The sequence below is a fragment of the Humulus lupulus genome, chromosome 6 (assembly GCF_963169125.1).
Source record: "Humulus lupulus chromosome 6, drHumLupu1.1, whole genome shotgun sequence".
Classification (NCBI taxonomy): Eukaryota; Viridiplantae; Streptophyta; class Magnoliopsida; order Rosales; family Cannabaceae; genus Humulus; species Humulus lupulus.
In genome coordinates, this window is record NC_084798.1 from 197,454,286 (window position 1) to 197,515,233 (window position 60,948).

The following is a 60,948-nucleotide window of genomic DNA, read 5'->3' on the forward strand; positions in this document are numbered from 1 at the left end:
TACCATTAATTCACTAGCAAATAATTAATCTATAATCATACTATAGATTTGAGCTCAATAACTATTCAGATCCAGAATTAACCCTTAAGGAAACCAATATTCGATCTGTTAGGAAAGTATGAATTTCATTATTGTAAATCATGTTCCTAGCCATTCATGATATTGAATCTCCAAAACAAAAGTCATTAGCCTCATTATTACTAAGAAACCTAAACTAGTGAATCAAAAGATCCAATAAACATAAACAGGAGTTCATGAATATTCAAGATTTAGATAATAATCTACAAATGATCATCTATTATGATATGAATTAAATCTTTATGTCAAACGGCAAGTTTATAAAGATAATTAATTCTCATCGGTCCTGTCATATATAATCTCTATTATATACAACACATTTACTAAGATATCTATCCACATCAATAATCTGAATCTAGATCACTCGCATCCCGAATGCTTAGTAAATCGCACTAGTAACCATTAATTAAAGATTCTTTACTTTAATATGTTACTGACAATTTTATTCATTATATATGATCTTAATTCCCTCGTACTAATACAAGATCATATTCTCATGAATGAATAAGGAATTTTCTTGATATTATTATATAATTAATTCAAACATTAATTATAACATTCAAATATAATAAAATTGTACTTTTATTTAAATCAATAAAATGTCTTTACATGCTTTTAGGGCATTAATTCTAGCAGTACCACCCTCCTTGTTTCTCCCCTGGCAGTGCTCTCGAGCCAGATCTTGTTCTATGTTCCCTTAGTAGTAAAGGCATTCTCCACTACCTGAGCATAAGTTGTCACTCCAGGTACAAAGGTAATCCTGACATCTTGGGTTATCATAGCATTCAACCCTCGAATGAATCTTTCCTTCCTTGTTACGTTTGTTGGTACTAAATCCGAAGCGAATTTGGCTAATCTGTCGAATTTCAGAGCGTACTCTGTTACTAACATGTTACCTTGAACCATATTATTGAACTTATCTGCCTTTGTAGCTCTAACTGCATCATTATAGTATTTCTCATTAAACAAGTCTCAGAACTCCTCCCGGCTCAGTGTAGTCACACCCCAAGTCTTGGACACTACCTCCTACCAAATATAGGCATCCTCCCAAAACATGTCCGTGGCACAAGCCACTCTCTCATTACATACCACCTCATAAAGTCCAGGATGGAGATGGTCATACTCATCCACTACTCAGCTCGTAGTGGGTCTGGCCCTCCCTCAAAAGTAGGAGGGTGTTGCTTCCTGTACCGCTCATAAAGAGGCTCCCATTTGTTATAAACTTCTTGCTGTCCCATAATTGGTACCACCGCAGGTGGCAGAACTAGTGCAACATTCCCTGGTGGAACCCCCTGTCTCAGAACTTTGATCTCATCCTCATGTCTCTATAGTCTGGCTTGCATTTCAGCAAACATCTACTACCAGTTCTCAGGAGCTTGAGGAGGGTTCTTGTTGGGAATAGTGTCCTTAAAGCAATTGTAGTTGGCAAATGTTTTAAATGAAATAAATAATTGAATTGAACTATTATATATATAGACTATGTCCGATATTATGTTGATAATATTAAGTAAATATTAGAAAATTCCAAAGTTTATCTATGTTGTCTTAATCTCATATTGGTATGAGAGGATCGAGATTAAGGTAATAAACTTGAAACAGTTCACAGTAAAATAAAGTTATAGAATCTTTAGATTAATTACTGTTAGTATGGTTCGCTAGTATTATGAATACAAGTGACCTAGATCCGGGTCACTAGTGTAGTAGAACAATTTAGTGAAGGTATTTTATATATAGCGATATATAGAACTGGACCAGCTGTGATTTGTTAATACTTGTTTAAACATTATTTCATAGTATTAATCAAACACATTAAACGATGATCATACACACGATGATCTTAATTTTGAGGTTACTATGAACTCTTATATATGTCATCTGATCCTTTGATTCATGCGTTAAGGTTTGTTAGAATGATCAAGCTAAGAACAATTGTTTTAGGGACTCAATGATATATATGGTTGGGAACATAGTTTAACAGATATGGAACATAGTTTAACGGTAATTTTATTCCATTTTAATTATGAACCATTAATAGAGGAATAACGTTGTATGTAATGATTATATCAATGGACACTTTATTCTTTAGTAAAGTACTCTGTAAATATATGTCTATGATTATCAAGAGTTCAATCTCATATTTATAGTGGAGTAATCATGAGATTAATAAATATGATTATTGAATCAAAGAGCTTTGATTAATAATCTAATATTTATTGGAGCATGATATTATTAGGTCCATAGCTCCCCAGGGTGGCTCTATCAACACTATGTCAAGGTAAGAGTTGATACAAGGGTAAAACTGTAATTTGGAAATTTGAGAAGAATTTTGTTCTTCGGATCAAATATACAATTATATGATAATTAAGGTTGAATAATTAATTTGGAGTTAATTATTAATTTTTTTAAAATATGTTTATTAATTTAAATATATATATATATAAATAATTATTTTATTTGAGATTAATTATTTTATTTGAGTGGGAGAAAATAAAATTGGTAAGTCAAAATAGTTTTTGATTTATTGGATTTTAAAAGATGATGATAATGATGATCATCAATTTAAATTTTGAATTCAAATATTGAAATATAGTTGTGATCTTTTCCTTAAAAAGATAATACCATATTTTGTAGGAATGATTGATTTTAATTAAATAAATAAATAAAAGAAAAATGCAATATCTCTCAAAATGGAATACTGCTACACGCATGACATAGTGCAGATAAAGTATATGTGTTATTTTTATTTTATTTATTTAATTATTTAATAATTTAAAATAGGATTTTTTTTCAAATTTGGTAAGTTAGATATTTACCTAAATCAATTTTTATCATCATTATGATTTTATTAATAAATTACTATTATTATTAGTAATGATAAGGTAATATATAATCTCTAATAGATATTATGTAAGATGAAGAAAACAAGAGAGTGAGAATTCTAAAATGTTTCAGAATTTATCAGACAAGAAATTTTCATCTTCTTCTTTTATTCTAACATTCCTCAAGCCATAATCCAAGTTCTCATGTATTGAAATATACTTGTGATTTCCAAATTACAAACGCGTGTTCTCTATGTGCCCACACACATCTTGAGATGTAGAAAACACTCCGGAAGATCGTGGTTTGAGTACTCAAAGCGTTGGATAGGAAGATCGATATATATATATATACGAAAAGACTCAAGGGCACTTGATAGGCTTCAAGAGGTAAATATTTATGTTCTTGAATATTTGTATAAATGTGCATATGATATATATAATTTGTTGACTGGTTATTTAGCCAACTGGCACAGAGTCAAATAATTAATTAGAGAGTTTTCAATTATACAATCAATGAACCATAAATGAGCCAAGAACCTAATAATGATGAGCAATAAATAATAAAGAACACCATAATTTATAGAGGTTCGGCCCCATGAATTGGTAATGACCTACTTCCTCTTAAATTTGAATTGATCTTAGGGGTTTACACAAGATTACCAGTGAATACAGGTAGATTTCTAAGTGTAAAAACTAATACAGAATGGCAGATTCGTTGCTAAGTACCACGCTTGGCTGCTCGGTATGTCTCTGGTGTTGGTCAGCAGGCTTTTTTTTGTGTGTCTGTCCCCCTCTCCCAAGGGTTGCGCCTGAGCATAACTAATAGGGAAATATCCATTTCTTCTCGCAGGTAGTTACAGTCCTATTTGTTAGGAGGTTTGATCGAGTCTTCAGGGCTGTTAGGTGCTCTTTGCGGGTGGTTGGACGATTCTTGCGGAGTGCTAACGGAGAGTGTAACTGCTTTCATCCGAGCAGGTATGTATGTTCGTCATACCGACCAGCTGTTATCCTGACAAGCGTACCAAGCAGTGAATATTATTCATTTGTCAAGTGTATTCTGACTAGCCTATCTATCATACTGACTAGCAAGTTTTCTAGGGGTCCTGCCGAGCAGCTGAACCTCGGGAGATAGCATATCGAGTAGTAGCTTGTCGTATACTCTGTAGGTATACACCGACCAACTTGCTGGGGGATCTAACCAGTCAGCTCCACGTGTCCAAGTTTAGTGCCACGTCAGACATGCCAATTTTTGGGATAACATTTGCTCCCCAAGTTTGCAGGTGCTAAGCAGCATGGAAACTTTCTTCTGGGGACCATACCTTCTAGCCTGTTCACGGGTACATGCTCCTTGCTACGTGTCATAGCATATGGTATAGTTAATAGCCTTTGTATTTCTTCAAGTTTCAAAGAAATGACATTTCACTCTTTCCTGCCTCTTTTTGATACCATAAAGTGTCATGATGGCTTCTCTTAATAACTGTACCGACAGTTGTGCAGTCACCGAAGAGTGGGCTGACGTGTGCGGCAGTTGAGGAGACGTGACTGGAGGGACGTGCTTGTAGTAGTTGAGGGGACTACTGAATGGGTGGTTCTATTAATGCCTGGCAGGAGAGTGGGTATTCTTCCTTGTCTATAAATCAGAGCAGTTTTGGAGCTATGCGACTCTGTTTGGAGCTGTACGACTCTGTAAATCAAGTTGTTCAATTTTTTCGAATGAGTTGTAAACAAAAACTGTTCAACCCTTTCTACAGAAATTGTTTTATGGCTTTTTTTTGTTGCTTGGTACATACCGATAAACGTGCAAGCATTTTAATATTAATAAAAATTAACGTTTCTAAGTCCTTTTAATTACGCGATTTTTCCTCTGTTTGTCCATGTATGACTATGGTGCCCCCCAAATGACCGATCAGGATTCATAACTCTTGGGTTATCCTCTTGGTCACTTGCTAACTAACCAGAGTTGCTCATAATAACCTATTCGGGACCACTTGGGTTTGCCAAAACCAATAAAGGTTTCATACACTGTCGACAATCCGTGAAATAAATCACTAGTTAGCAAGATAATCATTGTAAAAGTAAGGCTTGTAAAAATGGACAAAAATTGTGTCTTATTGGTTAAAAATTAACCATACAAGCTGTGTTACTACAATTGTAGTTTACATTCATAAATATTAGTTATTATAATAAATGGGCAAATCATGCCTGTGCATAATTAATATAGCTAACTTGAGCTGGTCAGTGGTATGGACAGTTCGTGCCTGTACCGGCAAGTCAATGATCACTTAAAAATGATATTTATTGGTAGTACTTCCTCAATTGTTCCCTATTCCAGTAACGGTAGACAGGTTCTAACTGCAGATTTTTATCGTACTGTGCTAGCTTGTACGTGTCGGGTGGTACTATCTCTGTAACCTAGTAAGGACCTTCCTAGCTTGGACTTAGCACTCCCGCCGAGGAATCTTGAGTTTCTGGGAATATTCTTTGCAGGACTAAATCACTCACATCGAACTTTCGTTCCTTAACTCTGTAATTGAAGTATCGGGCAACCTTTTGCTAGTGGGCAGCCAGGCGTATGTTGGACCTTTCGCGTCTCTCTTCAATCTGGTCTAAGGACTCGGCCAGCAGTTGGTGGTTACGATCTTGGTCGTATACTGTACATCGGTGAGATGGTGGAGTCATCACAACTGGCAGCATTGCATTAATACCCATACGTGAGTGCAAATGGAGTATCACCAGTGGTTGTTCGTTCGGTAATTATGTATGACTAGAGTACTTCAGACAATCTCTCAGGCCAGTTTCGTTTAGCCTCTTCTAGACGCTTCTTAAGAGTGTCTTTGAGAGTTTTGTTAACTGCTTCTACCAACCTGTTTGCTTGAGGGTGTAAGGCTGCTGAGAAACTTTTTGTAATGCCATGCTTGGCACAAAAATCAATGAACAATTGGCTGTAAAACTGGGTGTCATTATCGAATATTATCTTCTGGGGTAGACCAAATGTGCAGATTATATTTTTCACCACAAATTCTAGTACTTCTTTTGGAAGTGATGGTTGTCAGTGGCTCGGCTTCCGTCCACTTGGTGAAGTAATCAATTGCCACTACTGCATACTGTACTCCCCCTTTCCTTTTTGGTAACTGACCAATAAGGTCAATTCCCCAAATGGCGAAGGTCCATGGACTTTGCATTTGAGTAAGCTCATTTGGGGCTGCTCGGGGTATCTTGGCAAATCTCTAACACTTGTCACATCTTTGAACATATGCAAAGGCATCTTTGTTCATAGTTGGCCAGAAGTAGCCTTTCCTTAAAATCTTCTTAGACAGAATTTTCCCCGGCAAGGTTCCCACAGAAACCCTCATGTACCTCCTCCAGCAGCCGTCCTGATTTTGTTTGGTTGACACACCTGAGTAATGGCATGGAGAAACCCCTCCTGTACATAACCCCGTCCAGAATTATGTACCGAGCAGCTTTCCTCATTAATTTTCTGGATTCATTGCGACTATTGGGCAAGATGCCGTGTTCCAGATAAGCTACAATCAAGGTCATCCAGGATGGAGGGTTGTCTATAAGAATGATTGGTTCTAACAGGTTGATACTTGGTTCGACCAGGTATTCTATAGGAACCAAGTTGGCTTTGTCTACCACAGCACTACTGGCTATTCTGGCCAGTGCATCTGTAACGCCCTACTCCCTTAGAGTCGTTACTAAGTGAATTAAAAATGTGTCATTAGCTCGCTAATCGAGGTTTTAGGTTAAATGTGTGTGTAAACTGTAATAAAACTCGTTTAAAGGCATTTAATATAAAAATGTGGTCATCCATTGAAAACGTAAAGAGTTATACATTTGGGATCCCAAAATATTGTTTAGAAAATACTTTACATCTCAAAATACATTTAAGGTCGACTTAGGCGACAAATCTACCAATACATTACATCTTCCGAAAATAACCCTAGCCGTGACAGCCAGGTAAGCCGAACATGTACCCGTCGCTTCACGCTCTCCGTACTCATGGCTAGTCGACCTTTCCTTTGCCCTTACCTACACCATAGAGCACTCGTGAGCCGAAGCCCAGCAAGAAAACTCAACACAAAACATATATCATATGCATAGCAATCCACATTATATAACAAAACAGCCAACATGCTAAACACATAGCGGCCAACGTCATCCTAGGCGCTTTACCAGGCTTTGTGTTCGCGGTCTTCACCGAGAGGGTGACTCCAGCATTCTAGGAGGGTCTCACCCTAACGGTCTGCACTCCATGTGCTCAACGCCGATCCTGGCCCCTTGCCTTACTCGGCTTCCTGCCGTTCTCGGCCTTCGCCATTCACTCACAAATAAGCATCACATAGCATAATATCAATAGATATTTAAACATATACTAAACATAAACAATAGGGATGCGCCCTGCAATTAAATCAATAGGGCCACGCCCTGCAATAAAAACATTAGGGCCACGCCCTACTCTATGGGTACAAAAGTTTTCTTACCTGTGTCCCGAGCCATCTGAGCACCGCGATCTCGAGCACAGTCCTTTAACCCGAGCCTCATTGAAAACCTAGTCACAACACATTCATAATAACCATCCATCAAATTCTAAACCAATAAATCACTTCGAGTTATAACTCTAGCCTCCGGGACCTTGGATTCTACCAAATTGGGTAGTAAAATCCTTTCTGAGTCTTAGCATTTGAGTTCCCGAGATAAAAACCTTCAAACATCCTACATTTCACATTTGAGCCACAACCCAGCCCCTTAAGGGCCGCAGTGCACTCAAGTCAGAGGCAAAAATGCCTCTCTGCTAAGGGACACGGGTTGCGACGCTCCAAACCCTGACTCGCGGCACATTTAGGCTAATAGGGGCTTCCAGCCTGAAGAACAAGGCCACGACCAGAGCCCCCAAACCCAGAAAACCAACATTCTTCCTACGTTTTCCTCAAGCCTAAACCCCAATTTCATATCCCAAACACCAATTAAACCCAGAATTAATCTTAGATTCCTTATTCACATACCCTACAAAACATAACAAGTCCATAAACAACCCCATATACTCAGCAAACATCAAAGATCATACTTAGAAGCCATTTTCATGGAAGCTTTAAGGTTCTAACAAAATTCAATAGAGTTTAACAAATTCAATGGGTGAAATTCCTTACCTTGCTGATATCTTTACCCTTGAGATAATTCCAACCATAGCCAGCTTCCGATTCCTCAAAGAACTAAGCCTAGAATCCTCCAATTGATCCAAGCCTTCAAACACCAAGGACGAGAAAGAGAGAACCGAAGGAGAGAGAGACTTGAGAGCTTCTGCCTTGTTCTTCACTTAGTTCTAGTATTTTCTCAAGCCACTAAGTGTATATCCAACCTTAGCCAAAAGTCTAAAATGCCTTTAAGCTTATCTAAACCCTCAAGTGCACCCAAGGGAAATTTCATCAATTGCCAAGTCCCGCTAATTCCTTGAGTGTTCCTATAAATCCCTGATTAATTCTGACATGTCCAAATCATTGCTAAATTACTACCCGTTACTCGGTAATTCCCGAACACATATAACACTCCCAAAATACCCCTAGGCTCCTCCCGTGCAGGGTACTTGACCCCATTGTGACTTCTTAGCTAAGCTGCTCTCTAGGACTGTCTTGGATCGTGCATCACAAATATATCATCGCTCACTCGTGGTATCAATCACAATATACACAAATATTACATTTATACCCTTAGTGGGCTAAAATTACAAATATGCCCCTAATAGCCAAATAGGGCCCACATGCATATTTAATTCACCTACACATGCAATTCTAATCACATAATCATAAAATTCACATATTAAAATAATTAAATCAATTATTGCCCTCTCGGCACACTAATCAAGGCCCTAAGCCTTATTAGCAAATTTAGGGCTCTACAACTATCCCCTCCTTACAGAAATTTCATCCTCGAAATTACCTGAATAACTCGGGATACTAATCCCGCATATCTATCTCAAGTTCCCAAGTCGCCTCTTCCACTTTGTTGTTCCTCCACAACACTTTCACTAAGGTAATGGTCTTGCTCCACAAGACTTTATCCTTTCGGTCGAGAATCTGAACTGGCTTCTCTTCATACGATAAATCCTGATCGAGCTCCAAGTTCTCATAACTCAGCACGTGCACAAAATCTGATACATACTTCTGGAGCATGGATACATGAAACATATTTTGAACCCCTGATAGAGCTGGAGGCATCGCCAATCTGTAAACTACCTCTCCAACCCATTCCAGAATCTCAAAGGTGCCAACAAACCTAGGGCTTAGCTTTCCCTGCATACCAAACCGTTTCACCCCTCTCAAAGGAGAAACTCTAGGAAACACATGGTCACCGACTTGAAATTCTACGCTCATGCGTCTCAAGTCTGAGTAACTCTTCTGCCGACCCTAGGAGGTGAGCATTCGAGCTCTAATCTTCTCAATCGCCTCATTGGTCCTCTAAACAACCTCAGGACCTAGATATCTCCTCTCACCCATCTCATCCCAATGGATAGGTGATCTGCACTTCCTCCCATATAACATCTCATACAGAGCCACTCTGGTAGTCTCCTGATAATTTTTATTGTAAGGAAACTCAATCAAAGGGAGATAATTGCTCCAAGATCCCCCAAAATCAAGCACATAGGCTCGTAACATATCCTCCAATATCTGAATTGTCCTCTCAGACTGTCCATCCATTTGAGGATGATGAGCAGTACTAAACCGCAACTGTGTACCCATAGCCTTCTGCAGGCTCTCCTAAAACTTGGAGGTAAAGGTTGGGTCCCTGTCGGACACTATCGACCTTGGAGCCCCATGTAGTCGTACAATTTCTTTCACATATAAGTTAGCATACTGGTCCACAGTATAAGTTGTCCTAACAGGAAAAAAGTGGGCGGACTTGGTATACATATCCACAATCACCCACACTGAATCATGTTATCCCACGGTCTTCAATAATCCAACCACGAAGTCCATGGTGATATCCTCCAATTTCCACTCTGGAATCCCTAGAGGCTGCAACAACCCTGCTGGCCTCTGATGTTCAGCCTTTACATGCTAACAAGTTAAACACTTGGTCACATAATCTACCACATCCTTCTTCATCTCGGAAAACCAATACAAAGTTCTCAAATCTTGGTACATCTTCATCGTAGCCGGATGTAAAGAATAGAGAGTGGTAAGAGACTCATCCAAGATCTCTCGCCTGATACCTGAATCCATCGGAACACAAATCCAGCCTTTGTACTTCAGTAATCCCATCTCCGAAATAGAAAAGTCTTTAGCTACTCCAGCTAAGACGCTCTCTTTGTGCTCTCTCAACTGGGGATCCTACCCCTGTGCCTCCTTGATCCTTTTAAGGAGCGTAGACTGAAGAGTGATGTTGGCTAACTGACAAACCACGAACTCTATACTTGCTCTAGTCATCTCTTCAGCTAACTTGTCTGATATCTGCCTCGAACTAAATAACTGTCATGGGCCATTCCGACTCAGCATGTCGGCCACCACATTGCCCTTCCCAAGATGATATAGAATATCACAATCATAATCCTTTACCAATTATAGCCAACGTCTCTGGCGCATGTTTAGATCCTTCTGAGTAAAGAAGTACTTCAAACTCTTATGGTCAATGTATATTTTGCACTTCTCGCCATATAAATAATGGCTCCAAACCTTAAGTGCAAATACCACTACCGCCAATTCCAAATCATGTGTGGGATACCTTTGCTCGTACTCCTTCAACTGTATCAATGCGTAGGCTATTAACTTTCCAACTTGCATCAGTACACACCTCAAACCCTGTCTAGAAGCATCACAATAGACTACAAACTTCTCATTGTCTGACGGTAGACTCAACACTGGAGCGGTGATCAGTCACCGCTTCAATTCCTTGAAACTGTTCTCGCACGTGTCTGTCCACATATACTCAGTCTTCTTATGCGTCGGTTCAGTCAACGATGTGGCTATTCTGGAGAATCCCTCAACGAATCGCTAATAGTACCCTGCCAATCCCAAAAAGGTCCTAACTTCTGGTACACTGCTCGGCCTGGGCCAATCCCTCACTGCCTCAATCTTGCTTGGGTTTACCAGAATCCCCTCCTTACTAACAATATGACCCAGAAATGTTACTTGCGGTAGCCAAAACTCACACTTGCTGAACTTAGCATATAACATATGCTCCCTCAACCGCTGTAATACCAGGCATAGATGTTGCTCATGCTCTGTCTCTGACTGAGAGTACACTAGTATGTCATCAATGAATATGATCACGAACTTGTCCAGATAATCCTTGAAGACCTTATTCATCAAGTCCATAAAGGCTGCAGGGGCGTTGGTTAATCCAAAGGACATAACCAGGAGTTCATAGTGTCCATACCTCATATGGAAAACGATCTTTGGTATGTCCTCCTCTTTAATCCTTAACTGATGGTAGCCTGACCAAAGATCGATCTTAGAGAATACTATCTTCCCTTGTAACTGGTCAAACAAGTCATCGATCCTAGGTAGTAGGTACTTGTTCTTAATGGTCAACTTGTTCAACTCCCTATAGTCAATACACATTCTTAAAGATCCATCCTTCTTCTTGATGAACAACACTGGAGCACCCCATGGTGAAAAACTCGGTCTGATGAATCACAAAACCAGTAACTCTTGCAACTAAATCTTCAATTCCTTCAACTCTTCCGGAGCCATTCTATAAGGTGTCCTAGAAACTGGCTCCACCCCTAGTGCCAACTCTATAACAAACTCGATCTCTCGGTGTGGCGGCAACCCTGACAAGTCTGCAGGGAACAAATTAGGAAATTCACATACCAGTCTAGTATCATCCAGTCCAACCGACACTATTCTGAAGGTATCTATAATGTTTGCTAGGAATCCTATGCAACCCTCATGCATTAGTTATTTAGCCTTCAGTACTGAAATCATAGGTACTCACGGTCCACTCACTGTCCCCATGAATACAAAGGGTACCTCCCTTTCTGTTTCATAGGTCACCATCATGCGCTTGCAGTCAATCTTCGCCCCGTACTTCGATGACCAATCCATCCCTAGGATCATATCAAAGTCATCCATTGCTAGCTCAATCAGATCCACAGACAACTCCCTATTATCTATCTCTACTGGCAATGCTCTAACCCATCTCTTAGAGACTACCAGTTCCCAAGTCGGCAACAAAGTCTGAAATCCCTTAGCATACAAATCACTAGGTCTACATAGCTGATCTATCACTCTAGTAGAAACAAATGAATGAGTAGCCCCTAAATCAATCAATGCAGTAAAAGAAGAACTAGCACTAGAAATCTAACCTGTCACGACCGAGGGGCTAGCCTCAGCCTCAGTTTGGGTCAAGGTAAATACTCTGGCAGGAGTGAGACCGTCGCTCTGCTTCGACTTTTCTTCCTGCCTTGTGGGTAGTCCTTCCTCATATGATTGATGCTCCCACATGTAAGTAGTAGGCCCTAATCCTGCACTCTCCCTGATGTCGTCTTCTACACCGAGGACACCCTGGGAAACTCCTCTAGTTGTCTCCCCCGCCCTGACGACCGCTGAAAGCACCCTGTGCCCTCCTATGCGAGCCAGGAGGAACAAAAGAGTCTGGGGCCTTTCTCTTCTGCTTACTGGTGCCACTACCCTGGCTAGATCCAGTAAAAGGAGGCACCGTCCTCCGAGCATCCCGCCTAGCAGCACCCTCTCTCCATATCTGATCCTCGACTCCCTCATCTGTAAAGGCCTTGTCCACTACCTGTGCATAAGTGGTAGTCCCCAGATCCAAAGTTATCTTGACATCACAGACGATCATGACATTCGATCCCCACATAAACTGATCTCTTCGTGCCATGTCAGTCGGCACCAAATCTGGCGCAAACTTCACTAACCAGTCAAACTTCAAGGCATACTCAGTAACCGTCATTCGATTCTGAGCCAGGTTGGTAAACTCATCAACCTTCATAGCTCGGACTGCGACATTGTAATACTTCTCATTGAAAATGTTTTTGAACTCTTCCCAGGTCATAACTGCAATATTCCTTCTCTGAGACACGACATCCCACTAGATGCAATCATCTTCTCTCAACATATAGCTGGCGCAAGCTGCTCTCTCATTTCCTTCCACCTCATGAAATCCAGGATGGAAGAAATCATATTCATCCACTACTCTACTCGCAGTGGGTCTGGACCACCCTCGAAGGTGGGAGGATGCTACTTCATGAACCTCTCATACAAAGGTTCCCATCTATTCTCAACAATAGGCTGGGCTGGCACTGGTGCCACAGCCTGTGGAGCCTGTAACCCAATGCCCTAAGGAAGGGCCTATTGCCTCAACTATCAAAGTTCTTCTTCTATTCGATGAAGTCTAGCTTCCATCTCGGCAAATAAAAGTTGCTAATTCGGTGGGGCAGGTGGAGGGTCCTGACCCTAGTTTTCATCCTCGGCCCTATTGCAGTGGAGTTTGATTGATCGCCGAGGCATTATCACAATATGCCTGCAATCAATGACGTCACTTATCAAGCATGATAACAACATCCAAAACCACCTCCCAAATTCATCAACCAATCACAATCAGCAAATCCACATATCACAAATAGCATACAACAATCAAGGGGGACATGCCCTAGCATCATGCATATGTCAACTCATTCATCATGCTTTATTAAAATATTCAGGAAAATAGGGCACTTTAACAAACAATCAAGTATATAATTAATTAAATACCAACCAACTCTGAGTCGAGCTTGTCACTGGCAGCGAGCGTACATGTTTGGTCGATCTCCAGGAACCATAAACCTTGGCTCGCTCTGATACCAATTTGTAACGCCCTACTCCCTTAGAGTCATTACTAAGTGAGTTAAAAATGTGCCATTAGCTCGCTAATCGAGGTTTTAGGTTAAAAGTGTGACTAAACTGTAATATAACTCATTTAAATGCATTTAATATAAAAATGAGGTCATCCATTGAAAACGTAAAGAATTATACATTTGGGGTCCCAAAATACTGTTTAGAAAATACTTTACATCTCAAAATACATTTAAGGTCGACTTAGGTGACAAATCTACCAATTCATTACATCTTCCCAAAATAACCCTGGCCGTGGCAGCCAGATAGGCCAACATGTACTCGTCACTCAACACTCTGTACTCATGGTTGGTCGACATTTCCTTTGCCCTTACCTGCACCATAGAGTACCCGTGAGCTAAAGCCCAGCAAGAAAACTCAACAAAACAGCCAACCTCATCCCAGGCGCTTTACCAGTTTCTAGCAATCCACAGTATATAACAAAACAGCCAACATGCTAAATACATAGCGGCCAACCTCATCCCAGGCGCTTTACCAGTTTCTAGGTTTGCAGTCTTCATCGAGAGGATGACTCCAGCATCCTAGGAGGGTCTCGCCCTAATAGTCTGCACTCCGCGTGCTCAACGCCAATCCCGACCCCTTGCCGTACTCAGCTTCCTGCCGTTCTCGGCCTTCGCCATTCAATAAAAAATATGCATCACATAGCATAATATCACAATATATTTAAACATATACTAAACATAAACAATAGGGCTACACCCTGCAACTCAATCAATAGGGTCACGCTCTGCAATACAAACATTAGGGCCATGCCTTGCTCTACGGGTACAACAGTTTTCTTACCTATGTCCCGAGCTATATGTGCATCGCGATCCCAAGCACAGTCCCTTAACCCGAGCCTTGTTGAAAACCTAGTCACAACGCATTCATAATAACCATCCATCAATTTCTAAACCAATAAACCACTTCGAGCTATAATTTTAGCCTCCAGGACCTTGGATTCTACCAAACTGGGTAGTAAAATCCTTTCCGAGTCTTAGCATTTGAGTTCCCGAGCTGAAAACCTTCAAACAGCCTACATTTCACATTTGAGCCATAACCCAGCCCCTTAAGGGCCACGCAGCACTCAAGTCAGAGGCAAAAATGCCTCTCTGCTAAGGGAGACGGGCCGCGACACTCCAAACCCTGATGCGCGGCACATCTAGGCTAATAGGGGCTTCTAGCCTCTTCGACACACACGGGCCGCATCGCCTGAAGAACAGGGTCACGGCCCAAGCCCCCAAACCCAGAAAACCAACATTCTTTCTGCGCTTTCCTCGAGCCTAAACCCCAATTTCATATCCCAAACACCAATTAAACCCAGAATTAAGCTTAGATTCTGTACGCCCTGATTTTCCACGGGCTATTAGCGAGCTGAGATGTGGCATAATTATATCAGCCACGTGGACGCCACGTGGCCAGAGCTGCTGTTGTAAGGTCCTACCTCTTTAGCTCAAGGTAACCTAAGGTTGACCAAGATTATTTAAGGGCCGAGACAGGGATATGAAGACCGCAAGCCAAGAAGGCATCCAGCTCGAGGTACGAGCTGGAGTGGGAAGCCGTGAATCCTTATAAAGTCAACCACGCAATGTAAATGTGCATATATCAGACATCACGTGTCTGATATATCCCTGAATTCTCGGACACGCAGCAGGAACGTGCGTATTCAGGTACCCACGACTGGGTTGGGCCGTGCGGCCCATTATCCCCCTTACCTATTGATTAGACCACACTTCATTTGTCAGGTTTTAGGAATTAATCATGAATGTCACAGAAGTGACATGATGGGTCAGAAGGTCACGGGATGACCCCCCTTACCAACTCCCAGGTGCCCTCTCCTATAAATATGGAGACCTTGGGAATTGCAAAGGGCTGGATTCTATTGTGTAACGAAATACCTTGTAAAGAATACCAAAAATATAGCAATAATATTGGCTGGTGGAGTAGAAGGATTTTAACCTTTGAACCACCTAAAAACGTGTTTGTGTCATCAGTCCATTTTAAGATCATTCATCTGTTTTGATTCATTATTAAGCACTAATCAATTTCTCTTATTTTCTTAATTACCTGTTGGCGAAGAACCGCGTCAACAGATTCCTTATTCACATACCCTATACACCACAACAAGTCCATAAACAACCCCATATACTCAGCAAACATCCAAGATCATACTTAGAACCCAATTTCATGGAAGCTTTAAGGTTCAAACAAAATTCAATAGAGTTTAACAAATTCAGTGGCTGAAATTCCTTACCTTGATGATATAATTACCCTTGAGCTAATCCCAACCACAGCCAGCTTCCAATTGCTCAAAGAACTAAGCCTAGAATCCTCCAATTGATCCAAGCCTTCAAACACCAAGGAAGAGAAAGAGAGATCCGAAGGAGAGAGAGACTTGAGAGCTTCTGCCTTATTCTTCACTTAGTTCTAGTATTTTCTCAAGTCGCTCAGTGTATATCCAACCTTAGCCAAAAGTCTAAAATTCCCTTAAGCTTATCTAAACCCTCAAATGCCACCAATGGCAATTTCGTCAGTTGCCAAGTCCCGCTAATTCCTCGAGTGTTCCTATAAATCCTTGTGTAATTCTGACATGTCCAAATCATTACTAAATTACTACCGGTTACTCGATAATTCCTGAACACATATAACACTCCCAAAATACCCCTAGGCTCCTCCCAAGGAGGGTATTTGACCCCGTTGTGACTTCCTAGCTAAACCGCCCTCTAGGACTGTCTCAGATCGTGCATCACAAATATATCACCACTTACTCGTGGTATCAATCACAATATACACACATATTACATTTATACCCTCAACGGGCTAAAATTACAAATATGCCCCTAATAACCAGATAAGGTCCACATGCATATTTAATTCACCTAAACATGCATTTCTAATCACATAATCATCAAATTCACATATTAACATAATTAAATCAATTATTGCTCTCTTGGCACGCTAATCAAGGCTCTAAGCCTTATTAACAAATTTGGGATGCTACAACATCTGCTGTGGAATTTTGTTCTCTTGGTATCTATTGGATGTTGTACCTCTTGAGCTGAGCAAGCAAGTCTTTGATCTTATCAAGATAGGCCATCATTTTTTCTCCCTGAGCAGTGTACTCACCGAGGATTTGATTGACAACCAATTATGAATCACTGTATATCTCCAAGACTTCTGCCTTCACTTCCCTTTCTAACCTCAGCCTCGTGATTAATGCTTCGTACTCCGCTTCTTTATTAGATGCTCTAAATCCAAAACGAAGTGCACGATGGATGCATTGCCCTTCAGGAGTGATTAATGTTAGACCGACCCCAGACAATTGATTGGTATAAGAGCCATCGACATGCAGCTTCTAGACTTGGGGTTCTTCCTCAGAATGAGCAGTGCTAAACGCTAGGTGCTCGGTGTTTTGCTCAACACTTGTACTGGGCAGTGGTCCAAAATCAGATGACTGCTCGACCATTTCTTCATTTGCTCCTGGTATTCCAGTACAGTCAGCTGCAAAATTTGCAAGAGCTTGGCCTTTTATTGTTGTTCGAGGCTAATAGGTGATATCGTCCTGCTTGAGCTCTATAGACCATTTGAGTAGTCGTTCAGAGGTGTCCGACTTTTATAGGACTTGGCGCAATGGTTGGTCGGTAAGAACCTTTATGGGGTGAGCTTGGAAGTATGGGCAAAGTTTCATGGATTACAGGAGCAAGCAGTACGTTAATTTTTCAATTAGAGAATACCTGCTCTCGGCTTCAACTAGCCTTTTACTGACATAGTAGACTAGATGTTGGATCTTTTTTTCTTTTCTGACCAGGACGGAACTATCAGCGTGTTGAGTTATTGCTAGGTATATGCACAGTTCTTCACCCTCCAGAGGTTTTGAAAGGTTCAGAGGTTGTGCCAGTTGTTTCTTTAGAGCTTGGAAGGCTTGGTCGCACTCCTAAGTCCATTCAAATTTCTTTGTGCCTCTGAGGATATTAAAAAATGGAATACACCTATCAGTGGATTTGGACACGAATCTGTTGAGTGCTGCTATGCGTCCTGTTAGACTCTGCACGTCCTTAATCCTGGCTTGTGAGGGCATGTCCAGCAATGCCTTTATCTTCTCGGGGTTTGCTTCAATTCCCCGAGAGTTCACTATAAACCCCAAAAAATTTCCTGACCCTACACCAAAAGAACACTTCAGAGGGTTCAACTTCATTCTATAGTGTCTCAGGATGTTTAAGCATTCCTCCAAGTCTTCAATGTGCCCCCAGCCTTTTTGGATTTCACTAACATATCATTCATGTAAACCTCCATGTTATTTCCTATATGTTCTTTGAACATACGGTTTACCAGCCGCTGATACATGGCTCCAGCGTTTTTCAGGCCGAACAGCATAACTTTATAGTAGTACAACCCGACATCCATGCGGAAGCTGGTGTGCTCCTAGTCGGGTGGATGCATACTTATCTGGTTATACCCTGAGTAAGCATCCATAAAGGTTAAGATCTTGTGGCCGGCTGTAGCATCCACTAGCTGGTCAATTCTCGAAAGGGGGAACCAGTCCTTTGGGCATGCCTTATTTAAATATGTGAAATCTATGAACACCCTCCACTTGTTATTAAGTTTCGGTACCAACATAGGATTGGACACCCATACAGGGTAGAAGGCTTCCCTAATGAAGTTGTTATTTCGAAGCTTCTCCACCTCCTCCTTCAATGCCCTTGCCCTCGTTGGATTCAGTAACCTCCTTTTCTGTTGTACGGGCTTGAATTGTTCGGTATCGATGTTGAGGGCGTGACTTATAATGGTTGGGCAGATCCCCACCATATCATCATGGGACCAGGCGAATACATCTTGGTTATTCCAAAGGAACTGGACCAAGGCCGATTTTATGTTCTTGGACAACCCTTTCCCTACCTTGACAACCATGGTTGGGTGTTTTGGGTCAAGCGGGACCTCATCTAATTATTCGACTAGACCCACCCCTGTATCAATATCCCCAAAACAAGGGTCTATATCTCCCCCCCCCCCCCCCCCCCATTTTGGGCTACATCCTATTTTTGGTGACTGGGCCCTGCAGGTTGTGCGGTGTTGGCTGCCTTCCCTACCTTTTTTACCGATGAATTATAACATTCTCTAGCCACCATTTGGTTTCCTTTAAAGACATCCTATACCTGCCCGGGTTGGGAATTTGATGAGCAGATGGAAGACTGAAGTGACTGCTCGAAGGTCATACAGGGCTGGTCTCCCTATCATGGCATTGTACGGAGATGGGATGTCGATTACCACGAACAAATCCATTACAGTGTTGTTGTTAGGTGTCATTCCCAATGTCAAAGGAAACCTTATGCTTCCTATCAAGGCCATGACATTCCCTGTAAACCCATACAGTAGCTGCTTGCATGTTTCCAAATCTCTGATGCTTAAATTCATCCTCTCCAAGGTACTCTTGAACAGGATGTTGGCAGATGACCCATGGTCAATCATCGTTCAGGCCACAATCATATTAGTAATCTGTACTTCTACCACCAATGGATCTTTATGTGGATGATGTACGTGACTTGTGTCTTCCTCACTGAACATGACCGGCTCACACTCATAGTGAGACTGTTTGGGAGTACGCTCCTGGACAACCATTATATCTTCCTCCTGCTCGTGCCTAAGGGAACGAGCATATCTTACTCAAGCTTTGCCAGAGTTGTCGGCCAAATGTGTCCCGCCACAGACCATATCTAGCCGACCAACAACTGGTGGTGGTAGGAGAAGTTGATTGCTTTGATACTGTTGAGACTGTTGGTGAGAAGGCTGCTGAGGATGCTGATCGGCAGTCGGTCGTGCATACCTCTTCAGATGGGCATTGTTTTGTCTAATGAGGAATTCTATCTCCTCCTTCAGGTGGTTGCATTCATTGGTGTCATGACCATAGTCATTATGAAACCGGTAGAACTTGGTCATGTCCCATCTATTAACATCCTTCCTCATTGGTGGAGGTCTTTTGTATGGTACGATAGCCTTTGTGGCATTAAAAACGTCAGCTCGGGTCTCTAACATGATGGAGTAAGTAGTAAATTTAGGAACATATTCCCATGGCTTAGGCTGCTCGACGATCTTAGGCTTCTTATTGCCATTCTAGTTACTGTTACTTCCAGCCCCATTACTGTGTTTGCCATTCTTAGCCCCATTCTTTCCTCCCTCTGCAGGGTTGGTGGTATTCCCAGCATCTGTTTTCCCCTGCTCAATATCCTTCTAAGTTGGATTATCCACTTTCTACTCGGCCTCCTCAAGCTAGATGAATTCCTTTGCTCGATCAAGGAACTCCTGGGTGGTACACGCAGACTTCCTCTTCAAACTGCTCCAGAACAAACTCTTTACCTTAACTCCTGAATTGATGGTTATTAATTTTTTAGTCATCACTAAGGGATTTTACTCTGATGGCTTCCCGCATAAAACGTTGAATGTAATCCTTCAAAGGTTCATTATCTCTTTGTTTTATGTCCACCAGGTCATTCGGCTCGGCGAGAAAAGGCATTGCTGAGAAGAATTGGGAATATAATGTGCGTACAAATCCATCCCATGATGTAATTGACCCTGGAGGTAGCTTGAAGAACCGCTGCTGGGTGATTTCTGACAGGGTGGCCAGGAAGATCCTACACCTGGCATCATCCCAAACTCCCTGTAAATCAGTATGTAGTTCAAAGTTGTGAACATGAGATACTGGCCCTCCAGAGCAATGTACATCTTCCATGTCGGCATTATGAATTTGACAGGTATGTGCAGCTTATTAATAAGTTCAGAAAATGGGGAACCTCTCTGCCTCTCCATTTCAATATTTGTTAACTTAGGGGCTGTCAAGTCCCTTACCAGTTAGGTTAATAGATCCAGTTATGCTTGGATGTTAGAGTCTGCAGCTGCCTAGGGCTGCGCTACATTGCAGACCTCATCCATTCTTGGGTCCCGAACAGGCTTAGGCGGAGCTATGTTGTACGAATCCCGATTTTCCCTGCTTCGATTAAGAGCATAACAATGGTCTTCACCTCACAGAGGGCCCATTTGGTTGAAAATGGAGTTTGGCCGAGGTCTGCCCTTGGCGTTCTGGCTGTCTGCTCGGCCTAGCACTGGAGGTACTCCTTAGAACCCTCCACCTCGAGGTGGTTGGTTGTTCGGGATATCCTGCCCTTGTGGGACAAACGGTCCTTTAGACTGGTTACCTCTCTGACCTTAATTATTTTGTTGGAGAACTTGGCTTGTTGCCTCATCATGGTCATACCCATCAGCATAATGGGGCATGTATGCACTACTGACCTCCAGCTCATCTTTTCGAGTTCTTGGTCGGTATTCTTGATGTTGTTTGTACCGACCAGGTTGCTGCTGCTGGTTTTAGGATTTACCACTCCTATTTGGTGTTGGAGCTCGGGGGTTGTCATCCCACCTTATAGCACTAGGATTCCTATCACGTCTGCTACCCTGAGATCTTGGTCAAAAATTTATTGTTTGGTCCTGTCCCATGCCACACCTTGGCAGGACCTGTTCATCAGATGGTAAGGGCCGCCTATTGTTGTTCGCTTGGGCACCCCGACCAGATCTATGAATTCTGGTCAGACCCTGATTCCCATTTTGAGGTTCTAGCCCATGCATGACACCTTCACCAAAACCAAAAATGGGAGGACGCTGTTGGTTTTGGGCAGTAGTTCCAGCTACAGTTCCCATACCTTGGATTTGTTGATGTTGCATGTAATTGCGGATGGATTCAGCTGCTTCTCGAGTTTAGAGTTCCATGTCCTCTTGGATGGCCTACACCTCCCGGGCATGTTGATCCATCCATTCTTGAAAATCTCTCCTTTGTTTTTCGAAAGCTTCATTAAGGGACTCTTGCGTAGTGGCTCACCCTTAGTTCATGGAGGCAAGTTAATCTTGCATCTACCCAAAAACTTCCCTTATCTAGTCAATTTCAAGGTCAAGTCCTTCAATATCTACATGGGGCTCATACCTTCCAGGACCTCCAGCTTTTGGTCCTGGCTGGTCAATGCCCCTTGCAACAACTCCACCTAACGTTCCTGCATGGGTGACTCTAGCAGAGGCAGCAGCTCCGCATCCTGGTGCAGTGGGCCCGGCGGTTTGCCCCCCGACACTAGATGGATTTCTAGGCAGCAAGTCACTTCACTGCCCATTGAAATTTCTCATCGATGGGACTTAGTTAGAGACTTCAGCTTCGGACTCTAAAGGCTCTTGGCTTGACCTTCTGGTTGAGACTACCATAATTGCAGCAATAGAATTCGAATGTGGTTGTCTTAGGCTCTCAATGAAAGCACTAAAAACCAATACAGAATGGCTTTTTAGCCAACTAACGCGGAGTTAAATAATTAATTAGATAGCTTTCAATTAGACAATCAATTAGCCAAGAACCTAGTAATGATGAGCAATAAATAATAAAGAACACCAGAATTTATAGAGGTTCGACCCCAAGAATTGGTAATGACCTACTTCCTCTTAGATTTGTATTGATCTTAGGGGTTTACACAAGATAACCAGTGAATACAGGTAGATTTCTAAGTGTAAAAACCAATACAGAATGGCAGAATCGCTACTAAGTACCAAGCTAGGCTGCTCGGTATGTTTCTGGTGCTGGTCAGTAGGCTATTTTTTTGTGTGTCTGTCCCCCTTGCCCAAGGGTTGTACCTGAGCATAAGTAATAGGGAAATATCTCTTTCTTCTCCCAGGTAGTTATAGTCTTACTTGTTAGGAGGTTTGACTGAGTCTTCAGGGCTGTTAGGCGCTCTTTGTGAGTGGTTGGGCGATTCTTGTGGCTAACAGAGAGTGTAACTGCTTTCATTCGAGCAGGTATGTATGTTCATCATACCGACCAGCTACTATCCTGGCAATCATACTGAGTAGTGAATGTTATTCATTTGTTAAGTGTATTTCGACCAGCCAACCTGCCATACTTACCAACAAGTTTCCTGGGGGTCCTGCCGAGCATTTGAACCTCTAGAGATAGCATGCCAAGTAGTAACTTGTCGTATACCCTATAGGTATACACTAACCAACCTACTGGGGGGTCTACCAAGTTTGCTCCACGTGTCCAAGTTTAGTGCCACATCAGATATGCCAATTTTTTGGATAACATAAGTATGTGTATAATTATATATATATGTTGCATGATTAATGATATCGAATATTAATGTCTCTGTTTGGGTGTTTTCTTGAACATATAAAATGTTTATATGAGAGATGGAAAAAAAATTTGTTAATAAAACAGGGCCCACCACGCCATTTTCGTTGTGCACTCTCATTGTTTATCCAACAGTTCTGACCCTGGTTATCATCTCTAGCCCATATTTCAGCAATGACTAGTCTGTTTGATCGCCATGGAGGCATAACTCTCCAAGTATACCTACAATCAACGACTCGGCTCATCAGGCAATGATAACAGATTCCAGAAACAGCCCCACAGTCCACAACTGAACCAATAAGCAACAGTCATAACCATAATACTAATTTACATATCACATACATCAATAACATTAACGCATACATTCTCATATTCACCTACCAGTCAAGGGCCAAGCCCTGTCAGTACAGCTCAAGTATGTAGATAAGGCATATATACTTCATTTAAATAATTAAGCACATAATCACATCATTAGTTACCAAACCCTAAGTCGAGCTTATCTTTAACGGAGAGTGTACATGCCCAGCCAATCTTCAGGAACCAATCAACCTTGGCAGCTTTGATACCAATTTGCAACACCCTACTAATTCAGGACCGTTACATTGTTCGTTTAAAAATAGTGTTTAACTCGTTAAGCAGGTCATTTGGACTTAAACGTGTAATTAAAGTTAATTAAAGGATTAGGTATTAAACAATTTGGAAAAAAAAGTAATAATGTTCATTAAAAAGTTTCAGTATACACATGGGATCCCATAAAAGAGTTTATAAGTAGTTACAACCGTAAACAATGTATAAAATGGCTGACCTAGGCAGCAAAATCAACCAAAACCCTAAATCCCCAAAACTGTGGCGGTCAAGCAGGCTGCATATGTATACATCGCCCCAAAGCTCTCCAACTCATGGTTGGTCCAGCTTTCCTTTGCCCTTACCTGCACCACGAAGCACCTGTGAGCCAAGGGTCAACAAGAAAACCCAAACAAATAAAACAGATATCCAGATAGACATTAACATGCATTGCATACTTTATAACCACAACAAGTTCACATAGATTTTCCAATCAGTATACGACTTACGCCGAATAGATGGATATCGCACCCCTGTATTGGCCCCGCCACTACGACCTACATTACGCATGCAATGCCGATAATGGCCTCACGACCGAGCAATCATGATCATAATCAATCAGTACAAAACAGTTATAACAACATAGGTTTATACAAAGCAGACATTTAACTTTAAACAAATTCATGACACAGTCATCCCCATACCCTATAATTGGGGCACATTGTAATGACCCAACTATTCTAGACTTTTGGACCATTAACGAAAACTATACATACTAATCCTTAATAAAACTTACAAGTGAAAATACCATAACTTTATTAAGAAACTTGTAAAAATAAGAGTTAAACTTACATAAAATCTCAAGTAGGATATGGGATCCCATTGTTTTAAAATCAAAACATGACATAATTAAAAAGAGATTTACATAACAAAATGCGGAAAGATGCATGTAAAAACCATAAGAAACAAAACTACATCCTCGAATCGAAACGCTCGGCTCTTGAATCCATTCCGCCTCAATACACATTCTCTAAGCTTCCAAGAACCTTCCCCGCCACTAAGACCTATTTTCCTGCACATATAAACAAAAAGGAATGAGCCTAATGCCCAGCAAGGAAAATCTAACATATAGTCATATACATAAGAATTCATAATGCAACATAAAAACATATCATAACACATATAACACATACTATAATGGCCATTATTACTTGGGGTCCCATAGACTAAACAAGTCATATGCCCATTAGATTAGTGGGGTCCTACTAGCTAAGCAGGTCATATGCCCATAATCTATTTGGGGTCCTACTAGCTAAGCAGGTCATATGCCCATAATCTATTTGGGGCTTGTTAGTCATATGGGTCATATGCCCAAGCCTACAAACATACATATCATAACATATTTCATAACATAAAAACCATAAGATAACATATAACACATATAGCACATAAATCCTATCCTATTTTCCTTACCAAAATTACCGGGATATGAGGACAGAGTAGGGACTTTGGAACACTCCTAAAAACCATTTGTGAAAGGGTGAGTCTATTGATATTGAAGGAAAATGGATGAAAGAGATGAATGAACTATACATATTAAAACATACTTACCAAAAACCTTGTGCTTAAGAACTTGGATTTCCTAACCAAGAATAGGAATAAGGTTAGAAGGCTGAGTAGAAGACTATGAGAACTTTAAAGAAAATAATACCGAAATGGACTAGAGTTTGGGATACCTTGAGTACTTCTATGATCAATCTAAACCTTGAACCGAAATGTGAATAGAACCTTACTTCCCAAGTGTTTGGTAAGCTTATAGTGATCAAGCTTATAATTCCCAACCCAAGTGTTTACACTCTCACAATAACCTAGCAGCTTGCAGCCTCTGAACTTAGCTTGATGAATGAATGAAAAATGCTTGGTGCTAGGTCCTATTTATAGAGTTCTAGGAATAAAAATCTTCTTTTTGGCTTTGAATAAAAATAATAAATTTAATTGAAAATATTTGAATATCCTTCAGCCAAAGGCTTAGGAATTGTTCAAATTTTCAGAGAGATTTAAGGATTCAAAGCTTGATTTTTAAAATAATAAAAACAAATAGAATCCTAACTTATAACTCCCTAAATCTCGTAACTCTAAACTCCCCTTCAGTAAAATCAACGTATCTGGAGTTGTAGAACTCCGATTTGGACTCTCTTTATACCGTTATAAATCTCATTAAATTATCTACAACTTTTAAGAAATACTATTTTTCGAAATTCCTAATATAACTGGGTCAAAAACAGGTCGGAAGTTACAGTACCCTAAAGTTACGAAAAATCTATTTAATTATCTAAATATAACCTAATCCACAAATAAATAAAATTGTGATAAATGTCATGCTCCTATCAGATTTTGGTGAAGACTAAGTCTTATATTTCTCTTATTTTATCATTAAAATAATAATTTCTTAATAATCATACATATGATAAGTGTTACTATCTTATTGGGTCTATCTAAACCTTATAATATAATAAATATCACCATCAATATCAGTCATATTAATCAAACCTTAGGTTAAAATTAATATTCTTAAACTATAGGTTAAACTTAGAAAATCTACAAGTGTTACTATGAGTGTCCAATTAAATCCTGGTCTGAACCAAAATCCACAGTTATAAACATACTACAACTAATACTAGCTATTACTACTACTACTACTATCTAACTAGCTAAGTAAATTCTGGGACTCTACACACATGCCCTACACTCGATGCAAGTGTCAGTTTTCTTACCTCAAGTCATGAGCGAATAGAATATGGCGACCTTGAGTTCGATCCTTTCCTCCTGAGCCTAGCGGTACACCCTAGTCATAACCATGACAATGAATAACTATCAAGAAACGAACCAACAAGGGCTTTAGGTCCAATTCCTAGCTTCTGGGACTTTGAATTCTACTCAACTGAGTAGTAGAACCATTCCCGAGCCCTCAAGTTTGGGTTCCCGAAACCCAAAACACAAATTCCCAGTTTTCCCCCTATTTCAGCCGTGACGCACCCCCAAAAGAGTAGCGATGCTCAACTAGACAGAGAGTCTCATGCTCAAAATCCCTACACATGCGCCGCGACGCTAAGTCGGTTTGAGCCACCTCCTACCTCGCAGAGCTCATGCGGGCCGCGATGCGACCCTGCGAACCCAGAATTCCTGCGATTTCAGAAATTGCACACCGATTCAAACCACACCCAAAACAGTAATCCAACCAATTTCGACCACCAAAACATTTCTAACAACTAAATAACTCAGTAAACTATCAACAAAAATCCCAAAAGCACTCCCATACTCAGAATCTAAAGATTTTCCAGGAACACCATTAAAGAAGGAAGGAACCAGAGAATTACCTCAAAATTCGAGAATCCTAATCTGAATGGTGGCCTTTAGTAGCTTCTAGTCCCACTACACCCCTCAATTCCAAAGATGGCTCATATAAAGTTCAATGATTTCTCTTCAAAAGCTTGCAAGAAAATAGAGAGAGAGAGAGAAAGAGAGAGAGAGAGAGAGAGAGATGTACGGTTTTGAGCTAAAGGGGCTCAACACTTAGCCTAATTTGCTTAAGGGTCCCAAAAGACTAAAATACCCCTGCCTCTTTAGCCCCTCACCAAAGCTCTCAAAAGCAAATTGGTCATTCTACTTACACCCCCACTAAACCTCCAAATTTCACTTTAAATCCCAATTAAATCAACTAATCCTCCAAATACAAATATTTTCCCCTAGTTATAACTCATACTCCAACAAATTCCATAAATTCAACAAATTATCAAAATACCCCTAGGCTCACCCCGAGCCGGGTATTAATCATCGTTGTGACTTTTCTACTAAATTGCTCACTAGGATTGCCTTGTTCCAAATATCTCAAATATATCAACATAATAATGTGCTCCCACTCATAAATCATATATAATTACAGATATACCATCAGCGGGGTCAAAATTACTAAAAATGCATTTTTTAACAGAAACGTGCCTATAAGCACATTTAATACTCTTAAACATGCATAAGTAGTCATATTATAATATAACTCATATAATTCACACAATCGCATATATAATCATAATTAAGTCATATTAACACATACAAATCCAATTATGCCTTCCAGACACACTAATCAAGGCATTAAGCCTTATTTATAAATTTGAGACGTTACACATTGTAGCACTGTCTGGCCTCCTTTTGGTCTCCACAGATTGTGCCTATTCCCAGGGAACTTTAAGCACAGATGGTGTATGGAGGTGACAACTCCAAATTCTACTAGGGTCAGATGCCTCAGGATGGCATTGTACGCGGAAGAGCACTCCACGACCACAAAGGTGTAGTACTTGAAGGCTTGGCAAGGAACTTCTCCAAGCATCACTAGCAATTTAATTTGCCCCATCGGAATGAGACCTTCTCCCGAGAACCCGTAAAGAGTGGAGGTGCAAAGGGATAAGTCACCAACAGTCAGCCCAATCTTCTCATAGGCTGGCTTGAATAGGATATTCAGTGAACTCTTGTTGTCCACCAGGAGCTGAGCCACCATCTTGTTGGAAATATAGCTCTCAACCACCAAAGTATCGTAGTGGGGAAAATGTACCCTCTAAGCGTTGTCCTCGGAGAAAGTTATGACTTGGTCAGTCATTTGGGGAATCTATGTTGGTAACTAAGTTAGCGCCATCAATTCATCGTCATGGTTTAGGGCCCGAGCATACCGATTCTACGAGCCCCTCGACGTACCCCCCAGGTGGGATCCTCCGGAGATAGTCCCTACTCTCCCGTTCATCGAGGGAGGTTCATGGGCTATCTTCTGTTTTAGGGTCGCGAGCACTTGGACCAAGGGCTGCAAAACCACCTGTTGAGGAGGCAATAATGTCGCTAGAGCCTGGGCTAGGCACGCGCTGACCCTAGAATTTTGGTGGAGGTGCCCAAGTTTGATGACACTTTCAATCTCATCTCTAAGTTGACTGCACTCGTTGGTGTGGTGCCCGACATCATTGTGGAACCAACGAAACTTGGTGGAATCTCTCTTCTCCCGATCCCTCCACATAGGTGGTGGTTTCTGGTAGTGGACCTGCTGCTTAGTGGCCAGGAAAATATTTTCCCGAGTATCCACCAGGTTCTTGTACTTGGAGTACTGCAGGAAATACTTCTCGTTGAGGGTTGCTCCGGTCCTCTTGGGCTTCTTACCCTTGCCATTTCCCTCGCGTTCCAACACTGAATGCAGGTTGAAAATCCATGTATCCAGTGGGAGCTACTCCATAGCCTGTCGAGGCAGCACTAAAGCCAACATTTAACATAGTGCTGAAACCAGCTAGTTGAACAACATGACTGAACTGTGGAGCGCTCATAGCACTCGTTTGGGTTGGAGTGTATGGAGACACTGGGTTCCCAGAGCCACGACGTTTGGGAACAACGGAGCGAGGAAAGGGAGCGGTACTCTGAACGCTCCAATCTGATCCTCCTCCTAGTTGATGCACTCTTAGGCTCGATGTATGAAGTCTTTGAGCCTGTGGCATCCTCTTCGCTAGAGGTCATCCCATCGTGGGGAACCTGCTCAGATGCTAGCTTGTAGGGCCATCAGTTTTTGGCCATCACTGACCCTCTTAGTCCTGGTTGCTTCTTCCTTAAAGCATTTGATGTAAGCTTTAAGGGTCTTAAGTGGTCCCTGCTTTGTGTTGGGCAACGCGTTGACCTCAAAATTCACCTTCTGCACAGCCATGGATTGTCTTCCAAAAAAGGAGGAGAGTTGGTGCCAGGAGTGAATGGATCCTGGATTGTGCTTTTTAAACCATTCATCTCTTGATCCCATCATGGTCAATGGGAAAACGTATTTGGCATCCTCGAAGATGCGGTGGACCAACATTAAACTACTAAACTTTGAGAGAAGGTCAGTAGGGTCTGTGCCTCCGTTGTACGAATCGATATTTGGCATTTTGAAGGCCCGAGGTAGTGGAGCCTCCACAATGTGGGGAGCACAAGGCTCCCCATCATATTCCTCGGATTTCGAGTCATGACCTTGTCTCCGGGTCATCTTCAGCATTATCCTTTTCAAACTTTCCAATTCTGGGAGGAGAAGGTTCAATTTTTATTGGTGCTTTGTGTCGGTTATTCTCTCCTCTGAGCGTTAAGGTCATCTCGAAGGTCCGGTTTTTGTTGTCTCCCAAGATTGTCCTCAGGAGTTGTCCTGCCCCTGCGAGCGTTCAAGTCATCTCGCAGGTCAGGATGTGCTTGGCGGCGACCACCTTCTTTGGGGTATCCTAATTTTGTTTCCCCTTAAGAGTCAACATATTCGTTATTGACCGAGACACTGATCTCTTGTCCTCGGTTGGCAGAGACATTTATGTTGTTGGCCCCCTAGCCAGGGTCTCTATGATGCTGGCGAGATGTCGGTGGGACACCACTAGGCTTAACGCGATACATTGCAACGTGCCTGGGTGGAACGCCCTGGGCTCTGCGAATGCTAGTGGCTTGGTGGTGTCCTTGGGATCCACACCCTTGATTATCATTGGCCTTCTTCGAGGGTTGAATGGGCTCGGAAGCTCGACGAGTTCTCTTCCATCTTTGAGCAGGACCTTTGTCTACCTTGCCTTTTCCACGCTCTTGTGGCACAGGTGGGGCTCCAGCTCTAGCTGGGTGCGCAGTTGGCACATCAGCTGGAAGATCTTGCGCCACGCCAGCGAGGTGCATGGAGGCACGCCCGCTGCATTAACATGTGGCACTATGACTGGGTGTGCAAGTGGCACGCCAACTAGCTGCCTAGGTGGTACCTCGCCATGGGGGTCCACTCGCAGCCCTTGGGCTGCTAAAGTAGCCATCATCTCCTATAGGGTGGTGATATTCCCCTCCTAGGCATCAAGTTTTGCTGCTGGGAGACCACCTGGCCACAGAGCGCCACCACTTCTGGCGGATCCTTTGCGTCCATGGGCTAAGGATAGACGTCCTCGTGAAACTCACCATCTTCACTGTCATATTCAACCGTTCTCGTCGTAATCCTCATTGGCCATCTCCAGGAGGTCGGTTGGGTTCCCCCCCCCCCCCAAGCTCCGGCGAGAGGAGTAATGTCGTCTGGGGTATTTCTACGCGTGATCACCATGACTGTTTCTTCAAGCTCTCAATGAAAGCACCGAAATGTTGACCGCCTTTTTCGCTATCAAATTAATAACAGAACTTAAAGAAAATAAAGAAGATTAACACTGAGATTTTACGTGATTCAGGTTATAAAACAACCCTAGTCCACGAGTCTTTAGTATTAGTGTTTTTGGAGCTTGTGATGGCAAGCTTCAATGTAGGTTTTCTCAGACAGCGTATAGAGTGCTCTGAGTACAAGAATTTATGAACCATTTTACAATGGTACCCTAGCCCTATTTATAGAGACTGAGGGTCATTAACATCATTGATTATAAATATTTCCCAATTATCTGGGAGTTAATTGCTATTCAGCCCCTCCGAATGTTCTAATTAAGACTGTGGGCTCGTGCGTATCGCCTCGTGGCCAATTCGTAGGTTGCAGTCCACCAACTTTACGAGAGACACGCCTCTGACACTATCAGAATGCGGCTGCACCTTTTCCTCTGTCAGGCGGCGTCATGGGAAATACCAATTGTCGAGTATACGAACTTGACGCCACTACTCGAGGCACCCAGAAAGTTGTTAGATGATCTTGTGGTGGCCTAAAACTACAGTGACTGACACCTGGTGCTCTCTCCAGGCCCGAGGATAAAAATCCTAGACCTGGAGGAATATCGAGTAAAGAAGATGAGGGGACCGCTAGTGTGGTCCTCACGACGTGGCCTCACTTGGAGAAATCCACGCCAAAAAAAGGATCATGGCTTGCCGGGAGGAGATTACACTCGGAGAAGCTCTAGACGAGATCTACAGAGCTTTATTATCTCTCGATGAGCCTAATTACTTCTCTAATTACTGCCACGTATCCAATAATGAAATCACGGACAACAAATATGTATCTCAATTTTTTTTTTAAAAAAATTATTTTTGTAACCTATATATATTATTAGATATATAAAAAATTAATTACTTTAGTAATTTAACTTTTTTTTGACAAAACATAGTGCTTTGATTAGATATAGAATTTAACAATATTATCATTTTAATTTATTTTATTTTATAATTATCTCACCATACACATAACAAGTTCATGCTCAATCCAACTAAAATTAATTATTGTATAAATTATAATCTTACTATCACTACGAAAAATCTAACTTTTAGTTGTAGCAACATTTGTGACTAAAAAATCATCATCATACTTATGTTGTCTATCATAAAATTTGTAGGTAAAACTATTAGTCACAAAAATTATAATTTGTTGTAACTATAAATGTTTTTAATCACAACAAATTTTGTCATTATAAATAAAAGATAACAATTAAAACTATATTGTGATAACTTGTGACTAAATTTACTAGTAATTTTTTTATTATAACTAAAAGTAAAATGTAGTTGAAAAAATGATGTTGTAACTATAATTCTTTTTTATAATATAAATTAGCAATACATGTATAAATAAATAAAGTCTTAAAAGAAAGAGGCAAGTCTGCAAGAACAAAAGCAGATGCACATAAGGAAACACATACATATTTTAAAATTTATAATATATATTAGAGTAAATGACGGTTAAAATACCAAATATTTTTAAAATGTTACACTTTTATACCCAATCTTTTTTTTTGCGGTAAATATACTCAATGTCTTCAAAATGTTTCACTTTTATACCCAAATTTTTTTTACCGGTAAATATACCTAATATTTTTAAAATGTTATACTTTTATACCTATTTTTTAAAATTATTTTGAGAAATAATAAGAAAGTGAAGGAAAAATATATAATTTTAGTTCTTTTTAAAATTTTAAATTATTTTCACTTTCAAAATAAATAAAAAATTAGATTAGTAAAATTAATTAAAATAATTAAAACCCAATGAAAATATATAAGTTTTTAATTATTTTAAATCATGTATTAATTTTAATAAAACAATTATTAATGCTTAATTTAAAATAGTTATTTTGAGAAAGAATAAGAATGATAAAATAATTTAAAATTTAAAAAATAATTAAAATTCTATATTTTTCTTTAACTTTCTTATTATTTTTCAAAATAATAAAAAAATAATTATAAAAATGCAATATTTTAAAAACATTGAGTATATTTACCATAAAAAAGTTTGGGTATATAAGTGAAACATTTTGAACACATTGAGTATATTTATCGTAAAAAAAATTAAGTATAAAAGTACAACATTTTAAAAATATTAAGATTTTAGCCGACATTTATTCTATATATTATACATTAAAAACATTCACCAATGTTACAAAATCACTAGATTGTGATGCTTTCTAAGCTATATATAGTCCTAAATAAAATAACTAATATTTATATCGATATATTATATATATCACCTTGTTTCATGCCATTGCCAAGTGCCGCCTCGATGGGAATATATTTTATTTACACACTTTTTTTTAATAAGAAATTTACACTTTCTTGGTAATAGTTATTAGTTACTATTATTTGAATTATTTACTATACTGAATAATTGTTGTTATGGAATTGACCAAGTAATAATAATTTCTCTTAGGGTAACTTAGTAGGTTTAAAAGTACACAAGTAATCCATTTCAACAAAAAAGAAAAGTACACAATTAATTTTTAAAAGCAATAAATTATCATTTTTGTATAGCATAAAAGCTAGGCCCAGCCAAAAGAAAAAAAAATGAAGTAATGAACTCATAATAAGTCCAACAAAGTACTCTTTTGACCCAGGAAAAAACAAAGGTACGTGGTACTCTACTGATGCCACCCAAGTTTTTAATATTTTATTTTAATATAAAAGGATATAAAACATTTTAATTGAATCGATCAATCCATCGAAAAGCTTCATTCTTTTTAGGCTACACAAAAATATATAGCTCAAAACATTATAATTATTATAACAACTCTAATGGTGGCTACCTATTAGTTGTTTAACATCTACAAATTATCTAAAAATTTAATTTTTTATTTTCTTTCTCATCCACATCATTTTTTTCATACAAATACTCCAATACTACGACACCCAAAAAGTTACATTTATATATATATATATACATATATGTGTGTACAATAAAAAAAAAAACACAGTTGCTTAACAGAGGCAACGATGCTTAAATATTAAAGCTCTCCAATGGTTTAAAAAAAACAAGCTACGGTGTTTGTTAGAAAATAATCAATGGGTTACCTAATAAGCCACCCCATTGTGGCTGCTCTTAGGATATATCTTTTCTATATAAAAAATGTGTAAATAAGAATTTTTTTTTTTTTGTTTTAATCGTTTCTTTGGTTAACTTTAACAAAATATTTCAAATATTTAACAAAATATAATTTTAAAATCAATCAAAAACAAATATTTATTAATTATATTAATATAAATTCAAATATTATAAAATATCATTATTATAATAATATTTAATACTAAATTAGATATTTATTAATTATATCCATATAAATTTAAATGTTATAAAATATTATTATTATTATTATTATTATTATAATAATAATACATAACATATAATTTTTAATTTTAATTTTTATAAAATTTTACTATAATAAATATCCAGTAATTATATTAATATAAATTTAAATATTATAATATAAAAGGATATTTTAGTGATTATAAATTCAAGTTTTTAATATTTTAATTTTATTATTTTATTTTAATATAAAAGGATATAAAACTTTTTAATTGAATCGATCAATCCATCGAAAAGCTTCATTCTTTTTAGGCTACACAAAAATATATAGCTCAAAATATTATAATTATTAGAGCAACTCTAATGGTGGCTACCTCATTAGTTGTTTAACATCTACAAATCATCTAAAAATATAATTTTTTATTTTCTTTCTCATCCACATCATTTTTGACAACTTTTTTCATATAAATACTTCATTGCTAAGCCACCCCAAAAGTTACATTTATATATATATATATATGTGTGTGTGTGTACAATAAAAAAAAAAAACCACAGTTGCCTAACAAAGGCAACGATGCTTAAATATTAAAGCTCTCCAATGCTTTAAAAAAAACAAGCTACGGTGTTTGTTAGAAAATAATCAATGGGCTACCCAATAAGCCACCCCATTGTGGTTGCTCTTAGGATATATCTTTTCTATATAAAAAATGTGTAAATAAGATTTTTTTTTTTTTTTTGTTTTAATCGTTTGTTTGATTAACTTTAACAAAATATTTCAAATATTTAACAAAATATAATTTTAAAATCAATCAAAAATAAATATTTATTAATTATATTAATATAAATTCAAATATTATAAAATATCATTATTATAATAATATTTAATACCAAACTAGATATTTATTAATTATATCCATATAAATTTAAATGTTATAAAATATTATTATTATTATAATAATACATAACATATAATATTTAATCTTAATTTTTATAAAATTTTACTATAATAAATATCCAGTAATTATATTAATATAAATTCAAATATTATAATAATATTTAATATAAAACTAAATATTTAATAATTATATTAATATAAATTCACATCTTATAAAATATTATTATTACAATAATATATAATACATAATATATATAATATGACTGTATAACTAAATAAGAAACTAGAATAACATTTATTTTCTATCAATAATAAAGAAATTTCTTCTCCAATCATTGATGTATGATTTGAATAATATAATAAATATTTTGCACCTTAAATATAGTAGTTTGTGATCTAAAATATTATCGTAATATTTAAAAAAAAACCATAAACAATATTTTTGTTTAATTTTTCTTTAATATGTTTATGTCAGTATTATATATATAATATTGTTTATTTATTTGACAATCATAAAATCTTAATAAAAATAATTATTATATTTTCTAAATAAAACTAAGCAAACATGCATTTGTATGTTGCTTGCACCTAACATTTTTTAAAAGTATTTATGATAGTATGATCATACTTAATTATACTGATAATGATATGTCATGTCTTAGGGTATTGGACACTCTAGGGTGTCTAATAGCAATGCTCAATGGAAAAACCTTCCGCTACGCACTCTTGCATTTTTCAATTTTAAAAATAAATAAATAAATAAATTTACTTAGGCCATTGGATTATGCAACACAACAATTGACCTTGACCAAAACTTGCCTTGCAAAATGATGTCCTATGAGGATCTTTGTCGAGATTTTTTCAAGGACAAAATGTTATTTCCCTCCTGAACTATAGCACCTGTAGACTTTTGCCTCTTAATTTTTTTTGTTTGGCAAAAATAACCCCAAATTTTAGCATTTGTAGACTTTTGCCCATTACATCTAAAATAGTAATAGGTTGTTGACGTAGCGGTTAAAAAAATTATTTTGAAATAGAAAAAAATAATAACCATTTTAAAAAAATTTAATAAAAACTTATTTTTAAATTTATAAAATTATATAAAATCCTATAAAAATTAATAAACATAATTTTTTTAATCCAAATATAATTTTGAAAATACGAAAATCAATATTTCTAAACTAAATTAAAATCTTTAAACTAAATTAAATTAAAAACTTAACCAAATCTATATTTCAATTGTAGATAATTAAACACATCTAGAAAACAATCAAGAAAAAAAATTAAAGATTATAATTTAGTTTAGTTTAAAGTATAATTTAGTTTGATTTTATTTGTTAACTTTAATGAAATATTCTAAATATTTAATGAAATACATTTTTAAATTAATTAAAAATAAATATTTATTAATTATATTAATATAAATTCAAATATTATAAAATATCATCATCACAAGAATGTAGAGCAGTCCCAATAGTTGCTGTATATCATATAAATTTTTAAATTTTTAGAGAATTGGTAAAAAAAAAAACAGCTCCATCAACTACTCTATTATACATAAATTTTTTAATTTTACTACAATACTACACTACATTTATAACATATTGTTCATACTCTAAACTTTTTTTTTATTAATTTCACATACTTTCTCTCTCTCCTTGTCTCCTTCAAGCTTCACTTCCATTTTTTTTTATTTGAATGTCCTATTTTAATTATTTTATATTAATTGAAACTAGCAACAAAGTCAAAAATTAATTATGATTAATTTATTTAAATTGTAATTATTATTTTTTTCTTCTTTTTTTTGTATATATATATATATATATTTTCTCTCTGCCATATATTTTTGCATACAAAATCTTTCAATATGTTTAGTTATCATAGTTAGATAAATATTTGAAATCAATAAAAAATAGAATATTTAAATGTTGCAAGGAAAATATATTTTAGCTTATTTTAATAATTTGGATTAATTAAAAATAAAATATCATTATATTTGACATTATGCATAGATAAATATTGCAAGTATTAAAAGATATATAATTATTATTATAAGATATATAGATATTATTGAAAGTGATAGAAAATATTTAAAATAAATAAAATTATAAAAATAATAATATTTTAATAATATAGAGAAAAAAAAATTGAGAAGTTGATGTATAGTGTAATATAAAATTTAGAAGTAAAATAGAAAATATAGTATTTTTGTGTGGTATTTTAAAAGATAGTGTGAAGCATCATTATGAGTGCTCTTAACGGCTCAAATTAAAACTTTTAGAATCAAACCCTAGTAAGTGGTATAATTTAGGAACTAAGAGCAACTCTTATCTTTATCTTGCTATTTGATAGAAGGCATTTTAGACTATGATGTGACATTTAAAAGAAAAACTTTTTTATCACTTCAACCATAACTAGCAAGCTATAATAGTAATTTATTTTTGGACTAGCCAAATATAACTCCTAATAAATGGTTATTAATTTAATAATAAAAAATAATTATTAATTATTAAATTAATATATGTTGGAAATCTAAATTTGTAAAAAAATATTAAATTAATCAATTTTGCAAAATGACATTATCAAAAATATATTTTCACTAATTACTCTATAATAATACTCTTAAAATATTAATGGATCATTGTTATATTAATAAGTCTAAGTGCTAACACCATTATGTTAGATTTTCAAAAACAAAAAACACCATTATGTTATCATTTTCTTTTTCTTTTTAATTTTTTTTTTATCTCACACTTTTAAGGCTCGATCAATGAGCTTTAATTTATTACTATAAAACCAAAACTAATAATAATAGTACAGGGTAGAAAAAATATTTTAAAATTCAAGAACTAAATAAAGGAAAATAGTGAAAAAAAATGGAAAAAAAATGATTGAAGTGCCTCAGATTTTGAGGAGTATAGAAAGGAGCATATAGAAACTGTGGCCTCTTATTTATTGTTCTTTTTTGTTTTTATTTTCCTTGAATTTCTCTTTCTTCACAAGTCTGTCACTCTATACCTGGTGCCTCTTTATTTCATGAAACTAGTCCTTTTCCATCATCTCCACACATATGCCTCTTCTTCTTCTTCTTCTTCTTTTTGTTCTCTTCTTTCTTGAAAGCTTCTCTTCTAGCTAGGTTTTTTTTTCTTTCTGAAAAACAAAATTGGATTTGCAAGCCAATCAAGTCATGTATCATCATCATCATCATCATCATCATGTGACTACTATTACTAAAGCATATGTGGTGCCTCACCTTGAAGATACATTATATATATATATTTTTTTTTATTTATAGAGGGAGAGAGTGGGAGAAAAAGAGGAGATCTAATAGTTTATAGACTATATATAGTGGCCGGAGAGTAATAATAGAAAGAGAGATGAACAAGAAAAGGGTTTTGTTTATTTATTGTTTGGGTTCCCTGATTAAAACCCTAGCAAAATCTAGTGCCATCATAATGAGAAGGTTTAGCAAGCTAGCTAGCTATAATATGCAGATGAGCCCAAAATTAGGAAGAGGGTCTGTGTAGATAACATTGTTTTGCCATAAATAGCCATCTCTGGGTGAGGATTTGCAATCTCAATTCTCAGATCTGATGATTAGTATTAGTATTAGTATTAGTATTAGTAGGGTAGTAGTACTCTCTTTTATCTATTCTTTCCACCTTCATATAGATCCATCTATACATCTTTCTTTCTGGGGTTATTATATCCATATATAGATCTTGTACAAATGGTGTTTCATACATATAGAAATGTTGGTGTTGTATATATATATACACATAATATATGCAAAATAAAGGGTTAGAAACGCCATAGGAATATAAGAGATGACACTGACAGAAGAGAGTGAGCACATACTAGCATATGTATGAATGCATACCTTGTTGACGGTGCGTGCTCACTTCTCTTTCTGTCAGCTTATTCCACTTTTATATTCTCTCTTACCGGCGCCTCTTTCTTTCCTTTTTGCTACATAACATATTATTTTACATCTTATTCTTATATAATATATATTCACATATATAGCTATATATGATCTGCTAGCTACCTCTTCTTTTTTCAGTCATACATACAGATTTGACTCATCGATCTGTGGTTTTTTTCTTCTATTGGCTAGCTTTTGTAGAAGTGGTAGTGTTCACAAGAGCCTTATCTCATAATAAATTTGGTTCAGTCCATTGTCAACACGCTCTTTAATTCGGTGTTCTTTGGGTTGATCGAAGAGAAAAAGAGAGAGAGAGAAAGAGAAAGAGAAAGAGAGAGAAGAACAAAACAAGTACTTACTGGCTTGGCTTTAATGGCTGCTGCTTTAGATTGAAGACCCTGATGACTCATATATATTATTTTGAGAGTTGATCATTTGATCATATCCATTTGACACATCACCTATAGATGATCTTATCTCTATATTTCTACTCTTCTTTCCCTTTTTTTTTTTGCACACACATCAATGTAGAATTTATTTTATATTCTCTCTCTCTTTTTTTTCTTACTAATTTGATAGGATTTTTAAGAGGAAAATATTGTTGATTTTGTGCTTTCCATAATTTAATTTCAAAGAGCAAAATTATTTAGGGAATTATTTTGAATCTGGTGATCTTGTGCAAGAGTATATTTTATGTGATTGAACCTATGACACTGTAAATTTCAAAACTTTAATCATATTTAGTGGAGTATTTTATTGTGAGTAATAAATAATTATATTTGTAATTAATTGGAGTTTAAAAGCGTGACTTTTCATGGTCCTTCTTCTCTTCCTTTCTTCAAGATAAATATTAGAACTGGTCAGGTACATGAAGGTACGCCTGGCACTGTTCTTTATTTAACGGAAAAGCCCTCGATTTATTCTTCAGTTTATACCCAAAATCGTTTATTAAAAATTAAATAAATGTAAAAAAACCCCTACTTTTCTTTCTTCTTCCCCATGGCCATGCAAGGGTATAAGGTATGAACACGGAGTTTTTTATTTCAATAAAAAGTTCTTTCCTTTATCAATCAGCATATTGGATATGGGTTTAGTTCTTTTTTTTTTGTTTTTTTAAAAATATTTGTTGGTTATAAATTGTATGGTGCAGATTCTACTCGATTCTATATATTCTCATAATGAAATTTTGGCTCGGTTTCCTTTTCCTGAAGGTGGGTCAGCGACCATAAGCTGACCAATAATTACAAAGATGGAAACTTTTTATTGTTTCCTCTTCTGGGCAGCTTTCAATAATTTCCTAATATTGCCATGAAAAAACTCGTCAAAGAGGAAAATTTCCTAATGGAGGTATGCGATTTATTGCTGATCAGCTTGGTTCTCTTTTTCAATTTTTGATTCAGTTTCCTTATTTGGGTAAATAGTAATTTTTTTATTTTTCTCTTCTTTCCTACTTGAGTTGAAGATGAAATAGATTATATATATATATATATATACACACACAAGTGTCTATTGTTTTCACTACATTACTTGTTATTGTTTGGGAGGCAACGTTGTTAATATTTCTGCTTCCAAAATTTACAGCAGGTTAGATTCCAGTTTATTATTGTTCTTGTTTTGGGTTTTGATGATTAAAATTAATTCTCTATTTGATCTTCTGATTTTATGTGTGGTTATTACTTTTGATGCATGTATTTTAGAATGTATATAGTACCGTTGTTCTTTGTAGATTTAATTTGCATAAAATTTCACTCTTTCATTTAGTATTAATGTATTATATGTGTACTGAAACGTTTATTGGTATTAAATTGGATTCGTTGTATGTACAGTTGTTGAATATAATTAATAGAAAACTGAGTAATCCGTGCAAGAAATTGATTGTACATTCATTAATATATAGTTTCATCCCTCTTTTTCTTTGAAGATGTGAAATAAATCTTTATAATAATGTATGTTTAATGTTTATGTTTGTGTAATATGAACTGAGATTTTACAACTCCAAACCACTTGCTAGAATTCTTTTGAACAATCTTTTAATTCATTTCATCATATACATATGTATTGATTTTTCTGTTGGATTATATGAAGGCTATTGCTTATTGATTTTAGATTTATTTATATATGGCTATAATCCCGATTAAGCTCCTTGTGTGTGTGTGTGTGTGTTTTTACACAGCTGGTAAATTAATTAATTATTCATGAGTTTTAGCCTTTTCAAAATTCTGTTTCCTAGAATGGTCATCAATCTAGCTATATTTTAATATTGTTTAATTGTATATGCCAATTACAATGTGTTTTTCTGTTAGCCAATGACTATCTGTTCTTTTATTATAGAACTACTAATGTGCTATTCAAAGTACATATTAAATTAGCCACCTATGATATCATGATCTCAGTACTCTTTCAATTTTAATTAATATTTTACACACAAACATATATATGTATATATATGTCTGCACTATTACTTGTACAAAATTTCATCAACTTTTGTTATTTGAGACATTTACATAATGGTTTCAATGAGATGCTTGTTCCTATGTGTATATTATATAATTAGGCTTATTTGTATTCTGATGATACAGTTGTATCTTTGGCCTGAATCATCATCATATGTTTTGTGGTGAGTTTCACATATGTTTTGCTCTATATGTAGTCCTTAATTAAGTTGGTGTCAAACTTCTCTTATATTATCTATATATGTATATGTATGCACACATGCATAATCTTGTCTTGAGAATTATTATCTAATTGCATGTCAGATTGTATACCAGAGGAATACAACCACCTCTTTATCATTTATTACTTTAGATATTTATGCATTATTTTTTGCAGAAATTTTTGTTTGGAAGGGTTTGATTGTTTCTTTTATCTTGTGTTGTTTATATTTTGACGAGTTTCATTGATTAATTTGGTTGAAAGTGAAACCATGTATCTTGTTACTGTTTTTCTTTTCCCTGCTTTTTGCTTTTGGTTTTAGAGAGATATTCATTAATATCACTTTGTTCTATACTATCAATATTGAAACTTTTTCATGGTTAGAAGTTATATAGATACATCTTTCTTCCATAACATGAACTTAGAAGAAGGAAGAGATAGGAGAATATTTTGAGTTTGTTGGAACTTAGAAGCCTAATCACAATGATCAATTTTGTTTGTTATTATAATTATCTTTTCGTATACTACATACCATAAGAGATTTAAAAATCATCATTCATCACAAACCACCTCTATTTTGCTTTTAGATTTTATGGCTTATTGTATTATGATTGCTTAACTGCATATGTATGTGAGTGCTAATATTTATATATAGAAATCAAAGGTGAGTGATACTTGAAATGACATCTCTTATCTCAAATGTGACACCAAAAGATTAATTAAACGAATGAAATTGGAGTATAGATGCATTTGATGTGCTAACAATCCACATTTGTAGATTGATTGTTATATAGTTTCGAATTTTAGCATTGTTTAGCTTTTAAGGCTGCCCTTAGATGGTGGAAAAGGGATTAATTCTACATAAGATATGGAATAAGGAAGGTTAATCTTTGTTTCTATGATTGGTTTTTGAGATAATACTTGTAAAGCTAAGAGGTGAAACCTATGAACAGTTGACCAGTTGGGTAATAGTTGATGGTAGAGGTAATTTTACAAACAGTGAAGTTAATTTTTACTTTTATTTAGTTAAAATAATGTAGAGTTGCTCGTAGATCTATTAATTTTAGACAGTAGTTGTGTCTATGATATTTCACTGGCAATATATATAATTTATTAAGCAAAGGTGAAAGTAATAGTATGCTTAATTGAGTAGGTAGTATTAAGTTTTCTTTATTTCTTTGTAAGGTTATTTGAATGAATATCAATACTATTTATGACATAAAGGTGGATTTTTTAGGTCTGTCTAAGCCTGTTCATGTCTTTAGTATACTAGCTAGCTAAGATAGGTGATCTATGGTGGTGATCCTAAGAAGTTTTCAGTAATCTAAGTGCTCTTATTTGTCACATCTTAGCTATATCTCTATCATCTATATTGATTATAGATGTTACTCAATTTAATGCAATTATTATCAATAAAGAAATGTTATGTATTGTTGACATTTTGTGATACTATTCAAGTTAACTTTTCATTTATTTTAGTTGCATGCATATGCATGATGCTCTACAGTTGACACATACAAAAACTAAAGTAATCATCCTAATTAAACAACTTTGGTTTCTGCTTGGCCTACTTATTTTCTTCTAATTAGGACTTTTCTCATCTGGTCACATCCGATATTCTGCGCTTCTGAATCATCAAAATTTGTCTTTGTTACTGATTAAATTATCAATTAAATGCATCATGAATGTGTGTGTATATATATATATGTATACAACATTCCTTATATGATGCATAACGTGGTTGTGTAGAAAATTAGCAATCTCAAATTGATATTTTAACTTGTTGAAGCAAGTTAATAGGATTTAAATTCCATTCTTTAGTAGTAAGATTTCTTAAGTATGTCTTAGCCTCAGTTTACTAAATTGTAGTTGCTTACATAGGATTTATATAAGAATTGGAAAGATATTCAATATCTCTAATGTACATAGAGAGCTGATCATTGTATGTTTTTTTTAAAAAAAAACATCAGAGCTGATCTCCTTTTATAAAAGAAAAGGATATGCAGTTTTGATCTTTATAATTCTCTTGTTTTGAAAATAAATAATTAAAACGGCCTCGCTTCGGTGCATTTGGATGGATGCACAAATATTAATTAAGCTTTGGTATGTTTAAAGTTCTTGCAAGGATATTGGATACGTACGTGCCTAAAAATTCATTAACTACTCCAAAATCAGGTTATGTTAAGTTCTTAGTGGGTGTACTTTTGTTTAAATGTGTTCATCCTATTTTATCATAACACGCTAAGTATTTTTAATTTTCATAATTGGTTCAGGTATTATGTAGGTAGAAAAAAAAAACATTAACAAGTTTTCTTATCAGATAATTATGATTCTCTTCTCACGTAATTGCAATATTAATTTCTTCCTGATCATTTGAGCTAGTTAGTCTAATATCCATATGTTTGGGATTTAATCCAAGATATAATGTGAAAAAATAACCTTATATATCCTTAAAGTTTTATTAGGAGTGTGAAGTGAGTTTATTATAGGATTGATGACGTTGCATTAGGTTTATGAATTAAGCAAAAAATAAGTTGAAGATTATTGTAACTTGAAAGCTAATTTCCACTGTAGAAGTATATTCTTTGTTCTTGAATCCTTAATATTCACTGTTTATTTTAATTGGTTTTTTCAGAGAGCATGTTCATGTAGATGATCAATTATGCCAAACTTAATTACTGTGTTTGACCTGTTTGTTTCTGTGTTTGCTACTAGGTATATTTTGTTGTACAGTTCAATTGATTTTGGTTCAGTGAAAAAGTAACGGTGTGAACATTGCAGCTCAAAAGAATTGAATTACTTTAGCATTTTCTTATTTACTTTCTTGCAATTTGCTTCATGTCACATATTTATTTAGTATTGTATGGTTGGTAAAGTTTGCTTCACTTGTTATCCGTTTCTTGGTTTTTTTTAGTCTAACTTTTCGCCATTTCATTTTTAATTTATGCATAGGTTTCGACATGGAAGATGACATGTCAAGCATTGTTTTGAATGGAGGGGCGAATGGGATCCAGGAAGCAGCTGATTCCAATGGCAGCGTGCATTCACTCCCTCCAAGCAAGCGTGCCAAGACTGGTTCTAAATCTTCCTCGGCAAAATACAAAGGAACAGTGAAGCAGCAAAATGGGCACTGGGGCGCCCAGATATACGCTAATCACCAGCGCATTTGGCTCGGGACTTTCAAGTTGGAGAAGGAAGCTGCCATGGCCTATGACAGTGCAGCAATCAGGCTGCGATGCGGGGATTCCCACCGGAACTTTCCTTGGACTAAAGCTACTGCTGAAGAGCCAAAGTTCCAAAGACATTACAGCACAGATACTTTGCTCAACATGATCAAAGATGGCTCCTATCAAGCCAAATTTGAAGACTTTCTGAGGAATATTTGCTTAGAACATTTGGAGAAAGAGGCTTGTCTCGGCTTAGATAGTGTTAACAAAGGTGGAGTGTTGTTCAAGCAACTGCTTTTCCAAAAGGAGCTCACACCAAGTGATGTAGGCAAGCTGAATAGACTTGTGATTCCCAAGAAATATGCCACCAAGTATTTGCCTCGCATTTCTGAAGAGAAACCAGAGGAGAAGGAAAGTCACAATGACGGGATGGTAGATGACATGGAGGTGGTGCTCCATGACAATTCAATGAGATCATGGAAGTTTAAGTACTGTTACTGGAGGAGCAGCCAGAGCTTTGTTTTCACTAGGGGTTGGAGTCGGTTTGTCAAGGAAAAAGGACTCAAGGCGAATGACACCATCGCCTTCTACTTAAGCGAGCAGAGATTGTACGAAAACAATGCTCGAGCTTTTGCTATGATCGAAGTTGTTGAAGACAACAGCGGATTGTTGATCGAGGGTGCAGCAAAACATTCATGTCTTGGAGTGAATTTTGGCAAGGGTGTCCATAAACAAGCTGAAGCTGACAAGGAAGAAGATGGTGAAGTGGTCGTGGAAGAAGCCAGCAATGAAATTCCTAAGGCTGGCAATTCAGGTTTTAGGCTATTTGGAGTGCAAATCATTTGATCTGATTGAGTTTTTTGTTAGTACTTTTCGGCCCATATCTAAGCTAGTTAGTCCTAATTTTGCACGACCCTATAATATGCTACTAAAGTTTAGTTAGTTAAGTAGTACTTAGCAAGTTGAGAATTTTAATTTTAAGATTATGTATCCTAGTGGTAAAATTTTGTGGTATGATATTCCATTCAAACTGGTTTTTGTTCATATTTGGTTTGTAGTCTTAGACTTACAATTTTCAGCAGCCAATTATGCATATATTGCTCTCAAGTACTTGTTTTTCTTGGTTCATTTCACTCCGCACAGACCACATATAGGAATGTCAATTTAACATGCGGGCTAGGGTCCCTGTGGGGACCCATCCCTAATGGGGCGGGAGCGGGGAACATGACTCATGTCCCGAATCTGTCTATTTTACATTGTAATTTATATTTTTAATATAAATATTATTAAAAATATATAATATAATAATTTATATAAAAATATATATTTATTAATGGTATAATTTATTGTTTTTTAATTATTTTATATTAAAAAGTATTAATTATATTAATTTATTTTATCAATTTTAGAAAGAAAAAAATTAAACATTTTTATTAAACGGGTACCTAATGGGGCCAGGGGACAGGGGAACCATCCTTGATCTCGTCCCGCCCCGTTTACATCCCTACCAACATAGCGTACATAACGACATGTCGTTTATGAACAATTAACGACCTTACTTTCCGTTGCTTAGTTTTGTTTTCTGTTGGAAGTTGCAAAAAAAAAATGATAAGAAATATTATGTCGTTCAATATTAATTACATTTCCCTTGCATTTTTTTTTTGGACAAAACTTCAATCTGTTTTCTCAAATAGACGACGTAATATTTCAGTAACTTATTACTATTTGTAAGATTTTAGATTAATTGTAGATCCATCATATGTTTTGCTTCTTTTTTGCTAAATTATCCACATCCTATTTTTACTTAATTTAGTGTATATGTATTAATAGAAATAAAAATTAGTTCAAAAATTTTATTAATTTAATACATATTATTAACTTAGAGGTTTTTTATTATTATATTTTGTAATTTTAAAAAAATGTTTATTTTAAAATTCAATGTTTTAGGAGTTTTTAAAATAAATATGTTAAATATATAATGTAATTATCATTACAACAATTTTGACATTCAATGACTCTCTAAGATAGACATTAAAAATTAGGAGAGACTCTCTAAGACAGAAATTAAAAATTAGGAGAGATTTTAAATATCTTATGTTAAGAGACATTTAAATTTTTTATTAATTACTAAAATTGAAAGACATTAAAAATGTAAGAAGACATTGAAAATTTGGGGTCTAAACACGAGTCCGGGAGGACATCCAACGTCTCTTGATATTATATTTGTGTCGTATATATATGGAGATTTTTCATAAATATAACTTTTATACTGTTACTGTGCAAAAATATTGAGATTATATTTTTCCTAATTTGTATGAGAAAATTTATTAAAAAAAAATAAAGTATCAGAAATACAATTGCTAACTAATTAAATATGAAAAACTTGATTAAGAGTAAAATTATGGCATAAAGTAACTTTTATAAAAACAAATATAAAAAACTAAACTCATAAAAATTCTTAAAAAAAGTCATATTTTTGTAAACTTTATTAACAAAAAACTCATATAAAATATACTTTCCTGTATACATGTTTAATAAAAATGTTGAATTTATCTTTACTGCTAAAATAATTTGTAATTATTTTTGCACCTTCAATAAAGGTATGTATTTAATAGAATAACGTATTTACAATGAATTGTTCATGGGATGATTTAGAAGAAAAAAAATCTGATTATTATGTCGTCTATTTAAGAAAAGAAATTGGAGAATTGTACTAAAACGACACGTCACTACATACTAAACGGCGTAGTTTAAAAGACTACATGTCGTTTTGTAAGAAAAAAAATAACCGCATCGGACTTTCTTCCATAATTCCATTGCCCATGTCTACTCCGTTTTTTCGAAGCTAATTTAGGGATAGAGTTAGGGTTAGGGATTTATGCACAGTTTCTATTCTCAATTGGGAACTTATTTGTTTTATGGATTCCTGTACTTTTTTGTTGTATAGTAAAATCAGGTAGTTTTTATATTTTCTTACAAGTCTCATACATATAAAAAAGTATATTACTTTAGAATATACATGTTCGTTTACATGATCAGAAGAAATTTTCAATTTTTCTATTCGGGGGTATGAATCTGATAGCTTGGTTTCGAATTAGGGATAAAAATGTTGATAATTGCTTGCTAGGGTTAAATAGGCCTTGAGACGGAGAACATAATAGTTGATATTCTTATGAAAGAAGCAGCAGAGTTGCGGCGCCAAGCTGACAAAGATGATGTCTCTGTTTATCTTCATCAACCTAAACCCAAGGTCCGTCTTAATTCACGCTTTCTCACTGTTACTGAGCGTGGTCATCTATTATAATATTGTTCAATTTTGTATGCAAATTACAATGTGTTTTTCTGTAATTACTGAATATTTATCTGTTCTTTTACTGTCGAAGTACTGATGCGCCATTCAAAGTTGTTAGTCATAAGGATGAACATTTGATCCAAAAAAACCCACAAACTCGCCCGACCCGCAATCTGAAAACCCAAATTTTTGCAAAACCCATCAAATTTGGGTGAAATCCGGTCCAATTCCAACATGGTTCGGGTCATGTTCAGATTTTGAAATTAAGAGCACATTAAAAAAAATTAGCAAGATCCAATTTGTAAAAAATAACATTACCAAATTATTAATAAAGTTAAAAAAACATGTGAAAAGTAAAAAAGAAAATTTCAAAATCCACTCGAAATCCGACCAAATCCGAAATCACTCTAAAACTCAAAAATTTTGGATCAGATTCGATACCACTTTCATCTACCTGAAACCCGCAAAATCCGAACTCGATATACTCAAAACCCGAAAACCCAACCCGTGTGCACCCCTACTTAGTCACTTATGATTTTGATCGTGATCCGTACGCTTTCATTTTAACATTTACTCCGCACTATTACTTATGCAAAATTTCATTATCGATCAGCTACTTACATGCTATATAATTTGGTTTATGTGTATTCTGATGATATAATAGTATCTTTGGCCTGAATCATCATCATCATATGTTTTGTGGTGAGTTTCACATAATATGTTTGTGCTCTATACAGTCCTTAATTAAGTTGGTGTTCAACTTCTTACATTATATATATGTGTATGTATGTACGCATGCATAATCTTTTTGTAAGTAGTGTTTTTTAATAAAAATTACTGTGATTGTATATCAGAGAAATAACCACCTCTTTATCATTTACTATAGATATTATTATTATGCATTACTTTTTGCAGAAATTTTTAATTTGGAAGAGTTTGATGGTTTCTTTTATCGTGTTTGTATATATTTGATGTGTTTAATTTATTTGTTTGGTGGAAGTAAAATCATGTATCTTGTTTCTATTTTCTTTCCCTGTTTTTGTTTTTTGGTTTTTAGAGAGAATATATCAAACCTTTTACATGGTTAAATGTTATATGGATGCTTCATTTTTCCATAACATGAAATTAAAAGAAGGAAGAGATAGGAGGGGGCATTTTGAGTTTGTTAGAACTTAGAAGTCTAATTACAGTGATCAAATTGATTGCTATAGTTATCTTTTTGTATACTACCTACCATAAAATATTTAAAATTCATCGGAAACCACCTCTGTTTTTCATTTATTTTGTATGGCTTATTGTATTATGATTTTTTAACTGTATATATTTATAGAGTACTAATATATAGAAATATAAAGAAATATAGATATACTTTAAATGACATCTCTTATCTCAAATATGACACCAACAGATTAAATGAATAAAATTGGAGTATGGATGCAATTGTTGTGCTAATCCTCATTAATTATGTTCCTAATATAATAGCTTATCAAATCATCTATTGATTAGTTGTCCTTAGGCTGGGCCACTGGAAGCTGGCTCAAGTGGATGAGTGTGCGTGGGAGGGATTCTAGTCTCTTTGTATCAAAGCTTGTCCTTAGGCTGGTGGTAAATGGATTAATTTTACATAAGATATGGAAGGAAGGTCAATATTTTTATAATTGGTTTTTGAGATACTTGTAAAGCTAAGATGTGAAACCTATGAACAATTGATCAGTTAGGTAATTGTTGATGGTGTTGGTTGAGGTAATTTAACAAAAAATAATGTTGGTTTCTTTTTATTTAGTTCAAAGAATATAATGTTGCTTGTCTATTGATTTTAGATAGTATAGTTGTCTTACTAGTTGGAGATATTTTAATCAAAGTGGAAAGTAAGAGTATGGTGTTGAAAATATTTGATTCTTTTTCCCAAGGGAAACTAAATAGTTGTTTTCTTGTTATTGTAAATACCTGTTTTATAGGATATTATTGTTTTCTTTTTTCTAGGACCAAGGGCAGCTGCTTCTCAATTAATAGAATAAATATATTTTATGTAGTCTTTTTGTATTCCTTGTTTTTCTGCCTATTTAAAGGCTATTTTCTGTATTAATAAATTTTTATCAGATATAAAAATTCCACGTGGTATCAGAGCATATCTTTGTATCATAACCTCTGTGTGATTTTTTTTTCTTCTCCGTTTCTGCCATTGATAGTCAACCATGGGTGGAGAAAAATCTTATAACAATTCTACCATATCTTCTTCTACTCCCAAACCCTCTTCGGAGGCTTCAACTCTCAATTTTGAACAATCCTCACTTCAAATCACCATTCATAAATTGAATGGTCACAACTTTTTGCAATGGTCACGATCTATGACATTGTATCTTTGTGGAAGAGGTCGCCTTGGATATCTAACTGGTAATATCCCTGCTCCAGATGCTGCTAATCCTACTTATGCTAAATGGGACTCTGAAAATTCCCTCATCATGGCCTGGCTCATCAACTCCATGGAAATAGAGATTGGTCGAACATATTTATTCCTCTCTACTGCAAAAGATGTATGGGATACCGTTCTCTGACCTAGAAAATTCTACCCAAGTTTTTTAACTTAAGTCTAAATTTCGAGACCAGTGGCAACAAGCACTTTCAGTGACTCAATATTATGGTGTATTGTGTAATATTTGGCAAGAAATTGATTCCTTCCTTGTTCCAGAATGGAAGTGCTTGGATGATGCCTCTATTTACACCAAAATGCTTGATCGTGAGCGGCTATTTGATTTTCTTCATGGGCTAAACTGCGAGCTAGATGAAATTAGAGGTTGTATTTTGGGTAAGACTCCTCTTCCATTTGTTCGTGAAGCCTTTGCAGAGGTGCGACGTGAAGAAAGCAGCAAGCGAGTGATGATGGGACCAGCTACAAGCCTTGACACTAAAAATTCTGCTATTGCTGCCCGCCGATTTGAAAATAATCGTGACACGAGAAACAAGAAAAGAACGTCCTTGGTGTGATCACTGCAGCAAACCGGGTCATACTAAGGCCACATGTTGGAAAATCCTTGGGAAACCCGCCGATTGGAAGCCTCGGAATCCAACTGGACCCCACTCTGAAGGAAGAGCTTTGATAGTTACTCAACCTGATTTCCCATTCCCTGCGGACCAGATTGTGCAACTTCACCAGCTTTTAAAACCTACTGCCCAAATTTCAGATCACACTCCAGGTATCTATGCTAGTCTTTCAGTTCAAAAAACCCCCTGGATTGTTGATTCCGATGCTCTCGGCCATATGATTGGCCGAGGCAATCAATTCTCTACCTATAGTCCATGCCTCGGTAATCTTAAAATAAAAATAGATGATGGTTCATTGTCTATAGTGGCTGGTAAAGGATCAGTTTTCTTGTCTCATTCCCTTGCTCTCAAAAATGTTCTTCATGTTCCCAACTTGTCTTGCAATCTGGTCTCTATCAGTAAACTCACTAATGATAATAATTGTATTGCCAAATTCTTACCTTTCCATTGTGATTTTCAGGACCTGACCTCGGGGAAGATGAATGGGAGTGCGAAGGAATCTAATGGGTTGTACTATCTTCATGTTGCTCAGCCACTAGCTCAAGTTAATAGTTGTTTTGTTTCTGGTTGTACTATCTTTAGTTATGATGATATTATGAGGTGGCACTATAGACTTGGTCATCCTAGTTTTCCATATCTCAAACACATGTTTCCTCTCTTATTTCATAATAAAAGCTTGAACTCCTTTCAATGTGAAGTTTGTTAATTTACAAAACATACACGCACCGTCTTTCGTTCTCATCCTTATACAGCATCTCATCCCTTCACACTCATTCATAGTGACATATGGGTCCATCCCGTGTACCAAATATCTCTAACAGTCACTGGTTTATCACTTTCATTGATGATCATACATGGTTGAGTTGGGTATTTCTTCTTAAAGATAAATCTGATGCTGCTGCGACTTTTCAGCGTTTTCACTCAATGATAAAATTCAGTTTAATGCTAATCTTCAAGTTCTACATGCTGATAATGGCACTGAATATTTTAATTTTATCCTTGGAGATTATCTAGTTTCTCATGATATTATTCACAAAAACTCTTGTACAAGCACTCCCCAACAAAATGGGATTGCTGAAAGAAAAAACTGCCATCTGCTAGAGGTGGCTCATGCTCTTATGTTCTCTATATCTGTTTCAAAAAAATTTTGGGGAGAAACTATCTTAACAACAACCTATTTAATCAATAGGATGCCTTCACAGGTTCTTTAGTATCAAACTCCTGTTTCTCTTCTTCTTAAAGTTTATCCTCACACTCACCTAGTGTCTCAAATCCCTCTCAAAACTTTTGGTTGTACATCTTATGTTCATATCTTAGCACCAAATAGAAAAAAAATTGATCCTAGATCTCATAAATGTGTCTTTCTTGGTTATTCGTCCACTAAGAAGGGTTACAAATGCTATAACCCTCTTACTCGATGTATGCATGTTTCTTTGGATGTCACATTCAATGAAACTCAATCCTTTTATCCCAACACTTTGCTTTAGGGAGGGAATGTAAATGACTCTTGTTTTTGGGAGACATGTTGTAACGCCCTGGTTGCCCCAGAACAGTTACGGTGAACGGTGGACCGGAAATTTGACTCACTACTCGAGTCCTTTGGTCAAAAACGTACTCTAAGTGTAATTAACAGGTTAAGGTATGAAACGAGTAAAAAGGAAATGGAGATTTTCATTACAAACTGCTCTGCAGAGCTAAACAAAACGTACAAGTTGTTCTCAGTACAAAATGGTCACTACTATTTAAAATTTACAATCCCGCCGACCTAAGCGACAAAACAGGGTAAACCCCCTAGTTCCTCTGAGAACTCCTTGACCGTGGTGGTCAAGCGGCCGCATATGTACACAACACCACATCAGCTCCCCACTCAAGGCTAGGTGAGCTTTTCTTTCCCTTTACCTGCACCACATAGCACCCATGAGCCAAAGCCCAGCAAGAAAACATAACACTTTTCAATAACATTATCAAATGATTATCATTATAATCACACTGAGCATAAAGCTTTCAAACAAGTGAGAACACAACACATGAGGTCCTGATAAACCATACTGAGTGACTGACAGGTAAGTCACTAATTCAAATGGAAGAGTGGCTGCTAGGTAAGCCACTAGCCTTCAACAGGTTCTGGTAAACCATACTGAGTGACTGTCAAGCAAGTCACTGTTTCAAGTGGGAGAGTGGCTGCTAGGTAAGCCACTAGTCTCCAAGCGCTTAATTCATTCATCGACCCTCGGGGTCGGTCTGGCATTATCGCTCTTTGAGCCATTCAATTCTGATAGTTGATTAGACCTAATCTTGTTGGCTTGCGTTAACACGCTAAGGCCGCCCTGACTAATGAGTCAGCTCAATGTGACCAGAGCCCAGTACCACTGCCGAACCTGACTGATAAGTCACAACTTCACAGTCGATACTAGCACCTTTTCCAGATATGACTAATGAGTCAGTACCATGCACAAGTGAGCAACATATGCTAAGCATTCTATATTTAATCCATGTCCATATTTATACAACCAACATGCCTCATGAATATCCATGCATGTCACACTTGGGGTGCAGTTTTCCTACCTCAAGTTCGAGCGCGAAATATGATAAGGACGACCCCTAAGAACGATCGATCTTTTAGTTCCTTAGCGGTTACCTAATCACAACCAATTATAACCTCCATTATTGGGAATCCATAATAATAGGGTCTTAACCTAAGCACCACTCTCGGGACCTCGAGACATGCCCACACGGTGCGTAGATTCGATCCCGGGCCTAAAGGATTGAAACCCCAAGTCAAAAACCCTTAAAAACACTCAAAACGGGACTTAGAAGGAACAGGGTAGCGCTACAACACTCAACCCCTAGCGCCACAGCGCTATACTCAGAACCACCCAAGTGCCAGGAAGCCTCCTGAGGAGCGCTATAGCGCCCTAAGGTGGGCGCTGTAGCGCTACCTCCAGACCCAATCTCCCCTGAACCGACCTTCTTCAACTCCTTCGATTCTAACTCGATTTCCAAGCTTCCAAATCCTATTCTTGATGCCAAATGAACCCAAAAACCATTCTAACACACCCCAAACATCACAAGCATGGGAACCCTAGCCAAAACTCCCAACAAAACCATGAATTCACCCTAGAAATCTCAGCTGCAAATTAAAACCAGAACAGGGCAAACCAGAGAAAACTATGGTTAGAAACTTGCCCAAAGCTCGGCTTATGATGGTCTTCAATGGTGGAAGACACTTCCAAACTCCCAAGGCTTGCTTCCCAAGCTTGAATCCTCAAAATTGGTTCAAAAACCACAAAGAAAGGTGAAGAGAAGAAGGTACGGGAGAACTCTTTTGCATACTCTGTTTTTCCACTTCTTTCTTCAGCTATCAAAGGTTATACCTATCCTAGGGGTGAAATGTCCATTTTACCCCTAGGTCAATTAATAGTTTCTAAAGACTCCCAAGGGCATATTTGGTACTTTCCTCCTATCTCGTTAATCGTAATCAACGCTTCCCAATTCCCGCTATTCTCAAAATTCCCAAACACCAATAATTCATGTCCTGTTACCCTTTTTACTCCCAGCAACGTTCTAAACATTAAAACATCCTGAGACTCACCCCGAGCCTCGAACTTAATTCCGTTATGACTAAACCGCTACTTTGACACTTAAAGATCGTCTCATGCCGAATAGCTCGAACAAATCCACATTATAATGTGGCCTTAAAACATATCACCAACATACGAGCAATTAAACAATTTACCCCCAACGGGCCAAATTACCATCACACCCCTGTAATTAAAAATATGGACTCACATGCATGCATTTCACATCATATCATAATATAATCAACATATACATGCATTTTATCAATTAATAACACAATTAAGAAAGTATGGCCCTCCCGGCCTACTATTCACATTAGGGAATTCGGGGCATTACACATGCCTACCATTATCTCCTCCAGATATTGTTGATTCTACCCAACCCGTGGTTGTCACTACCACACCAAATACTCATGAGATGCATAATACAAATAAAGAACTATTGGTTTATTCCAGGAGGCCTCGACAACATCAAGTAGTGCAACCATTTATAAATCCTAAACCCCATGAGTCTGAACCGACGACAGATTCCGAAGTAAGTAAATCCTCAGTCCCTACCTTGTATGATTCTTTTTCTAACCTCGAGTGTACTAGTGTGATAGAATTAGATCTTCCTATTGCCAAGCGGAAAAGGATAAGGAGTTGTACTTCACATCCAATATCCAAGTACATGTGCTCTAGCAAACTCACTCCCAAGTTCAAAGCTTGTGCTACTAAACTGGAAGACATAACCATTTCGAGAAACATAGATGAGACTCCATTGAATTCCGATTGGAAGAAGGTTTGATGAGGAAATAGGGGCATTAGAAAAGAATGGAACATGCAGGATAGTTGACCAGCCAAGAGACAAGCATGTAGTAGGGTGCAAATGGGTGTTCACGGTGAAATATCAAGCTGATGGAACTATTGATCGATATAAGGCAAGGCTCGTTGCAAGAGGATTCACTCAGACATATGGAGTGGATTACACTGAAACATTTGCTCCAGTAGCAAAGTTTAATACGGTTAGAGTTTTATTATCGATTGCTGCTAATCTTGATTGGCCTGTGCAGCAACCAGATATAAAAAATGCTTTCCTCAATGGGAACTTGGAGGAAGAAGTATACATGAAGATTCCTCTTGGTTTCGAACAAAATTATGAAAGTGGGGTGGCGTGTCAATTAAAAAAATCTCTCTATGGATTGAAGCAATCTCTACATGCATGGTTTGAGAGGTTTAACCAGGTAGTAAAAAAGTATGGATACAAGCAAGGTGAATATCATACTCTATAATACAAACATTCTGGGGATGGCAAGATAGTCATTCTTATTGTCTATGTTGACGATATGATTTTGACTGGTGATGATATAAAAGAGTTAGACAAACTTAAAGAATTGTTGGCTCAAGAATTTTGAAGTAAAAGATCTCGGTCAACTAAGATACTTTCTAGGGATGGAGATTGCCTGGAAAAAACATGGAATTTTAGTCTCTCTATGCAAGTATGCCCTTGACTTTCTCAAAGAAACTGGTATGCTTGTGTGTAAACCGGTAGCAACTCCTATTGAACCAAGCGTGAGGTATAAGAAAGTGATAAAAGAAAAGCAAGTTGACAAAGGGATGTACCAACGATTGGTGGGAAAGTTGATCTACTTATCGCACACAAGACCAGATTTTGCCAGATATTGCCTTTGCGGTAAGTTTGGTGAGCCAATACATGCATCATCCTCTAGAAGAGCACTTAGAAGCAGTATATAGAATACTGAAGTATGTCAAGAGGACACCAGGGAATGAGTTATTGTTTAAAAAGAATGAAGAAAGAGGAGTGGAAGCCTATACAGATGCAGATTGGGTAGGTTCAGTAGAAGATAGAAGATCAACGATTGGGTACCACACTAAGGTGTGGGGGAATCTCGTTACTTAGAGGAGTAAAAGCAATCAGTTGACGATCACATGTCCATGAGTAAGTTTATTAAAAAACACTCACTTATGGCGGAGGAAAGTCGTGGTAACAATCATAATGGAAAAATAATACAAAAAATTCCAAAGAAATCTCATAATACACAAAACTAAAACATAGTTAGTACAGAAAACCTCCCCATTCTCTACTAAGATCTAGAAATGAAAGACATTCAAAGTCTTTTGCTTTATAAAATCAAATAGCCATCCAGACTTTAAACCTCTCCCATAAAGCTTTTTTCGGTCAATATCTAAGTCCGATCATACCTTTATTAAACTTCTAGCTAGCTAAAATAGGTGATCTATAGTGGTGATCCTAAGAATTTTTCAGTTTTCTTGCTTGAGCTCTTAATTGTTAATAGTTGCACTAAGTACTCTTATTTGTCATCTTAGTTATATCTGTATCATCTATTAAATATAGATATTACTCAATTTAGTGCAAATCTTGTCAGTAAAGAAATATTATGTATTGCTGACATTTTGTGATACATATCAAGTGATCTTTTCATTTATTTTAGTTGCACGCACATGCATGAGGCTCTACAGTTGACACATACAAACTAAGTAGTTATCCTAATCAACATTGATTTTCTGCTTTAGCCTTCCTATTTTCGGCTAAGTAGCACTTTTTCATCTATAGTCACGTCTGATATGCATTCTACTTTTTCCTTGTTAGTTATTCAATTCTCAATTTAATGCATCGCGAAAGTATTTATAAAATCAAAATCTTTTCAATATTAACTAGGTATTCCTTGCATAGTACATAATGTGGTAGTGTAGAAAATTAGAAATCTCTAATTGAATATTTTAACTTGTGGAAGCTAATTATTACAATTTAAATCCTAACTTTTTAGTAAGATTATCTTGAGTATCTCTTAGTCATAGTTCATTATATTATATGTGCTTACATGACTCCAATATCTGATTGACGTAGGAGTTGAAAAGATTCTATATCTAATTTGAATAGAGAGCGAAAAATATTGATTGAAGCTATATGATATTTAAGCCACCAGTCAGTTAGCTACTCATTGCCTTTCCTTGAAACATAAGAGTTGATCTTGTTTTATAAAAGAAAAAGGTATTTAATTTTGAGATCTGTGATTTTTTTTTTTGGAATAAAAATAATAAAAAAAAGGAATTAAAGGCCTTCATTATTCCTTTTTAATTGAAGGGTTTATATTTTTTTGGATCATGTGGTATTTCTCATTTCTTATTTGGACCCTGTGTTTTGTCAAATTATTTTTTGGACCATATATTTTGTAAAATAGTTAAAATAAAACCTAAACTCAATTTTGATAAAGAAAAAATTAAATATAACAACACAGTTTTTAAGCAGAATGATTTTATTTTTGTTCTGAATTGTTAGTTTGGTAAATTATTTGTAATTTTAGTTGAGAAAACATTGACCAAAATCGGGTTTATGGTTCTATTTTAACCAATTTACAAAATATAGAGTCCAAAAAATAATTTATCAAAACACAGGGTCCAAACAAATAATAAGAAAAAATATAGGGTCCAAAAAAAAAATAAACCCTTAATTGAATAATAAAAAATTGAAATAAAAAAGGTATTTAATTGAATATTCGTGCGTTTCCATCGATGCACGAATATTAGGCTTTGGTCTGTTTAAAGTTTTTGTGAGGATAATTGTGTACATGCTTATACTGTACTGAGTACCGAAAAAACAAACCACAGCAGCTGTCTTTCATTCTATCTTTTATTATTTTTTAATGGAAAGAATTTCATTACTTACGGTGCTATACTTTTGTCTGTATCTGGTACAGTAACGGTGTGCCATTGCAGCTAGAGACAATTGAATTGCTTTAGTATTTTCTTGTTTACTATCTTACAATTAGCTCCATGTAACATATTTATATAGTGTTATATTGTTGATAAAGTTTTGCTTCACTTGATGCCATTTCTTTTCTTTTTCATTTTTTTGGTATAATATTTGTGGAAAATATATTCTGATATATATTATTTCTTTGAGAGCACTGCCATTTAAATAGACACTTTACAAACTATAGACTAATTTGGTATTAAAAATCAAATATTCTAGGGTAATTATAATGGAACTAAATCAACCTAAAATCCTCCAAAAAAGGAAAAAATATATTGTATACAGATTGGTTTCCCATTCTTGAGGGATACCGAATTAATTAAAATAATAACAGAAAATAAAAAACAATATTTTCTACACCCTCCCTCAAGCTAGTGCATAGAGATTTCACATGCTCAGCTTGAAAACAATCTCATTAAAACTGTCTTTCGATAAACCTTTAGTCAGAATATCAGCATGTTGTTGTTTGCTGGGAACATACACAACACATAACTCTTTCTCTTCAATTTTTTCTTTAATGAAGTGTCTATCCACTTCCACATGCTTCGTCTTATCATGATGAACTGGGTTATGTGCAATGTTGATTGCTGATTTGCTGTCACTATATAACTTTAAAGGCTTCGTTCTTTGAAGTTTCAGCTCTTCAAATATACGTTTAATCCAGATTAGCTCGCATACTCCTTGAGCAAGAGCTCTAAGTTCCGCTTTTGCACTACCTCGAGCTACCACTGATTGATTTTTACTTCTCCAAGTAACTAAGTTCCCCCAAACTTTGGTACAATAGCCAGTGGTTGATCTTCTATCCTCAACTGATCCTGCCCAATCAGCATCGGTGAATGCCTCAACTCCTCGCTTTTCATTTTTCTTGAACAATAAGCCAGTCCCAGGTGTTTTCTTTAGGTAACGTAAGATTCTGTACACAGCTTCTAAATGTTCTTCAAGAGGATTGTGCATGTATTGACTAACCAGGCTCATGGCGAAAGCAATGTCGGGTCGGGTATGAGACAAGTAGATTAGTTTACCCACTAATCGTTGATACATTCCCTTGTCTACCGTCTTCTCTTTCGTATTCTTTTTGTACTTGCCTTTTGGTTCAACTGGAGTTGCTACAGGTTTACAACCACTCATTCCAGTTTCTTTGAGAAGATCCAGAATGTATTTTCTCTGTGATAATGAAATTCCTTGTTTAGTCCTTGCCACCTCCATACCTAGAAAGTATTTCATAGGTCCAAGGTCTTTCACTTCAAACTCCTGGGCTAGTACACCTTTAAGCTTGTCTTGCTCTTCATAATCATCACCTGTTATTATCATATTATCGACATAAACAATGAGGATAGTCACCTAACCCTCTTGTGAGTGTTTGAAAAACAGTGTGTGATCAGATTGAGCTTGTTTGTAACCATGCCTTTTTATCACCTGATTAAATCTTTCGAACCACGCCCTTGGAGACTATTTTAGACCATAGAGAGATTTTTTCAGATGACATACATTCTCTTTTCCATAACTGTCTTCGAAGCCTGGAGGAATTCTCATATAAACTTCTTCCTCCAAATATCCATTGAGAAATGCATTTTTGATGTCTAGCTGCTATAAGGGCCAATCTAGATTGGCAGCAATAGATAACAGGACCCTCACAGTATTTAGCTTTGCAACAGGAGAAAATGTCTTGTTGTAATCTACACCATGTGTTTGAGTGAACCCCTTTGCAACTAGTCTTGCCTTGTACCGGTCAATTGTTCCATTAGCCTTGTGCTTAACTGTAAACACCCATTTACACTCTACCACATGTTTATCTCTAGGTCGATTGACAATTGTCCATGTGGTGTTGGATTCTAACGCCCCAATTTCGTCATACACTGCTTGCTTCCATTCTTTTTGTGCAAGTGCCTCGGCAATATCCTTGGGAACTACCACTTGCTCAACTTTTGACAGGAAGGCTCTATAGTGAGGAGTAAGTTTACTATAGCAAACATATCTGGACATTGGGTGTTGAGTACAACTCTAAACTCCCTTTCTTTTGGCAATAGGTAACTCAGACTCAGGTTCAATCACACTGGAAGACTCAACATTAGGAATATTATCAAGTAAAATAGGTTCAAGAGAAGGATTACTTACATCAGGAGTAGTCTGTGGATCAGATTCATGAGATGTTGGAGCATTAGTGAACTGTATTACTTGATGGTGTTTTGGTCGCCGAGAGTAGACTAAGAGCTCCTTAGTCTTAGGTGGCTGAGATTGTTGTTGCTCAGATGAGTTTGGAAACTCTGAAATTTCAGGAAAAGCCTTGGGAAGACAGGTATCCCAACTAGAAACATCACTCACTGTCCCTCCCTGAAGTGAAAGGTTGGGATAAAAGGGTGTTTCTTCATGAAATGTAACATCTATGGAGACATAGAGACGACGAGTAGGGGGATGATAGCATTTGTATCCCTTTTTTGTAGAAGAATAACCCAAAAAGACGCATTTAAGGGCTCTAGGATCAAACTTAGATCGGTTTGGACCGAGAACATGAACATAAGTAACACACCCAAATGTTTTCAAGGGAAGATTAGAAACCAGCGGTGTATTTGGATATACCTTGAGAAGCATAGATAGAGGAGTGTGAAAGTTCAACACTCGAGAGGGAATTCTATTGATAAGATAGGCAGAAGTGAGGATAGCCTCACCCCAAAAATGTTTTGGAACTGAGGTTGTGAACATAATTGCTCTA

The 60,948-nt window shown here is 36.6% G+C and overlaps 2 protein-coding genes and 1 long non-coding RNA gene across 4 annotated transcripts; 1 reads left to right on the forward strand and 2 right to left on the reverse strand.

Moving 5' to 3' along the window:
- Positions 1-37,570: 37,570 nt before the first annotated feature.
- Positions 37,571-39,132, reverse strand: LOC133782924 (uncharacterized). The gene is made up of 2 exons (XR_009870736.1): positions 38,688-39,132; positions 37,571-37,957 (listed from the first exon to the last, which is right to left on the reverse strand). It is a non-coding gene; the product is annotated as an uncharacterized LOC133782924 (long non-coding RNA).
- LOC133782923 (AP2/ERF and B3 domain-containing transcription factor At1g50680-like) lies at positions 39,133-45,658 on the forward strand. Of its 2 annotated transcripts, none has more exons than XM_062222378.1 (3): positions 39,133-39,752; positions 39,883-40,079; positions 44,337-45,658. In XM_062222378.1, exon 3 carries the CDS (start codon positions 44,345-44,347, stop codon positions 45,395-45,397), a length of 1,053 nt encoding a protein of 350 aa, XP_062078362.1. In that variant the 5' UTR covers positions 39,133-39,752; positions 39,883-40,079; positions 44,337-44,344; the 3' UTR covers positions 45,398-45,658. The 2 variants fall into 2 exon arrangements, with proteins under 2 accessions (XP_062078362.1, XP_062078363.1); XM_062222379.1 differs by having other exon boundaries at positions 39,944-40,079.
- A 14,167-nt stretch (positions 45,659-59,825) lies between these two features.
- Positions 59,826-60,221, reverse strand: LOC133785831 (uncharacterized mitochondrial protein AtMg00820-like). The gene has a single exon (XM_062225046.1). The coding sequence runs from the start codon at positions 60,219-60,221 to the stop codon at positions 59,826-59,828; it is 396 nt and encodes a 131-aa protein (XP_062081030.1).
- Positions 60,222-60,948: the final 727 nt, after the last annotated feature.

Excerpts from the sequence above, each read along its gene's own strand:
- LOC133785831 (XM_062225046.1), bottom strand. The coding sequence starts at position 60,221 with ATGTCCAGATATGTTTGCTATAGTAAACTTACTCCTCACTATAGAGCC.
- LOC133782923 (XM_062222378.1), top strand. The coding sequence starts at position 44,345 with ATGGAAGATGACATGTCAAGCATTGTTTTGAATGGAGGGGCGAATGGG.